This window comes from Helianthus annuus, chromosome 1, assembly GCF_002127325.2.
Source record: "Helianthus annuus cultivar XRQ/B chromosome 1, HanXRQr2.0-SUNRISE, whole genome shotgun sequence".
NCBI classification, from domain to species: Eukaryota; Viridiplantae; Streptophyta; class Magnoliopsida; order Asterales; family Asteraceae; genus Helianthus; species Helianthus annuus.
This window is the reverse complement of record NC_035433.2, coordinates 44,865,789-44,937,877: the sequence shown is the minus strand read 5'-3', so window position 1 is coordinate 44,937,877 and position 72,089 is coordinate 44,865,789.

Here is a 72,089-nt window from a genome sequence, read left to right as displayed (position 1 = left end):
AGACGTCCTTCTGTTTTGTCTTTCACGAACACAGCACCCTACTATGCTAAAGAGATTTAAGCTGCACGATCTTCGAAAATCCTGTGGTGAATTTGCGATAGAGTCTAGTGTGACCAAGAAATTGCTGCATCCTCGAAGGGATCCTTGGTGTCGAACGATATCTAACGAAATGGGTCTTTAACAAGATCCACATGTATTTCCCACTTCGTTGATCATATGACCAAAAAGGTATCTCTCGAATCCAGAAGTTACCTTTAACAAGACTTCGCGCGGAGTGGCTCCTCCCTCAGGAGCTCTAAAATAAGATACAAATGCCGCCCATGATGTTCCTTCCTCTTGGACATGATCCAGAACATCATCCATAAATACGGTCGATTCATGTGGTCCATAAAGCTGCTAGTGTGTTGATTAATTCAATGGTCATGGTGTACAAAGTCGCAATGGCCGTATTGCGTTCGATATGACGTTTCAGGAACATTCTCCTCTTGGTCTTCTGTCAATACATGGTCGAGGCAAACAGTTCTTGATTGTCACCTTGTTGAGTTCTGGATAATCAGTACACATACGAAAAGGCTTTAGCTTCCCGAATATAGCTGGGGCTCCCTAAAGCGAACAAAAACTATGTCCAATAAAACTCCTGTCCAACAGTTCCTGTAGATAGTCCTTGCAACCCTCCTGGTGCAAGACGGTATATAGCACGAGTAATCAGGGCTGCCCCTGTCGTGAGATCAAACTGAGATTCTGCCCAACAGTGGTGGAAGTAAGTCTGAAAGCTCCTCGGGTAGCACACTGAGAGGAATCACGAACAATTGGTGGATCCTCGATCCTCTTTTCCTTAGCCTCAACATCAGTAACGGTTCCGTAGACACTTCTGGGCCTTCATAGTTGAAATGGCGCTAACCTTTGTTGCTTTAGAACAAATAACGATTCTCCACACAAAATGTTCTCCTCACAAGGTATGTCTACGCGATTTCTGAATAGCCAATCCACACTAACTACTGCATTGTAACCATCAAGGGTAGTAGAAGGAAGGCCGATGTTGAACACTTGTCCCACAAGGTCGAGTTTGCATCCCAACAAACCTATGAGGTTTTGATTGTCTTGCCCTCAGTCAATTCCACAAAAGGTTCGGCTTCAAGAAGCGTCAGGGTTAAATAGAACAGAGACGAAGCGATTAGTTACTCATACTAGCTACCATCTTGCTGTTATACCTGGCGTTGCTCACGCCAATCCTATATGCCCTTCCACAAGCACCACTACCAATGTTGTTACGGTTACGTGGATTCCCAATACTGTCATTGTTTCCTTGGTTGTTAGCATTCGACTTAATACCATCCTTGTCGAAGTCACCTTTGTTTCCATACGGTAGGCTAGGATTATGAGTACCTTGATGTCGCCGTGACTGTTGCCTTTAATGCCGTTTCTTGAAACAGAGCCCTACAATCTTTAACCAACAGGGTCCATATTTTCACATCCTGTGCCATGACCTAAAGCGCTACTCATCGTGTTGATAGTCACACATCCCACACTATAATCTGTTGTCATCGCTTATGTCCAGATTGATTCATAAGAGGTGACCCCCATAAGTCGCTGACTAGGGTTAGGGATTCAGTTGCAATTAGTCTGCTGGTGTTCGTTGCTGGTAACCAGGGTCGTTCTAATACTGAGGTTGGTAAGGCACTAAGCTCGCCCTCTTGTCCATTGTTCTTGCAAGTCGACTGGGGTAATACACGGTATGTTGCTAGAGTGTTACAGAAGTGATCGCACTTCGGGATCTAAGGCGCCAATATACTGAGTTCCAACTAAAGAAGAGGAGTGAGAAGAGTATCGACCAAACATTCGACGCTGTGACATCCAATTCAGGGATGTCCGTACAAGCACCTAACATTCTATCCAGTTTGCTAGGCGTTCAGATGGGTGTTCAGGCAATGCTCGATAGCATCGAGATTCGAAAGAATTCAGAGAGGAGTGAAAAGATCATGTTCGAGTAGGAGACAATCACTGTTACGACTCCTACAGACTGTTGTGGTTCTCATCAATCAATAACAGAACAGAACCCCTTCTTCACTTGTTAAGCCTCAATGGACTCGCATGCACCCCACATTATTTTTATGTGTGCACCCACAATAATATTGCGATTTGCAAGCTCATTCAGTTCCTCCTAACTCATGTCAAATGGTTCCTCGAACTCGAATGCCAAATAGGGGTTTTTCAAATGATGAGATCACAAGGATCTAATGACAACGACATACTAACAACGCATCATAATGTAAGCAAGCAAATTCAGGTAGTTATGCCATAGTGACGAGTGTGTGTCCATATGCTACATCATAAACAAGTGTGTACTAGTCATGCATTGTATGCGACAAGTGAGAAAGACGAACCTTGCGATCTGGAGCTGAGTGTCATGGTCGTATTCACATATTCAGAATTGTTCAGTTATAGTCTGGTTTTATAAAAACACTTTTAAAACCAAGTTCACTATAACCAGTGGCTCTGATACCAAACTGTCACACCCCCAAAAATACCACCTAGGGAAAGTCCCTATTAGGCATGTGACATACCGACAACGAGCCACTAATTACATTGAACCCATTCAAGTTGTAAATAAAATCCTCAATTATTAATGAAAAAAACTGTCAACAAGTTTAAATGAAAACCAACATGTTCAGCGGAAGCAAATGATAAATCAAAGTTAAATAGTTTAAAAGCCAATGTATAGTATCAAGAAATCCATCACATGAATCTCTCCAGTCGACCCATGAAAACTCCAGCTACTCCAGATAGCAAGTTCCTAAATCCAAGATACCTAACGACTTGCGAGCATGCAACAAGTGTATTAGACAACGCTGGTGAGTTCATAGTTTTACGAAAACCTTGGTTACCAAGTGTTTAGTTAATCCATTGAATTTAATTCCGAAAATAATGTTGATAATACCCCGAATACAAGACAGCTTCTGATTATTTTGCCATTTCTCCAATGCTCCTATCAAAGCATTGGTCATGACTAGGTCATTAGTTCAACACCCGTCCTCCCAGGTACGGGGTGAGGTTGCCAAACCTAAGTAGCGCTACTAACTAATACCATGTTACCTCTCTGGTAACCAAAAAACACGGAGGGACTTTAAAGGTGATAGGATGAGTATATTATCCAACATTCCCGTTTTTACCCAAAAGACTTATCCCTCCCCGGGATGCCCACTGACTGTCCCAACCACCGGGACGCATGCTCAAGAGAGATGAACTCACCTTTTGTAACACCCCGAAAACGGGTTGGTAATCAAACCCCGTTAATACTAAAAGACGGGTAAAGTACTGTTAGCAGTAAGAGTAACCCGATAAATATTAGGATTTAAACAAATAATCCTAATATTGAATACAACGTGAATAAATGCTTTTAAGGAAATAAAGTTTATAAGAAGTTTGAATTAACGGGACTTAAAATAATCTGAGTCATAATTTCCTCGAACCCACTAAGTTAACTAGGAATATTTAACTTAGTTAATAAGTGGGAATAATATTAGAAATAGTTAGATTGTGTCCTACTTAATAACTAACTAAAGTTGAGGGACAAAAAGGGGAAATACTAAAAGATTGGGTTTATTAATTAAACAAAACACAACACACACACCAAGTGTGTGTGTGTGTGTCTCGACTACGGCTGGAGAAAACAAGGGGAAACCCTTGTTCATCAAAGATCACCAAATTGAAGGAGTATTTGGGTCTCGAATTCATGCATGAACGCGCAGAAACGATCACCAAGTCATGGGGATCACAAGGTATGTCACAAAACCTAGATTGGTTGAAGTTGAAATTTGAGACAAGTAGGTTACTTGCAAATAAATTGATGGATTATGATCCAAGCATGGAATGATTTTTAGGTCTAGGAGTAAACCCTAGTCATTTACTTGTTGAATTGAGGTTCATGATATGCGCAAAATGCAACATATAAATTATATCAAATGTGGCATAAAAATAACCTTTTTTTAGTACTAATGTTGAAAAAAGTGTGTTTTTGTCTTCCTTTTGTATTTTCAGGATTAAATGAGCTCAAATTAACAAAAGAAGCAAAAAGACAGCAAAATCTAACATAAATACAAGAAAAGGAACAAAAGTGGAATGCCCGACCCCTCAACAGCATCTTCCCAAGCAAAACCAAGGACACAGAAGACTGAAAACGCCCCGTGCTCAGCGAGCACGGGGCCGTGCCCAAGAAGCAGCAGAAAAGACAAACCTTTAGAAGCTTCTATTGCCCACCACGGGGCCGTGCCCAGTGGACACGGGGGCGTGGTCAGACTCCTGCAGTCGCATTTATTGTAATTGCGAATTACAATTAATGAAGAGAGGGACAAGGATGGACACGGGGCCGTGCCCGAGCTTCTGTTCAGCCTATAAATAGGAGTGCTTGGAGACATTTCAACTCATCCCTTGGCACACCATCTCTCTCACACTTCACCCACCACCCACCACCACCATAACACCATCATCCACCACCATCATCCATTGTCCATCATAGAGTGTGTGAGTCGTCTCGGGATCCAAGATTGATCGTAAGAGTTCTTGACAATCAAAGGCCATGTTTGCCTAAGTCTCTTACATCACTTGGTGAAGACAAGTGTTTAGTGTAATACTTTTTATTTTTAATCTTTTGCACTTTTTAATTGGTTTTGTATTAATGACTTTAATTACTAGTTTCTTATGTTGAAGGTGATTCTTCCTTATCGTTTGTCCGTGGTGTCTTGCATTATTTTACTGTCTATAAAAAATAAAAGATTTTCACCATTCATATCTCCACGGTCTATATGGAGGTATGTTGGCTACCTGGTCGGGGTTAAGGGAACGGTTTGGTAAGAGTCTTGCCGTTGTTCAGCGTTTAGAGATCCTGCAAGGGACCTGTGTCAAATTTAGTAGGACCTCCTTTAATACCCAAAGGTATTGGATGGCGGGGGTCCAAACTCTTTGATCCCCTCATAAGTTAAAATACTATTAAAATTTTAACCCAACTATTTAGGACTGTATCCCTGCTGACCCAGACTACTTAGCTGAGGGTAACGTCGCCTTCAAAAGAGGGGCCTACCACATTATGCATTAATAACTTAATTAATTATCTTTCAATAATCCGACCCTTTAGGATTGTATCCTTGCTGGCTCAAACTACTAGGTTGAGGGTAACGTCGCCTTCAAAAGAGGTGCCTACTACAATAACTAAGATAATCTCTTAAACAAGTGCAAAACTGCGAAAATAATCAAAGGTTACACTAACACACGGGTCGGATCCAAGTGATTCATCTTGTCTATCTGTTTTTTATTTTTATTTTCAACATTTTAGTTAGTTTTATTTTCTTAGTTTAAAATCTTTTTTCTAACATTTTGATTTGATTAGACGTTGAGGATAAACCGGTACTAAAAGCTCTTGTGTCCTTGGACGACCTCGGTATCTTACCAACACTATACTACGTCCACGATGGGTGCACTTGCTCATATGTGTGTTTAGTGTTAGTAAATATCGTGTTTTATAAATTTAAAACTTGGCTAAAAGTGTAAAGAGGGCTTAAAATATACATCTAAATTATAACACACTTCACGCACATCAGTTCATAATTGTGAATTTCATGATTATCCATTTATGTGTTAAATGGGTTTTGTAGAAATAAGATGAACCCTAGAACTATGACTATTAAAATGGTGATTAACTGGTTTCCATGAGATGAATCTGAGAATAGTATGCATGCTAAACATAATGGAATTGAAATTATATTTATGTTTAGTAGAAATAACTAGTTTTGAACTAGTTGTAAATGTGTAAAAATTTATGCACATTAGATGTTTGTTAAAATGCCTAAATGAGAACTAAAGTGTTGAAATTAGAGTGAAAATGTGTATTTGAATGATATGGCAATTTCGCGTAATATGAAGTGATAAGGGTTCTAAATATTATGTTGATTTAGACTTAATGTTGTAACCTATGTGATAAAAAAGCAGTTAACTTTAGATAAGCTAAGTTAACTAATCATGAAGTCGAATAGTAGCTTCGGCATAGAAAATAAGTGAGGTGGAATAGTCATGATTTTTATGACTAATTTAATCGCCTTGTAAATGATTGAAAATAGTTTGACGCCTAACGAGCTAGGTGGAGGCTTGGGAAAGGAAGCGGGTCAAACAAATCAAGAATGGAGGAAAAGCATAATTCGGATGCAAGGTAAGTATATCTTACACTAGTCATATATTTTAGAATATCCTTTTGTCGTATTAGTTACGTAAAAGACAAATACCTAATTGAGATATGGTGTTCCCGCGTGTAGTCGTACGGAACAAGATAATCAAATATGATGAGAAACCATAGTGATGGCTAAAAATGAGTTAAATCGGTAATTCGATCATATTATGACGAATGAAACGTGTACTTTTAATGGTTACCATATAAGGTAAATCATGATAACCAATATGGGCAAAATGGTAATTTGGTCACACGTTGACCATAACCGTTAGTTTTGAAAGACAATTATGACGTAAGCCATAATAGGCCAAAAGTGTTAAGAAATGGAATTATAAGTAAAATGACCGCACGGTGAAAATCAGAGCGAGTCATATATACGAGGTGGTAATAAATTTCATCTCGCTAATATAATTGGTCATTTAGACTAAACGGGTCAAAAGGTGAAATTATCACCCTTTGACAATATCGACTAATGGGTTATCGAGTTGTATGATTTTAGGGAATAAATAGCACATGGATGTTTACAGTGCTACTACTTAGCAACCACTAAGGCAAGGTATTGAAACGGGTCAATATATTGATCCGAGCCAGGTATGTATAATAACACAACTCATCATGTAGAATTTGGAGTTCTATAAGAGTTAGACAAGGTTAAAATATAGATATTCGGTTATCTTTTAGGTAAACCGAATCAGTTGAGTTATGATTATAGTGTTTTAGAAGCACATGGGTTTATAAACAAGATTATAGTTAAAAGGTCGGATTTTGGGTCAAACAAGTATTTAAAGGTCCTTTATAGTAAAAGAAGGATGAAAATTGACCAAATTGCCCTTGTAAGCAAATTCGGACGAACGACCCTTCAAGGTGGTTCGGAAACGAGTTTTATGATTAAATAAATGCTTAGAGTAAGTATAGATAGTGAAAGATGTAAATTCTTGGGTCAAATGACCATATATGAGTCTTTGCCGTAAAATGATAATCCGAGGGGTAAAACTCGGAACATATAGATATACACATTAAATCCAACACACATATAGTTGTGGTGGAAGATTACTTGATAAGAAATGTAGGGATAAGATGCTAGAAATGAATGAAAGCGATTTCAAGCTTTAAAGTGCTTAAATACCCTTAATGGGTCAAAATAAGCATACGAGCAAAAACGAGTTTAAATGGTGTAAGAAACCTGTGATTAGAACCTAACATGGTAGATAACATTAATTTGAAGAGGTGCATATGAAATAAGGATCAAACAAATATGTTTGTTTGATAAAATGCATAAACGGATTAAAATACGGTAAAAAGGTAATGAGTCGAAGGCTTAGAAGTCTCAAAATTTATTATGTTGGATGTTGGATTTTAATTCCATAAGATGGAGAATTAAATTATGGACGCGTAGGAAAAAGAATCGCGTAAAACGGATCAATAACGAAGAATTTATGATCGTTTCCGTAAAAACTGGCATAGCTGAAAATGCAGGTTCCAGCTGCAGACCTGCTGGAAAAGTGTCTCCCCCGCGCCACGCGAGGGAGCAACATGGCGCCGGCACGTGGCGTGACGGAACCTAGTTTCGTCAAAAAAATTGTATTTTAATCAGTTCCGCTTTCGGGACTCGTTTTGACGCGTTTTAAACTACGTATGACTGATTCAATTCATGTCTTATGGATTGTAGGTATATTTTCAGTACCGGAGGATGATCAAGCTCAACGAAGAACCGAACACGATCAAGTTTAAGCTTCCGCACGTTATTACCTTGTTGTGTTGAACAACAAATTAAATCACATTTTGTTGTATTGTTTCAATGCCAAGTAAAGGTTTAAATAAACCCGTATTTTCATTAGTACGTGTAATCATAAATACACATTTTTAGTCTTAATTTATAAGAAAACCTTTAAACATTGGTAAGGGTGTTACACCTTTGTTTTGCTCGGTTTATGATTACCTACTTCTATGCGTTAAATGTTAAGTCCGATACAAGCGACCTAATATGTAATAACCGTAAGTACACATGTGTAGGGTCATGTAATACTCTAGTGTTTCCTCACAACCCAAGGCTTAAGTGAATCAGATTAACAGCCGTCATACAGTAGTACCCACATAATAATATATTTATACAAGTGCTACAAAAATCCTGCCATCAAATATATATTTACTGAACGTTTTACCTGCATTCCCAAACCCCACATTTTCATGTTCTTAATTTACTAATTCTCACTAATTCACATAATCATCATAACATTAATGTACCCCCAATACATAAATATTATTAACTCAATCATGTTACATATATACTACTTCACACCTGATCGGCCCAAAAAGTGGATAGGGGTCTTCGGCCCATTCAAACAACACCCATGTTCCCACATAAATTATATCTACCTATGCCACTATTAATTGAGAACAACCTATGATATGATCATTCAAACTTTGGTCAACTACTCATCAACTCCTCATTCTCATTCATTAATTAGTTAACAAATTTAAACAAACCATATCTTAATCTAAATTTATGTTTATCATGCAAGGGTTTATACCTTACCCTTTAAACAGTTCATCGAATTTCCCATTAATACAAATTTCCACAACAATCATAATCATCCAATCTCATGAAGTTCACGTATAATTCTAGGATCATGCTTCAATCTACCAATTAACCACATAATCACAAATCACCAAGAATCATTATTTGTTCACGTTAACAGTTAATTAGATACCTTCATGTTTTACCCCTTTAATCAAACTCATGCGCACAATAAATTCAATTCATACATATTACATCGGATTGTCACACCCCGACCACGTAAAACATCAAATCATGGCGGAAACGTCGGGGAGTGTTGTAACAGAATTATTGTTCCACAACCATGGTAATTAAAATAATATTTTATTCATCACCCAAGGGTGGAATATATTGTTCAAACAAGAACCAACAAGTTACATTGTCTTAAAGTAAAAGAAACAAAAGTACATAACATAATTAAACTAAGTCTATCTTCATTTTTAAGTCTCTAAGGCCCAAGTCCACCCTAGCATGTCACGAACGTCCTATGCATTAGCTCCTGAAACACATGTGAAAATAGGTACGTCAGCATAAAAATGCCTGTGAGATACATAGGTTTTGTGAAAATAGGATTCATGACTTGGGTTTAAAGAAAATGTTTAATAAAAATCAGTCATGAACCTTGTTAAGTGTTTTCTTTTATAAATCATTTGAAAAACGATAGTAAAATCAGATGATAAGTATATGTAAAAGAATAACGTATGGTTAAAAGAGTAACCAAGTAAAAAGAGTTTGTATAAACCAAGTTATTTGTAAAACAATGTTTAAATGAAAATATGTTGTAAAAATAACATGTCTAAACTGAATGGCTTAAATAACGCTACGGTATGTAATATCATACAAGCACTTATATATAGGAAGTACCAGCGGCGTATCCACCATGCTTGTATCATATTACACGCGTCTCGTTATTCAAGTCACCAAAACAAAACCACCGATGTATAATGTTCATGTTTAAACCAATAGTCAAATGTCATAGTATAACCCAAGTTAAGTGTAGGTCATGTAATGTGTAAACAAAAGTTATGTATGGTAAGTAAAAATGAGACTACTTAAACCATAAGTAAAAATGAACAAAACAAGTATTTGAAATAAATCAAAAGTTATGTTTTGTAAAATAACTGTATGTTTTATTGATACAAACATTTATGTGGTAAGTTAACGCATACATCCAAGCCTTGAGACAGCAGGATAACCTTGGAGTAAAGGTTATCAAAGTAAAATGTTTTCGGATTCGGTCATTCCTTACACCCAAACAAACCTAGGATGTCAGGAACGGGATTTGTCAAGTCCTATGGTACCATTACTTACTACCGAGCGGCATGATCGGTGTTAATGAATGTAATAAAGAACCGTTTAAACAAACCAAATGTTATACCAAATGTAAACAAGTTATGTGAAAATAATATACTAAGTATGCTCAGTAAACATACAAAGCAGAAAAGTCATGTAAATCAATGTGCTAGCATGTTAAATGAACATACATAGCAAAAGAAATGTAATGTAAAACAATGTGCTAGCATGTCAAGTAAACACACGTCGCAAAACATAATGAAATCATGTACTATAGGTGTACCAATGAACATAGCAAGCATAAGTTGCGAAAACATGGAAGGCATGAAAGTAACAAGTAGGCACATGTGTTTCACCCCAAAATGTTTGAAAAACAGTAAAAGAGGGGTACTATGTACTCACTTAAGATTGCTCAATAGACTTTAGATATCCACCAAGCAAGCTAGAAGATCACGGATTCAAACGACACCTAATATAGGTATCTACATTAATAAACGGACCTATTCGGAGGATCGGGTAGTACGAGTGTTCGTAAACCAAATAAGTGTGGGAACTTATGTAATATGGTTTCACAAAGCCTACATACTAAAACGAAACCTATCATAAGTGCTTTTGACCCGTTACGACCCGTTTAGGTAGCTTACGCCACTTTAACGTGTCGTCCGCGTAAAACGCGTTCGAAATGCCTAACTAGTCCTATGACAAGCAAGATATGCCTTAACATGCTAAATCAGTTTAGATGTCAAAAATTTCGTTACATAGGCCTAAAATGACTTTTAGTGCAAAAAGGGTATTTTGGTAATTTACCTAAGGCACATGCATTACCTATCATACAACTACTTAAACGACGTAACCATAAGCTATAACCTCGGAAGGTTATTCCCTAAACAACTATGGTCAGATAATATATTTGGCCGGATCCTAATGATCGACCAAATGGGTCGGGTTCGAAAGTATAAGCGATTGCTCAGATCGCTTACCTTTACGACCCTAAATAAGCACAAATCTAAAAGCGACGAGCTAAACATGCTAGAATATGTTTAGTAAAGTTAGAAAACAGGTTTGGTATAAAAACAAACGGTTTTAACACCCTAGAGTAGTTTGGTTACAAAATACGCGAGAAAACGCATTTTGGCCGAAACTACGACTCGTCACTGAGCCTAATAACGTGGTAATCAGTAGGTATAGTTACTAAGGACTATAACCATCGTGATTACGCTCACGTTATGAAGTTCAAACGAACTTCGCGTTGACCATAAACTGGTCAATGCAGAAAGTCAAACACAGTTTGACTTTAACGCTAAAACAAACGAAAAGCACGAAAGAATACTTACAGAAGGTCCCCGCAAGATTGATTTCCAAGTATTTCTCAGGTATGAAGTGATAATCACTCCAACTTAGAGAAAATCTCAGAAAATCAAGTGGGTTGGAAGTGAATTCATGGGGGGTATTTATAGATTTCATAGAACCGTTAGGATCGTTTCTTGAAATCCGAGCTTCGATCTCCACCTCCATGAGTGCCCATTGTTTTAGAAAACCATGGGACATCCAAAACCAGCCCACAAGATGCAAGAAACTATGGGTAAAGGTGTGCAACAGCTGGAAATGGCTGGAAAGCACATTCTGCTGATCTGGGCATGGCTTACGGACCGTAAGCACTCCCATACGGTCCGTAAGGACCCTGCAGACCAGCTAAGTTTCAGTTTTGGCAGTTCAGGTCCCTGTTGCGCGTATGGTCGTGTTTTGGCACTTCTAACACCCGTCAAACCCATTTTGAAGCTCTATAAGGATGTTAAAGTATAGGGAACATGAAACATGCTCAAAAATATGTCGGATGTCGGTTCGTTTGGCCGTACGACTGTGTTGTTCGGTTAATTACGACGGAAGTCGTAATGGACGCAAAAACGATCCAAATTACGCAACGAATGGATTTTTGACAAGCCAATCACTAAAACAAAATATTTTAATGATTACATAAATTTTTGGATGTCCGGATGTATTCAGAACGTGGGTTATGCGCGAAAATGCAAACTTATGCACTTTTTGACGCTTTTAGTCCCTGAATGACCCAAAAGTTTATTTTAGCACACCGAACCCCTCAAAGCCTATTTCTAAGCTATGTAAAGGATATTTAGGGTGTGTTTAACTTATGGGCATGTTCCGGAATGTTTGTTACAGTTCAAATTGGCATACTTTCGTAGTTTGTCAATTTTAGTCCCTGTAAGCGAATAAACTAGATTTTGCCATACCAAAGCCTTCAAAACTTATTTCTAAGTTATGTTAGGGTTATTTAAGGTATGTTATGCATATATTGATGTTCCGGAGTATTTTTCGCATTTAACTGATTACGTTTACGCACCAGTTTGCGTATAATTCTCCAGAAAGCGATATAGAGTTTGAAATTGGATAAAAGTAAAAACATGAAAAACATCAAACACAAACAAATAAACATTGGGATCAAATAACTTTATTTCATTGATAACTGAATTGTTCACAATGATTACAAGCACAAATGTCACACGGATCACTTTAATTAATCACATATACACATACCACGCTAATCGGTCTACAATGATTACCATAATAATAACATATATACGTACATATAATTTGTTAATCAAACATCCACACAAATAAGGTCAACTGAGTAGGATTAATACGAATAACACTCATCGGCCATATTTCAAACCACATACAAATCATCATGTAATCATCGTGAACTTTAACCCAATGAACGACTTGCATGAATAAACATAATACACGTAGCATACAAGAACCATACTGACCGGAATCGAGAGTACAAGAACTAACCGGATGGTGTATAAAAATCAGTCACAGAGATAAGCTTCAATGGAAAAGGGTTTCGAATAGGGGAAGGGTCTCCTGTTGCCGATCACCAAGTATTTCTAGGGTTGTTATAATGTATATGCATATAAATTTCCTAAATTGGGCTTAGGGTGCATGCGTGTGTAAATTTAGAGTAACCGGCCCACACAAATTACTTATAAATTCCTTGGGTTTCACCTATAACATATATACAACTAGCTGTGTTGTGCGGGTGTTTTAAATGGTGGCAACAAGGTCGGCCCAATCCCCAAAGTCTTTGTGATGGTGGATGATGATGATGTTTGAATGAATGAGAATGATTATGTTTTTCTATCAAATAAATCATGTGCACCCAATTATGTCGGCTGCATGTGCCGCCCCCCTTTTGCATGAGTGAGGTAATCGTTGACTTGCCACCAATGTTCACGTGTGTGCCTCTTCCCAATGATGTGCGGCCCAAATGTAACCGGATCCAAATACATTACATTGCATAATACTTAGGTTTTCACTAACCATCAACCCAAACGATACTTCAATTATTCGTACATCAAGCTCGAGTTACAATGTCAACGAATTAAGAAAGCAGAATTGCAAACACGCAATGCATAGAGGAAAGACCTAGAAATTTTGGGTTGTCACAAAAATAGTTACAAAAACACAATAAAAGTAACTAAGACCTATACAAAATATACATATAAACAATGTGTTTTCAACCACACTTCAATCACCGATAGATATCAACACCAAATTCTTAAAACCGCTCACAACCTCACCATTTCTGTAATTTCTGTAGTTGGTTTGGACCATTCTGATCGGCAACGGTACTTGTAAAATCACAAAACCATCTTCAAACTCGAGCAAATGAATCGTCAGTGACAACGGCAACAACAACCCCACATTTATCTTTTTCGTCCTGATTTTTTTTTGCAATGGAATCACAATCAAATTATTGGCATTCAATATATTCATTTATTTATTACAAATCTAATCACACATTAACTAAAATTGCATGTATACTTTCCACTTAAACCCAACCGTCGATTGCCATGTCCTCATTTATGATCCATTAAGTTTAAGTGAATTACTCATCTATTAGTCTCACACTCAAAAACCATACTGCTACCTAATCTCGCTTAAGCTTATGAGATTAAAAGATTATTATCTACCGTCATATATAAAAATCTTTTTGTAATTCCAATTAAATTTGATGAATGATGGATGATGGTTTTGAGCTTAGACATGTTTTTGTATACGTCTCACTTAGAGGGTATATCCACCCGAGTCACCATCCCAGTAAGCAATATCATAGGCTTTCGTTATAACAAGTCCAACCCAATTAGTGGATGAATGGAATATTTTTTCGGGCGCTACTAGTTCCGAATTTATTTTCATAAAAATGAAAATGTGTCTCATTTAACCGGAATTGTCACACCCTAACCGATGGCGAAAACAACGGAGTGAGTCAAAAACGAGATTGTTCAAGACTTCGTAACGACTAACATGACAATCATCTAAGCAACCAAATTTCATTTCATTCCTAAAAGAGTGTACAACACTCTGAAAGGAAATTACGACAACTTGTTCATACATATTCAAATTACAAGGAAATACAAAACATAGATTAATCAATGCATTTCTATTCCACCCTATGTAGATTTCTTCGCATATCATCATCAATTTCCTTCAACAGATATTAAAATAAAACGAAAAAAAGTTTGCGAGCATACAAGTTTGAATACATTGCATACATATAATGGTTTGTCTCAATTCCAACATGGCATTATGTATACTAGGTCATTTTCATACTAGCATGCACAACCTAAATGTCAAACAATAGTTTCCACGAGCGTAATCTTGTCAACGCAATGACATGACAGGTATAAGATTGAATACTTAATAATGACCCTTCTTAAAGGTGTTGTGCTACTCCTATAGCACTATACATGTTCAGGTAGGTTGCGCAAAGTTAATGAAAAGTAGTTTGCATGTATGAGTGTTTGAGCATCTAGCATGAATAACCTAAGCATAACAAGTAGCATGTTTCGTGGATTGAGTGAATTCATAAGTTTGATTATGTGTAAGTGTGTTTGATTAAGTCATACATGTTACACCCCAAAAGTGATTAAAGCGTAAAAAGGGGGGATCCAAGTTTACTCATGGTTTGCGTAGAAGTTTCCACGTAAGTGAGTTCGTTGAGTCTTGAGTTTTGGAACACCGAAGTTACCCTAAGAGGGAAAACGAAGGTGTGTGAGTTGCGGATTCGATTATTGGGTTGGATTTAGAATTTAGGATAATTTTTATCTTATAGTCATTGTAAAGGTATCATGAGAATGGTCATGCAAGGAGGTAGGATGATTTCGATCCATTAAACCTCATTATATGATTCACCAAAGCACAAAATCATCAACTTAGTTGATGATTTCAATTGGTCATGAATAGAACATAGAATAAAAGTACTCATCTAATTCACAAAGTAACCAAGTGAGCTCAAACTAGACTAGTGCATTCCAATCATGGCAAATGTTCTTGATAATACGACGAATGTTTTTGATAATTAAAAAAAATTCTTTGAGGATCTTGAATTTTGATATCAAAACGAGCCTAGAAACATGTTTTGAAGGATCTGCTACTACTTGTAAGTCCCAATAAATCGGATCAAACAATGATATCAAACTATCACCAAGGATGGGCGGAATCCAAACTTGGTGAGATTCAAGAAAACCAAAAAAACAAGAATACTGAAAATACTTTTAACTCACACACGTTTCTATTACTATTTATTAGAAAAAAACGTCTGGTATGAGTACACAAACACCAAAATCGCCTCCCTCTCTGATTCTCTAGAACTTCTTTAACAAGGAGGTCTAAACCCTAGTTTGTGAATCAAACTAGGTTTTATACTCTAGCAAGCCCATGCCCCACATAGGCTCTCCATGGGCCTGCCTGACCCACATGGCCTTACATATGGCCCAAATGACCTATTAAGGTCCAATTCCTAATATAAACTAACTATATAAAGCCCAGTTCGCTACCATAGCCCGTTGCGTATATTTGATGCGTTAGTCTCACACTTCTAGGGCCTAACAAACATTTTCAACCTTGCCCTGCCTTGCCCCCTGAAATTGTGCATTGTTTTCAATTGCACCTAAGCTTAACTAAACATCCTCAGACTTCCCCATACTTGTTTGATTGCATGTAAAACACAAAAACTTAAAAACAAAAGAAATAAGAAAAGAGAAAAGAGAAAAGAAAGAAACCCTAGGCTACCTCCTAAGAGCGCTAATGTTTAGATCTTCAGCCAGATCGTACCTGATATGCTCAGGGCGGTTCCAAAGCATGCTTCCTCCGGACTTCTCTAAATAACTTGGCTTCCAATAGTCTAGTCGGTTTCCAGCTGCATACCCATTAGGGTCCAACTTAGCCTCATTGCCCCATGCGTTTCCACTATCAGGTGGTTTGCCTGCTTTTTCTCTCTTCCGCTCATTCGTTTTCTTCACCGGATCTTTCTTCTTCTCAACCACAAACCTGTACAACTCAACCCCATTCTAAACTAGTGTGTCATCCACACACGCAAAGTGTACGAATGAACAAACTCATTAGTAGCAACTGGTGCACTAAAATCATCAACAACATTATAAGTAATGGATTGTGAGAAATCATTTAAAAATTAACTTACGAATCTTAGTGTTCATCGTGATCAATCCATCTTTGCAATTGATTTGAGCATTGGCAATGTGCTACAATGGATGGCCTAGAATCAGCTTTTGTAGCTCGTTCATCCTCGTTGGTGCATAGTCCGACACCATAAAATCTACAGGGTAAAAGAACACACCCAACTGGATCATCACATCCTTAACATCCCCACGGGTTGTTTCCAAGTATCATTAGCCAAATATACCTTCCTATTCGAGGCAGGTAAAGGGTGAAATTTGTACTGATCATATAAGCTTCCTGGCAGAACACTTATGCATGCTCCATAGTTTAACAAAGCTCTATGGATCTTCACGTTCCTCTCCTCCATCTATCTCATCTCTTACACTTGCAACCACTTAAGACGAAGAGATTAAGCATGTATCAACAAAAGTTGGCGAGCATACAAGTTTGAATACATAGCATACATACTAGGTTAATTTCATACTAGTATGCACAACCTAAATGCCAAACAATAGTTTCCACGAGCGTAATCTTGTCATCGCAACGACAAGACCGGTATAAGATTGAATACTTAACAATGACCCTTCCTAAGGGTGTTGTTCAACTCCTATAACGCTACACATGTTAAGGTAGGGTTGCGCAAAGTTAATGACAAGTGGTTTGCATGTATCAGTGTATGAGTATCTGGCATGAATAACCTAAGCATAACAAATAACATGTTTGGTGGATTGAGTTAATTCATAAGTTTGATTATGTGTAAGTGTGTTTGATTAAGTCATATATGTTACACTCCAAAAGTGATTAAAGCGTAAAAGGGGGGATTCGAGTCTACTCACGGTTTGCGTAGAAGTTTCCACGTAAGTGAGTTTGTTGAGTCTTGAGTTTTGGAACACCGAAGTTACCGTAAGAGGGGAAACGAAGGTGTGTAAGTTGCGGATTCGATTATTGGGTTGGATTCTGAATTAGGATAATTTATATGTTATAGTCACATGTAAAGGTACCATAAGAATGGTCATGCAAGGAGGTAGGATGATTTCCATCCATTAAACCTCATTATATGATTCACCAAAGCACAAAATCATCAACTTAGTTGATGATTTCGATTGGTCATGAATATAACATAGAATAAAAGTACTCATCCAATTCACCAAGTAACCAAGTGAGCTCATACTAGACTAGTGCATTCCAATCATGGCAAATGTTTGGAGACTTGGTGTAGTTTGGTCATTTTGTTACTGGTAAGTTTACTTGGTAACTTAGATGTAAGATTGACCATCAAATTAAAAACTGGAGTAAAGGAATCGTAGTTGGAAGCCTAAGCTCCATTATTCACACTTTACCGAAGTACAAGTCTCAAAACATGGAAGGTTATGAACTTGGTGGGTTTCAACACTTGTAGGTTGCTTGGAAAATGGTTAAAACTGAATGTTTAGGAGGTATTTGGACCTCTAAACTCATGGGAATCAACCATACTCATGCCCCACAACCATAGGTTTGGTTTGAAGCAAGGTAGGTGCAAGATTCCCACATGAATAACAACTTTATGGAAAGTTTGTAAAAAGTTAAACTAAAACAGAAAGTTTAGACCTCGTAATGGTAATGTTCCACCTTAGTTACCATGATAAACTTGTGGTAACACTCCTACATGTGTTCCAAGCAAGTTTGAAGTAAGAACTTACGAAGAAGATAAAGAAAAGTGAATTTGAAGCTCACCTTTGCACTTGCAAGAATCTGCCCAAAAGCTTGTATTTCAGTAACTAGAGAGTATTTTAAATGAGTTTAGAGTGTGGGAAAAGGGGAAATGAAGGTGTTGAAGGATTGTTTATATAATGGTGGATTGGGGATAGAGTTTTAATGAAGGTTGAAGGTGATTGAGGAAGAAAGGAGGTGTGACAGGTGGAATCCGGGTTGGTTAAAAATACATTCTGCAGATTATGCATCCACGCGTCGCGCGGGCTTCATGTGCTTACCCACTGCGCGATACGACATGTTTATTTTTCAGCCGAAGTTTGTTTTTTATCAAATTTAGCACCTGAATTTCCATATGTTCGCCATTTTATGTTAAAAGTTTATATTTTGGTAGTTTTTAAGTATAGGAAGTGTATGCATGCATGCAAGTGTTACGTACTGTGCATGTATGAATGATAGTGTGCACGTATAATAAGTCATGGTTTTGTATATAAAAAAACGTATTTAACGATTGATTGCATATAACACAAGTATGATGAATATAAATACGAAATTCCCATTATGATCGAAGTCTTGGAGTACAAGACTGTAAATGTAATATAAATACAAGTTTCTAAAAATAGAAATGCAAATACAGCTTTCTTAATATGAAAAGTACAGAAATGCGAAGCGTTACAGGAATACTTATAGATTTTTATTTATAACGGTACCCTTTATACTCTCAACGATTTCAGCTTTCCTATAGCTGCTAAGGCGAAAACCCATAAGACTCATAATAATTAGGTGCATTATGTCAATCCTAAGGAACCTTTCAATTATTTAGGCCTACCCACATATCCCTAGTTAGACACGTTTTCGATTGATCAATTATCTCATGTATATAATAGTTAAAACTGATGATCCGATTATACCTCATCTTCCATTTCACTTTCAAAATCTCTAAAGGAAATTTTCAAAGTCTTCAATTTTTTTTTTCTAATTTCTGATTTTTTTTTAATTTAAAAAAAACAACTAATAACCTAACTAAGTCATAAACTAGCTGCTAGTTTCCCCTCCCCACACTTGAATCCTACATTGTCCTCAATGGAGGAAGAAACTATGACTCAAAATAATAACAAAAATAAAGTATACAATAGATTATAAAAAACTCCCCTTGTTTAACCGGTAGAACCATCTAAAAGTTCCAAAACGACCGTATAGCATTTCTTTTGTGACCGTAAATCAGTATGGAATGCTCTTCTCGAAAAATATTCGAATCACTTCCGTCCAAATGGAGATTAAGTATGGATGGAGCAATCGAAATCTGCAAAATAAAGCTCAAAACACTCCCAAACAAATTAAACTGAATCAATATACAAAGATCGACCTAACTCGAAACAAACGACTCGAACTACAAAATTTTACAAAATTTACAATTTAGGGCTATTTCTATTTTGAAAACATCCTCAGACTTCCCTATACTTGTTTGATTGCATGTAAAAACCAAAAATTTAAAAACAAAAGAAAAAAGAAAAGTGGAAAGAAAGAAACCCTAGGCTGCCTCCTTAGAGCGCTAAGGTTTAGATCTTCAGCCAGATCGTACATGGTATGCTCAAGGCGGTTCCAAAGCATTCTTACCTCCGGACTTCTCAAAATAACTTGGTTCCAATAGTCTAGTTAGTTTTCAGCTGCACACCCATAAGGGTCCAACTTGGCCTCGTTGCCCCACGCTTTTCCACTATTAGGTGGTTTGCCTTCTTTTTCTCTCTTCCGCTCATTCGTTTTCTTCATCGGCTCTTTCTTCTTCTCAACCACAAACCTGTACAACTTAACAACTAGTGTGTCCTTACACACAAGCGAAGTGTACGAAGGAACAAACTCATTAGCTTTGTTTCCTGTTTCCCTCAAACAACATGTCTTGGTCTATCTATTCTAGTTACAGGACTCGATACAAGACATAAGACGAAGTCAACAGACATATGCACTAACAAACTCCCCCTTGGATGATGACGAGTCTTCAGTGTATTGAGTCTTCAGTCTTGATCGGTCTTTCACGCTCTTTCCAAAGTATCTTTCTCTGTAAGCATCCTCATCAATCTCTATCTTTTACTCTTCCAGAATCTCAACCTTACTCTTCGAACTTTCTAATTCTCTTGATCAGATCTCTTGATTCATTAAGCTCTTCAGCATTAGCAGCTTCTATTTCGAACGTTATTCCAAGATTTGAATCTGGCTCTTACGTCTTCAGACTCCCCCTTTCGATAAGCTGGGATCGCAGTCCGGAATTCACTATCTGCAAGCTTTGAATCGGAAACCTGGATCTAACCTGCATACGCTTATGCGGAAAATCCTCAAAAGTCGAAACCTAGATTTTTCAAGGCTTTTTACCTGCACATACTCTACCCAAAACATAAGGTTTTTTTATTTATACCAATTTTAGAAATTACTTGAAACATTCTCAAATCAACATGATTTCTCATTTATGATCTCTCCATAACCACTTGTATTCGTAATACTCAAATTTTGGTTTCAAATTAATGAACCATTTAATCATTTCAAAATCATTTCTCATCTCAAACAAACTCTCCCAACCCTGTTGTCGTTCATCATGTTTAGCACTTGGAATTTTGAAAATCAGCTTTCCAAACATCAGTTGTCGAAAATAAGATGAAATAAAATCTTTTTGAATTTTCAAAACTTTATGCTAAAACACATTCTTTATAGGTTTTTTTTTTAATATTTTCAGCGTGTTAAAATGCAATAAAGAAATATTTACAGACAATATTTTGTGAGTTTGTGTAAGAGGATCATATCAGTTTTTGAGACATATCATCAACACCGTTGAGCTTTAAACACATTAAGTTGTAAACGATTCACTTAGATTGTCAATATACTTTAAATTTTCACACAAAGTTCAATTGATTCGAGATACGAGATTAGTGTTTTAATGGACTTAACTTATTCGCGTGTCCCACCTCAGAATATACTCCCGTATCCAGACTTCTATATTCAGTCTTACAGGTGAATGTACACTAATGATATCTGTAAACGGGTAATGCGAGACCATGAGAGCTCAGGTTAGAACTTCCGTTCAGACAAAGAGATGATGGCTCGACTTTTAGGTGTGTCCCGTTTGGGGATCTTTTCTTCAACAACACATGATTAGCATTTTTTAATGTTTCATCATTTTTATGCTGAGGGTGAGCTTTATGATTAAAGCTGTGCAGAGTATTATACGAGGACTAGGCTATTGCTCCCGCAAAATCAGAAGTCCTGGTATAATACCCCAGATATCATCACGCACAAAGACCTAGTATGTCAGAAATAGACAGCCCTTCAAACAAGATGTCAGGGGTTACCTATATATCTGAGAGATATTCCCCACGAGATAAGAAAGTATTTATATTTAGATTTATATCTCGAAAACAATCTACTAAATGTGTAAACATCTACTACCATATCATCAGTGAGATCGTTTATCACATTTGACTTTCCATTTCTTTAGCGTACTGTGATTATCTACTGATGTACTATCATTTCCTCTTTTTCACAACAAAACTCATTTTTGATTTTTCAATGTTTTGGCTTTTTTAGATTTTATCATGTTTTTGGATTTTTCAAATTTTCAAAATTTTAATTTTTTACTCCCCCTAAAATTAAAAATATGTTTCAATTTTTTATTTTCCACTTGTAGGATCGGGGATTCGATCAAACGAGTTGTTCAGAAGAGTTCTAGACCAAATCAGAGGTGGAATTCATTGATTTGATCTTCATTGCAGCTAGATTTACACCTAGAAGTAGATTAAATGTCATTTGTAATGATTTGACACAGTCACACGAGCTGGCGACACTTCGGCAGAGTTTCGCTACCGGAATCAGAAAGTTACAAATGAAATCCAAGACTCACCTATTTATAGGAATGCTAGAAAGCATGAACCACTCACAGCCAGGTCGCACGAACTGGTCACTTCGTGCGATGTGGCCTAGCCACTTCGTGAGGAGTGGCTGGTTCAGTTATGTTTCCCGTTTCTTTCGTACAACGCGTCCTGGTCTATCTATTCTAGTTACAAGACTTGATACAAGACATAAGACAAAGTCAACAGACATATGCACTAACAAACTCCCCCTTGGATGATGACGAGTCTTCAGTGTATTGAGTCTTCAGTCTTGATCGGTCTTCTCGCTCTTTCCGAAATATCTTTCTCTGTAAGCATCTTCATCAATCTATCTCTTCTTCTATCAGAATCTCAACCTTACTCTTCGATCTTTCTAATTCTCTTGATCAGATCTCTTGATTCGTTAAGCTCTTCAGCATTAGCAGCTTCTATCTCGAACGCTATTCCAAGATCTGTATCTGGCTCTTACGTCTTCAGACTACCCCTTTTGATAAGCTGGGATCGCAGTCTGGAATTCACTATCTGCAAGCTTTGAATCGGAAACCTGGCTCTAATCTGCATATGCTTATGCAGAAAATCCTCAGGAACCGAAATCTACTTCTTTCAAAGATTTTTAACTACACATACTCTACCCAAAACATAAGGTTTTTTATTGTTGGGATTGAACCCTATCAGAGGAACATATAATTAAAGCCAAAACTGGATCAGAGCAGTGGATCCAGAATAAGCAGATGATTACATACAAGTCTCTCCCCTTGAAAGTGATTTCAACATCTGCTGACCTCCTATCTACTGATCTTGCAAAATGTTGACCTACAACTGCTGCTCAAGTAAAGACCTGATGAAAGACTAAAGCCCTGCTGATTCAATCTACTGCTTTGAGTCAAGCACTGCTGATCCGGACAAGTACTTCTGGGTTCACAGCAGTGGAAGGTTGCAGCAGCTGATCAATAGTCGGTTTTGTAATGTAATGTAATAGCAGTTGTTAACATAGCAGTGTTTGTTTAGATCAGAGGTTAGAGTTTATTAGGAGGTTAGATGTCACTTTCATGGTGACGTTAGCTAAGATGCTCAGTGGTTTCCAAGTGCCTATAAATAGATCAGTATTTTGTACTGTTCTATTAGCTCTTTTGCATCATCGTCTTCTTTGCACGAACAAACAACTGAGCTCTGGCTGAGGGGGAGTTTGCATTCATTCATCAATCATTGTAATCGTTATTGAAATAAATTCAATCTTCCGATTCATTGTGAAAAGATGTTTGATCAAAGTATTACTCTCGTTTGATTGTATGCAAAGTTTGTTTTCATCATAATTCCGCTGCACACTCATCCATTTTCATTTTAATTACAAACACAAAATACAATCAGAATCAAACTCAGATCCAACAATTGGTATCGGAGCCTGGACAGTCAAATTTGATTTAACAATCATTTTGACGTAAATAGTTCAGCTCATAACAGTTGATACTGGTCGTTTGTTCGTTTGTTGAAAAACAGAGCAAGGATTAATCACCATTAAAGTTGATTTCTCAGTGTCTGTAAAACAACAAGAATGACGTCACAATCTCAGGATGATAAAAACAACATCGGCTCGCTTTTTAAACCACCTATGCTAAAAAGAAATGAGTACAACATCTGGCAGAGGAGGATGGGTCACATCCTCGCCCAACAAAGCACAGGTTGTTGGAGGTCTGTCGTCTTTGGTCCCCATGTTCCCACAGTGCCAAGCGCTGAAGATGCTAAAAAGTTCGTTCCAAAACCAGTTGAAAATTATACCGAAACCGACTATCAAAAGTTCGAACTAGATGCTAAAGCGTTTAGCATCATAGCATCAGCGCTGCCCAATGAAATATATGCTGGACTGTTACACTGTAACAGTGCCAAAGAGTTATGGGACGCGCTTAAGGAACAGTTTGGGGGAACCAAAGAAGTCATAGAAAACAATAGGGAAATCCTGAACCAACAGTATGAAACATTTTGTCATGTTAGAGGTGAATCACTGACGCAACAATTTGAGCGTTTCAGTTGTCTCATCAGTGAACTGAGGCTTGTTAATACCACTTTTACAAATTCAACTCAAAATAACAGGTTCCTCAGGTCACTGCCAGAAAAATGGGACACCATAGCTTTTGTCACCCGAAATTCACCTGAGTTCAAGGATCTGACCTTGACCCAACTCCACGGTCGACTCCTGACCTATGAAAGGGAGTTGAACCAGAAAAGGAAGTTACAAGAGTCAGGAAAAGCCGTTGATGATTATACATTCGGTAACACTGCTCTTCTGGGTCAAGAAGAATTTGGGAGTAGTGCTAAGGATCAGGGTTATGATCACTTCATTGACATAACTGCTGGTGCAAATTTTAACAACCCTGATCCTCACTCTGCAAGTTTTGCATTCACCGCAAACGAAAACCAGATGTTAGACAATCTAAGCTTTGAACTCAATGATCTACAACATTTTGATCCCACTGACTTAGAGGAAATGGACATCCTGCACCAACTGGCCTTGCTAAGTGTTAGAACTAGCAGATTTTACAAAAGAACAGGGCGAAAATTCCCAGGTTTGCATGGGAATCTAAGGGTTGGGTTGGATAAATCAAGAATCAAGTGCTACAAGTGTAATAGGTTGGGACACTTCGCTAGGGAGTGTAGGAGTCAAACTACTGGTCCCATAATCACTCATCCTAGCTCAAATCCTAGACCTCAAAATCAAGGCACTGTGCACTATGCCCAATATGACCCAACAGCTCAAGTGAACACTGCTCACTATGCTGCTGCCCCTGTGCCAGTGCACTATGTCCAAACTACTGTTCCACAGATCCAATATGTTCAAACCCCTGTTCCCCAGGCACAAGTGCAGCCTGCACCTCAAACCACTGCTCCAGCGGCAGTACAACCAGATCAACAAAGTTTTTTCACTCAAGGGTTTGTTGACTGGAGCAGTATGCCTGAAGACCTTAGTGATGAAAATTTTGCACTCTATGCTTCCAATGATTCTTCTCATACTGAATTTTGTTTGATGGCATTAGAATCAATACAGGAGGGGGTTGAAACTGAAGAGGAACAACTGAGTATTGAAACAGTGGATGAGGTGACTAAAGCAGTGGTTACTGCTGTGGCTGGTGAACTATTGTTGGGAGAAAGTTCAGGTACCCTGATTGAACCACTGACAGACCCATGGTCCGAAGAGAACAAGGAAGAAAAGAAAGAAGAAAAAGCAGGTGAGAAAGAAGAAAGAGCTGAAGATGAAGAAAATCCTCAATGTGATTGTGCAATGATGGCTGCTGCCAAGGTATCACCTCAAGTTCTTGAAAAACTGTGTTCTGACAATTGCATTATTGCTTTTGCTAACATCAAAGAGGTGAACGAAAACCTTCGGGATAAAATCTTAACTGATGAAGTCAAATTTGAAAGATCTCTAAAAGTACTTAAAAACAAATTGGCTGAAAAAGAGAAAGAGATTAGCAGCATGAAAGAAGAGCAGAGCATAACCAAAACCCAACTCCAAACTATGGTAGAAAAATACCAAGTTTGCAAGAAGGAGTTAGAGTCCACCCAGATCACATGTGAGAGATGGGTGGAATCATGCAAAGGGTATGAGGTTATGCTTGAAAAACAGATAAAAAGCAATGTGAAATTTGGGGTTGGTTATAGAAAACATGATAATGAAAACACTGCTTTTGGAAAATCTGTTCCAACCACTGATGTAATCACTGAGTTCATCCCCACAAACAAGAATGGCCAAGAAGTGAAAATCACTGACAAAATTGGTAACAAAATCACACTTGACAGACCAATGGGATCCTCTACTTTTGAGGAGCTTGAAGATCATCAGTTTAAACCAAAATGGTCTGATGAGTGTGATATTCTTGAAAATTTCAAGCCAATGGAGTTTACATCAACTGATGGTGTTAAAGCTCCAAAAGCTAAAGTCATACCTCTCAAGGACATCCCAGCAGTGGTTAAAACCTCTATTGCAAAGGAGTCTGAAAAGAGAAAGAAGAAAGAAAAAATTGATAACTTGTTTTGTGAATTCTGTGAGAAAAGGAATCATCTAACAAAAGACTGTTTCCACTTAAAAGCTTATGATTTAAACAGAACAAGTGTCATTGTTTCAGCTGAAAGTTGCATTGTTTGTGGTAAAACAAACCACAAAACTCAAGCATGTGTGTATCTCAAAAACTTTGATGTAAAAAAGAATGAGTATATTGCTAAAACATCCTTGAGTCCATCATCCTCATCATCATCTGTCAAATTCACCAAGAAACAACCACTGTTTGTACCGTTTCAAACAGCTGTCACAAAACAGCTGAACCAAACATCTGTGAAAAGAGATGTTCAGGTTACTGAGGCACCCCCTGCCATTCAGTTCAGAAAAGGCAAGGAAAAACAGTCCTACCAAAGGAATCCACACGTTTATGAGGCCTACAAAAGCCCTCTAAACCTAGAGTGAATAGGCATCCTTTTGGTTATCAGCAGGTGATTGGTCAAGACCCCCAACAGTGGTTAGCAAGAAACAGTACTAAAACTGTCCAAACCCCTGACCTAACCACTGTTCATCCCTCTGCATCCATACCAGACACTGTTGAAACCCCATCCAAAGCCCTGTTGGCTTTGGAGCCCTTAATGAACTAATCCTTTTACTTCATGTGCAGGGAGCTTCTGCATGATTTGATAGTCTTTGGTATGTAGATAGTGGAGGCTCCAGGCACATGACAGGATGTAAAGCCCTCCTCAAAGACTTTAAAATCCATGGAGGGGTGATATATCCTTTGGGAATAATAGTAAAGGGAAAGTTCTGGGGTCTGGTACAGTGCAATCTGGAAATGTAAAATTTGAAAATGTCAATCTGATAGACAATCTAAAATTCAACCTTCTGAGTGTATCACAAATGAGTGACAAAGGGTTTGGGTCATTCTTCACAAAAGATTGTTGTAGGATTGTTGGACCAGAAATGCTCAAAAAGATTGAAGCAATAATCAAAACTGGTCAAACTAAACTTGTTGCTCAAAGAAGTGGCAATGTTTATGTTGTTGATATGTCGAAAGAGTGTCCCAGAGCTGATGCCTGTCTGTTCTCAGCTGCCTCTAACAAAGAGACAGAACTTTGGCAAAGAAGGCTGGGGCACACAAATCTTAAGACCATCACTGAAATTTCAAAAAATGGTTTGGTGAGAGGCCTACCACAAAAATTGTTTTCATGTCCTGAACATTGCATTTCCTGTTTAAAAGGAAAACAGCATAAAAGTTCTTACAAGTCCATTGAAGAGTCCAAAACAACCCAGTGTTTGCAAATGCTACACATGGATTTGTTTGGCCCAGTTCAAGTCATGAGCCTCAAGAAGAAATGATATTGTTTGGTTATTGTTGATGACTTTTCTAGGTTTACATGGACTTTCTTTTTACACTCAAAAGATGAGACTGCAGGCATTTTGCAAGACTTTGTGACACAGGTTGAAAAGCAATTTGACCTTCCTGTGAAAAGCTTCAGGAGTGACAATGGCACAGAATTTAAAAATAAGGAGTTGGATGCTTTCTGTGTGAAGAAAGGGATTGTAAGGCAGTACAGCATCCCTAGAACACCAGAGAAAAATGGGGTTGTTGAAAGAAAGAACAGAACTTTGATTGAGGCTGCCAGAACTATGCTTGCAGATTCAGGTTTGCCATTAACTTTCTAGGCAGAGGCAGTAAACACTGCTTGCTATGTCCAGAAAAGAGTTTTAATAAAACCCATGCACAAAAAGACTGCTTATGAAATTCTGTATAAAATCAAACCACTGATCTCATATTTCAAGGTGTTTGGCTGCCCATGCTTTATTTTGAACTTAAAAGATTCCATTTCAAAATTTGCACCCGAAATTGATTGTGGTTATCATCTGGGATACTCAACCACTGCCAAGGCACACAAAGTGTTCAATACACGGACCAAGGCAGTGGAGGAGACTTTGAATGTAAAGTTCAATGAACTTTCATCGATGAAAATCCCAGCAAATCCTACAGATCTGTTTGATCTTGAAAATTTTACTTTTGAAAATACTGCTGTCAAGACTAATAGTGCAGGTCCATCAGAGGATACAACACCAGACTATGGGTATGAAATCATCATCCCTCAAAGGTCTGCCACAAAGGGAAAAGCACCAGCTGTTCAAAACAGTTGTCAAAGCTCAACCACTGCTACCTCAACAGTTGATGACCAAAGTAGCTCATCCACCACTGCTTCCACATCCTCAAACACTGCTGACAAAAGTCCTCAAACAGTGGATAAAAGTCAGCAGTTGTCCACTTCATTACCTCCTATTCCACCACCTTTTGAAGCCACTCCTGGGTCATCAAAGTCACCAACAGTGGTTAGCTCAGATGATACACATTTGCAGCCTTCACCAACAAATGCCATCATACCATACCAAGGAGATTTAATCTTCTTGAGATCTCATCCACCTGATCAAATCATTGGCAACATCAATGAAGGGGTGCTCACAAGAAGCCAAACCCAAAACATTTGTCTTTTTGCTGGTTTTGTATCACTCCATCAGCCAGTCAAGTACCAAGAGGCACTGAAAGACAACAGCTGGGTAGAAGCCATGCAAGAGGAGCTCCAACAGTTTAAAAGACAACAAGTATGGGAGCTTGTACCACTGCCAGAAGAAGTTAGTCCCATTGGCACAAAGTGGGTCTTCAAGAACAAAACTGATGAAAGGGGCATTGTTGTCAAGAATAAAGCCAGGCTTGTGGTTCAAGGTTACAGACAGGAAGAGGGGATTGATTATGATGAAACATTCGCCCCTGTTGCAAGATTGGAAGCCATTAGACTGTTCCTGGCCTTTGCTGTCAACCACAACATGAAGGTGTTTCAAATGGATATCAAAAGTGCTTTCCTCTATGGTACAATTCAAGAAGAGGTGTATGTATGTCAACCTCCAGGTTTTGAGGATCCATTTTATCCTGATCATGTCTACAGGCTAAACAAAGCCTTGTATGGCCTGAAACAAGCACCAAGAGCCTGGTATGAAACTCTTTCCAACTTCCTACTCTCAAATGGTTTCAAAAAAGGTACCATTGATAAAACACTGTTTCTTAAATGGAGAGGGAAGGATTTAATGATTGTCCAAATTTATGTGGATGACATTATTTTTAGAAGCACATGTAACAAAATGTGTGAAGAGTTTAGAGAACTCATGACAGCTGAGTTTGAAATAAGTGCAATGGGTGAGCTGCAATGCTTTCTTGGTCTCCAAGTACAGCAAATGCAAAATGGAACTTTCATTCATCAAAGCAAATATGCTAAAGAACTTTTGACCAAATTTGATATGAATGATTGTAAACCATGCAGTACACCCATGGCAACAAATAAGCTGGTCATGTCTGATGAAAAGGATGAGCTGATTGACCAAACACTCTATAGAAGCATGATTGGGTCTTTATTGTACCTAACTGCATCTAGACTAGACATCATGTTTGCAACATGTGTCTGTGCAAGAAGTCAATCAGCTCCCAGAAAATCAAATCTCATTGCTGTAAAAAGGATCTTCAGATACATAAAAGGTGCTCCCACACTTGGTATCTGGTATCCAGCTAATGGGAACATCAAGCTTTCAGGTTTTTCAGACAGTGACTTTGCTGGATGTCACACCACAAGGAAGTCCACTTCAGGAGGGTGCCAGTTTCTAGGTGATTGCTTAGTTTCTTGGCAAAGCAAAAAGCAAGCAGCAGTTTCAACATCCACTGCTGAGGCTGAATACATTGCTGCTGCAAGCTGTACAGCCCAACTCCTATGGCTTCAAAATCAGTTACTGGATTTTGGTATCACTGCCTTAAAAACACCACTCATGTTGGACAGCCAGGCAGCATAAAATATCATCAAAAATCCAGTTTCCCACTCTACCACCAAACACATCGACATCAGGCATCACTTTGTGAGGGATTGCTGTGAAAAAGGTTTGACTTCTCTGCATCATGTCCCAACTAAAGACCAGCTGGCAGATGTGCTCACAAAAGCACTTGATACAGCCACTTTTGAAAGCTTGGTCTCTAGGATTGGGATGCTGAACATGGAATAACAAGCAACATCTTGTTTTTCTATGAATAAAAGCAACAAAATGTTTTTAGAAAATCAAAAATCCATCCTTAAAAATAGCTAACAATGAAATTTTCATTAAAATCCTTAAAAGTCTGCCATAACCACTGATTGTTCAAAAGTCTGCTCTACTTCAAAAGTCTGTCCACTGCTGAAAGTCAACCCCTGTTCTCTCATTCCTTTGCTAATCTCTGTTGTTCAAAAGCAGTGTCTTATCCACTGATATGCTATCCACTGATAGTGAAAATCATCCACTGCTTCCTTACCACTGCCTTCATCAGTCACTTTCATCAAAGTACTGTCCTTTACTTTCACCAGGGGTTGTCACGTGGGCAGTACATAGTGGCCAGACCTTTTGTAACGGCTGCCACGTCAGCATTCACTTTCTTCCCTATAAAAATCCCCCAGTCACCACCAAAACAGGGTTTTACTGTCGAATTGAATTCTTAAAAAATTCTCTTCTCAAAGCAGTTTTTCATCTCATCTTTCACAAATTTCTTCGATCATTCTATTCAAAAATGACAAAATCGAAGCCATCTGCAAAACCCACATCCAAATCATCATCGAAAACAGCCTCTCAAAAGGCAATCTCCACTGAAATCCCATATAAATCATCTCACAATCTCCTGGGTCTTCTCACAAAACCAGGAACCACCAATGTTTTCGATTCCATCATTAACACCATGGAAAAATCAAAGTACAAAACTTTGTTCACCGCCGATGCATCAATCTATTTGGAGACCCAAAGGGAGTTTTGGAAGAATGCAACCCTTGAAAAACAAGGAGACACTGCAACCACCATACACTCTTCTATAAAGGGTAAAGCTATCCAAATCACGCCACAATCCATTTCAGAGGTCTTTCAACTCGATGATCAGGAAGGTAAAACTTCTTTCACTGAAAACGAGTTACAAACTGACTTCATTGAAAGAGGGTATGAAGCCACAATGATGAAGAAACTTACCTTACAAAAAGGTTATTTTCCTTCTGCAACTAGATTTTTATTTCATACCCTCCTACTATGTGTTTCAAACAAGACCACTTCTTTCAATGAAATCCCTTTAAAGATTCAAAATCTGGGATATGCAATTCTTTAAGAAGAAAATTTTAACTACTCTCGGGAAATCTTTAAAGATTTGGTTAATAATGTTGAAACAAAATCATTCTTACTGTTTCCAAGGTTTTTAAGTTACTATTTTGAAAAGAAATTCAGTAAGAATGATTTAGCTGCAATAAAACAAGGTGAGTCTACTCAAACAAACAGCTTAACAACTGAAACTTTTTCAAGAATGTTAGCACCTTGCAAAACACAAGCAGAGGTGCCTGAGCAGAATTTAGCAGCTACCACTGCTCCTCAGGTATCTGCTGCTGAGCCCACTACTCAAGGTGATCAAAGCAGCAGACCAACTGTTTTGAAACCCACACCTACAAATCCCAAAAAGCCAAACAAAAAGAAAAATCAAAAACCCCCCATACCAATCAAAACGGCAACTCTGGAGGATGAGATACCAGAGCTACTGCCTGTGACAACAAAAATGTCACAAGAAACCACTGCTGCTACTTCCTCACAGCAGTTGGTACAAATATCTCAACCCATAACCAAAACTCCTCCTGCTTCTTCACAAAAAGAACAGGTTGTACACATAGGGCCACCACATTATGATGCTCTGGAAACACTCGTTTCCATCATCCACAGCCCAATGCCCGAGGCAAATTCTCTTTCTACACCCCACCTCACATCCACAATTCCATCAAAAACACAACTTTTGTTGGATGCAATAGATTTGAACCAGGCATTACTTAGTCCTTCTCAATCACCTGTTAATGAGAATATGCCTCAACAACTGACTGAGCCTGATGTATCATTCCTTGCTAACCCACCAACACAACCTGAGGAGGTTACACCCCTTGAGTTACAAGTAACTCTTGGTGGTAATCCAAGTGAAGCAGCCACTACAACTGTTGAACCCACTGGTTTACAGTTGGACAGTGGTTACATCAATAAGACTTCCTTGGAGGCAATTCCTTTTATAGCACCTCTGCCAACCACCAGTGGATTTATTTATCCTACTGGCAACATCAAAAGGTTGTCAAGTGTTGAAGGGAGAAGACCCCAGTACCAAGAAAAAGGGGCATGAGTGGTTAATGTTTGGAGTATACTCCCTACCTCTACCACTGATAAAACCACTGTTAGTGGGAAATCAGATGATCCCATTAAATTGGGCGATAATTTAAAATATCAGGATTTGACGGAACGAATTGAAAAGTTGGATACATCTGTTGCAGATCTTAAAAACATGCTACAGCAGGTGTTGAAAACTCAAAAGATGCAATCCACTGCTGTTCCACCTCAAGCACCTGCTCCACAACAGGCACCTGCTACAAATGAGCTCTGGAATTTATTTCAACCTTTTCTCCATCATCAAGCACAAATAGCAGATCAACAACATGAAAAACATGTTCAACAGCTGAGAAATGCATTGGAGTCAAGGTTCAAGAACACTCAGGATGATCTAAAGGCTCTCAAAACTCAGATCCTGCACACCACTGGCACTACTCCTCCAACAGTTCTCTTCATTGATCAACTTCCCCAAGATAATGCCAAAAAGGGGGAGAAAATTCAGGAGTGGAAAAAGAAGGGAATAGAGGATGGTCTCTACATTGAACCAGAAAATGCAAACATGACCAAACATATCCCTTTGCCAGATGGAAGCAAGAAAATTGATGTGACCACAAATGCACTGGCAGAAGCAGTTGCAAGTGTAAAAAGGGATAGAGAGGCCAAAAGGAAAGCCAGGGTGAATTATTCGGATCAGGGTACTTCAGGGTCAAAAGATGATGAAAATCTTGTTGATGAAAAGAAGAAGCCTACAAGAAGAGTAAGGCTACTCAAATCCATTCCAACCAGACGTTCAAAGTCTGTTCCAAAACCACCACCTAAAACAGCTGTTGTAACTCCTGTTGTACCCACTACGGTTGGTACTTCAGTGGTTTCAACATCTGCTCCCACTTCAACACACACCACTTCAACACACACTGCATCCACTGCCTTATCACCATCACCACCAAAAACAAAATCACCTCCTGCCAAAAGGCAGAAGACAGCAGTTGTTACAACATCTGCTGTAAAGACAACAGTGGTTGGAACACCAGTTGTTTCAACAACTGTTAGTCAATCACAAATCACTGCCACTACATCCACCACCACTGTTCCATCCAAAACATCATCAGCCCCTCCTCAAACAAAGAGGAGAAGGCTAATTCTCAAAGATGATGACACTTCACCATCTCAAACATCTTCAAAATCTTTAGCTCTTGTCACAATACCAAAACCAGTTACTCTCTCTTCAGTTCGAATGCACAAGCCCTTACCTCCTGCAGGTGTTCAGTTTCCTCTTGAACTAGCAGCTGTTAGAGAAGAAATAAAATCTTTTTACTATGAGGATGACCCTGCCAAAAGGAGTTTGCCATCAATAAAAGGATATCCCTGGCCTAAAAATGTTGATGAATATTTGAAGATCAAGGCCAAGCAAGCAGAGGATATCTCAAAAAGAAACACACAAGGGAAATCTGACAAAGAAATTTCTAGAAACTATCAATATCGGCTCACACAAGTCAGATCCCTAGAACAATTTGCAAAAAATGTCAGTCAACAAATTTCAGAAAGAGCAGATGAAACTTTGAAGAAAGACTACATTGAAAGCATCAAGGCTCACAAAAAGTACAAAGGAGAGAGATACATGTACAAAGAGTAGACTGTTCCTGAGCTTGAAAATGAAGCAGCAAGAATTCAAGACATGTTAAAAAGGAAAATCACTCACACTCCTCCTGACTGGGCAAAGTTTAGAAAGAATGTACCTGACAAACAGGTAGAACTGAAAAGAATGAAAGAAGAACTGGTTGCTGCTGAATATGGAAACAAAAGACAAATTGCTAGATGGAAAGAAGATGTGGTCAGGATCACCTACAAAAGGTTGGAGGACTTAAGAAAGAAAGATCCAAAAGTTCCTCAAAAGCCTGACTATCCTGAAGCAGAGGTTTCAAAAAGACCATCAAAGTTGCAAATCAGGAGAGCCACTGCTCCAACTGGTGCTGCCATCTATAAAAGAAGGACACACAAACAGTTGGGAGGTGAAACCATCCAAGAGATGATAAAAGGAGATGACCTTGTAAAAGAAGGCATAAAGAAAATGATCATAGAAACTCTTGGTTTGGATCAAACTGCAAATACTGCTCAGCCAGTTATGAATAGGCCAGCCTCACCAAATACCTCTGCAAAAAAACATCTCCCAAGAAACCCACCAGGCTCAAAAATAAAAAAGTGGGAAACTGACAAACAGACCTGCGTATTGACTTTGCTCAGGTCTGGTGGAGAAGTGGAGAAAATATCAAGGGAACAAGCTCTTGGCCTGAGTCTTGAAGATTTGTAGGATCTCCTTGATCTTCCACTTAGCAGGGATGATGAAGACACTGATGCCCTTGACTTTGAACTACAACTTAAAGGACAGATAAGGGAACTGTTGATGAGGTAATAAATGTCCATAATAATGAAGAGTTTTGGCATTATCTGTTCCAGGGGGAGATTGTTGGGATTGAACCCTATCAGAGGAACAGATAATTAAAGCCAAAACTGGATCAGAGTAGTGGATCCAGAATAAGCAGATGATTACATACAAGTCTCTCCCCTTGAAAGTGATTTCAACATCTGCTGACCTCCTATCTGCTGATCTTGCAAAATGCTGACCTACAACTGCTGCTCAAGTAAAGACCTGGTGAAAGACTAAAGCCCTGCTGATTCAATCTACTGCTTTGAGTCAAGCACTGCCGATCCGGACAAGTACTGCTGGGTTCACAGCAGTGGAAGGTTGCGGCAGCTGATCAATAGTCTGTTTTGTAATGTAATAGCAGTAGTTAACATAGCAGTGTTTGTTTAGATCAGAGGTTAGAGTTTGTTAGGAGGTTAGATGTCACTTTCATGGTGACGTCAGCTAAGATGCTCAGTGGTTTGCAAGTGCCTATAAATAGATCAGTACTTTGTACTGTTCTATTAGCTCTTTTGCATCATCGTCTTCTTTGCACGAACAAACAACTGAGCTCTGGCTGAGGGGGAGTTTGCATTCATTCATCAATCATTGTAATCGTTATTGAAATAAATTCAATCTTCCGATTCATTGTGAAAAGATGTTTGATCAAAGTATTACTCTCGTTTGATTGTATGCAAAGTTTGTTTTCATCATAATTCCGCTGCACACTCATCCATTTTCATTTTAATTACAAACACAAAATACAATTAGAATCAAACTCAGATCCAACATTTATTTATAACAATTTTAGAAACTACTTGAAACATTCTCAAATCAACATGATCTCTCATTTATGATCTCTGCTTAACCACTTGAATTCGTAACATTCAAATTTTGATTTCAAATTAATGAACCATTTAATCATTTCAAAATCATTTCTTATTTCAAACAAACTCTCCCAACCCTGTTGTCGTTCATCATGTTTAGCACTTGGAATTTTGAAAATCAGCTTTTCAAACATCAGTTGCCGAAAATAATATGAAATAAAATCTTTTTGAATTTTCAAAATTTTATGCTAAAACAGACTGAAAATCTTTTTGGATTTTTTCAATAATGAAAAGTAGTAAAGAAATATTTACAGACATATTTTTGTAAGTTTATGTAAGAGAATCATATCAGTTTTTGAGACTTATCACTAACACCGTTGATCTTGATTAAACTTTAAGTTTTAAACAAATTCACTTCTGATTGTCAGTATTGTTTTCCACTTAAACTTCTACACAAGTTTCAATTGATTCGAGATACGAATTAGTGTTTTAAGGACTTAAACTTATTCGCGTGTCCCACCTCAGAATATACTCCCATATCAAAATTCCCTAGATTCAGTCTTACAGGTGAGTATACCAATTTGATATCTGTATCTGGGTTAGTGCGAGACCTTGAGAGCTCAGGTATGAACTTCCGTTCAGTCAAAGAGATGAAGGCTCGACTTTAGGTGTGTTCCCTTTAGGGAATCTTTTCTTCAACTGCAATTGATTCATATCTTTCGATATTTTTCAATTTTTATGCAGAGGGTAAGCTTTTTAAAATGCGTAAAGTATTATACGAAGTCTAGGCCATTGCTTCCGCAATATCAGAAGACCAGGTATAATACCCCAGATATCAAACAGTATAAAGACCTAGTATCTCAGAATCAGGCAATCTCTCAAACAAGATTTCGGGGGTTACCCATATATCCGAGAGATGTTCCCCACGAGATAAGTAAGTATTGATGTTTAGATTTATATCTCAAATTCAATCTACTAGTCGTGCAAAGTCTACTAGCACATCATTAGTGAGACTCGTTTAAAAACATATTTAACTTTCCAATTCATTAGCATGTTGTGATAGTCCACTGATGTACTATCATTTCCTATTTTTCACAACAAAACTCATTTTTTATTTTTCAATGTTTTTGGCTTTTTAGATTTTATCATGTTTTTGGACTTTTCAAATTTTTTCAAGTTTTAATTTTTTACTCCCCCTAAAATAAAAAATATGTTTCAATTTTTTATTTTCCGTGAAATTTGAAAGTAAAAGCAACAAACTGTACAAATAAAATGACAAACTGATGTTAATTGCTTCAATTCTCCATTCTTTTGGCTTAAACAATCAGAACTCCCCCTAACAACAAACATTGTTCTTTCAACCACTTTGTACAAAAGTTAAATCAAGTTCAACTGAATGACCTTGATTAACCACTTGTAAAAACTATTACAAATATTTTTCAAGTGATAATTTTTTTTTCCTTTTCACAAGTGATAGTTTTTTGTGCTTTCACAAGTGATAGGTTTTACAAAAATATTTGTCAAGAATGATGTCGATTCATGCTCCACGATTACCAACTTGGAGGCTTCGGCAAGTCAGGATTTTTAAGCAAAGAATACAGACACCCAAACCTGACCAGCTTTGGGTGCATCTGAGTTATTTTCACTCGGTGTGTAAGTTCTCCTCTTTGATTCATAAAATTCTTTTACCCCTTTGGTCATACCGTCGACCATCTTACCAAAGATATGTTTCACTTTGCCATTAAACGCTTTTTCAACATCAAATTCTTTCTTTTCAGAATAGAATTGATTTGAAATTTCCACTTTTCCAACTTTTTGTTTTAAATTTTCAGTCTGCAATGGTGGAAAGTGTACGTCATCCATTGGCAGAACTGAATTTTCTCTTTTTAGCTCAACTTGTGGCTCCTCTGACTTTGACGAGTCAGATGCATCGCCAGAAAGTGGCTCCTTTGCTTCCGAAGAAACAAATTCATCGCCAGATTTAACATCTGATTTCTTAGCAACCCACATTTGGTTGTTAAGATTCACTTTTCTTTTGTAAAACCTTTTAGAACATTCACCAACTTCATATGTTGAATTTTTGAACATTTTAAATTTTTCAGTTGGTGGTTCAATTTTATCAACAACTTTTTCTTTGAGTTTAGAAGACACTCCCTGTTGTGTGTTGGTTTCCTTCGGACAGTTCCAGGCGATGTGACCAACTATTTTGAATCGATAACAAGTTCTTGTCTCCTTTTTCTTATTAGCTTCATTCTTTTCATGTTTCTGTTTTTCTGCAAGAAACGCTTTGTTTGATTGCTTCCAGAATGAGCTCTTTTTCTCTTCTCCAAAACTTGCTCCTGAAACAAATTTAGTTTTTGGTTTATAAATTTTCTCATTTTTGTGATTTTCGGGTGGAATAAAACCCAATCCCTTCTTTTTGAAATTACTGTTATGGTTTGGTTTCTTTCGATAACCAGAACCAGAACTGTAACCTTTTTTCTTGTTCAATCTTTGTTGAACTCTTGAAGTGTATTTTTTAGGTTTTTCAGTAAGATTTACATCTTTTATTTCAGAAATATTAATTTCTGTTAATTTGAAAACCTTGTTAATCATTTCAGTTTTAACACCTCTTCTTGGAAATTCTTTATCAGAATATAATTTGTCAGAGTCATTCAAAGTATATGCTACTTTGAATGTTTCGTCATTCAAATTATTTTGTGATATTAGAAAATCTTAATTGTAAACCCTTTTGACCGATGATTTCGAACTGTCAACTGATGAAGTTGAGCTCTCAGATTCAGACTTTGACTATGACTCCTCATCCTTATCCAACACTTGATCGACCACTTTCTTTATTAACTTAGACTCATGATCAGTGTCAGACGATGTGAATGTGACGTCAATGTTGTCTGGTAACTCATCAGTTGTTTCAGACTTTAACTTTATATTGACTGCCTTTTTGACTTGTTCCGAATTTGGTTTTCTGGGAGAATAACCTTCCCAGATAGGAGGCGAACACTTGTTATAATTTGCTCTTTGTTTCTTACCAGTATCCGTATCTTCCGACTTCTTATCTTGAAATGCTTCAAAACCTGCTACTGTCGGATAGATTCTATCTATCACGTAGTTAGAACTTGAGTAACTCATTAGCAATCGTCTGATTCTTTCATTCTCAATCTTTTCAGTCTCCAATTCCTGCTTCAACTTTGCACACTCATCAATATAGTGATTGATAGCCTTCTGCTTAGACATCATCACTGCATTCATCATTGTCAAAGCATCTTCCCTTTCTGAGTTTGTCTTTTCCAACTGGTTGACTGTTCTGTTCAACACATCATAAGATTCTTTCAAGTACTTAACATCGAACAACAATTTTTCTTTCATCTTGTCTAGCTCACTAAACTTCTTATCTTTCTCTTCACAATGTTTGCATGGTTCCAAACATTTCAGACAAGGTTTTGTGACCTCTACAATCTTTTCAATCTCAACAATCTTTTCAACAACTTTAACTTCTTCACTCTGTTCATATTTCTCTTCCTGGGCAACATTCTCACATTTTACCTCTTTCTTTTCTTTTGCTGCTCGTTTCTCCTTTAGCTTCTCCAAATTATCTGCAAAATAAAATTTGAAACTTTCAGTAAATAAATGAGTTTTACCAATGTTTATTTGTTTAATTTCTTCATCATCATCACTGCTATCAATTGATGATTGATCAAAGACTGGTGTCTTTTCTGAACTATCTTCTAAAGAGACAGACTCTCCATCTTGACATTTCTCATCATTTGCAAACACGTCCATCCATTCTTTCATCAACTCTGGCTCTTGAATGATCTGTGCAAAAAATGCTCTAAACTTTGAGTTACTTTCAGCCGGAATATATTTGTCCCAGATAAATCCCTCTGGCAATCTTTCATCTTCTTGATCTGGAGGCATAGTAATACAAGCTTTCTTCTTTCCATCTTCAATCGAAATACCACGGGATGATGACGGTTGTCGAGCTACCTGATGATATATCGCTTTCCGGTAATATTCATTGTTCCCGAAAGGATTCTGAGCTCCACTTGCTTCTCGATTGGTACATTCCCTCTTGAAATGTCCTTTTTCCCTGCACTGAAAACAAGTAACTTTAGACTTATCAAAACCTAAAGTAGAAACATTAGCATCACGTAAGTCATCTCTTCCGGTAATCTGCTTAAATTTCTCAGCTCTTCTCAACACGCTCGCTAAACACCACTTAATATCCATTAGCTCCATTTCCTCAGCATCAATCTGATCGTAATCCTCTTTTGTTAACATAGGATTTCCAATCCTTCCTGCAACCAAACTCTAATATGATTCTAACACGGTAACTAGTAATGCCATATGACCTTTAGCGACTTCTTCAGAGAAATTCTGACCGTTCTAAAGATGCAACGCGATGTTGCATTGTAGCACATGACCATTACCATTGTTTGAGCTTTGAGACTGATAATTTGTAGTTGAAACATTAGGATTAACACTCGGATATGAAGAAAATCCACTGTTGTTGATTGAACTTTGATTGAGTGAACCGGATGAGTTTTCTGTGTTGAAAGCGGTCTGGATTTTTGGACTAGCTTCAACATTTTGAACATTTCCTTTTAAATACATCTTGATATCTTGTTGACCACTTGAATTGTTCATTCTAGCGATCTTTTGTTGTTCAAGATCTTGTCCTTCAAGTTTTTCAATGAATTGAGCAATTGACAATCTATCATACTCTCCGGTATTCTTCAAAATCATAAGATATGTACCCATTCATTTTGAGGTAAAGCATCGGCTAATTTTTCAACCCATTCCTCTCGATCTTTATTGATATCCAACCGAGTCATTGAACACACTAAATGACAATATCTCTCAATAAGAGTCTTTGTAGTTTCACCCGGCAAACTTGAAAACAATTCAAATTCTTTCTTTAATAATGATTTTTTATTGTTGATCGTCTCCATACTTCCTTCGAATTTTGTGCGAAGTGCTTCCCAAATCGAACGTTCACTACCATCATGTTGAAGTAATACGAAAATGTCTTCTTTCACAGTTTGTTGAAGTAAACTGATCATCACTTTTTCTGCCTTGTACATGTCTCTCTCTTTATCCAAAAATTAGAAATAATTTTTATAACTCCCACATCAGAACGAGGTCGAACGTACTTAGTTTCAATACACTCCCAAGACGTTAAATGGTTTGCTTAAACCCAATTCTCGAACCGTTCTTGCCAACTGTAATATTCTTCAATGCTCATCAGCTTTGGGGGTTTCTTCAACGTTCCTGTTTCATTTTCCATGTTTACATTCTGAGCAACAGTAATAGGAGTACCTGAGGCAATAGCAAATGCATTATAAAATTCGTTGTCCATGTTTCGGTATCGAGAGTTCACAATAACAGAATTTTCAGACGATCTGAGTTTTCAAACGATCTGGTAATTCACACAATCTGAAGTTCAAACGACTTGGTTCACACGACTTGGCTCAAACCAAACGACCTGGAACATAATCTCTCAAACGACCTGATTCATCTTATGCAACCTGATTCAATTACAAACGACCTGACAAGTGTTTCGCGCAGTATGTAGTAAAACTCAAACAATCTGATGTGATTTCACGCGATCTGGATCAAACTTTCACACGATCTAAGCAATTCCAAATGACCTGGTTTCACTTCGTGCGAGCTGGAAGAACTTTCGAATGATTTGAAGGGGTTTCGAACGATCTGAATGTTTCTAAGTCCAATAGTTCATCATTTTGTCAATTTTTATCAAATTTTAGGTTGAATTTGGTTCTGATTTGTTCACGGATTGATTAAAACTCAGTTTTACGTGTTATATCACAAAATTAGATCATTTTAACCATAAAAACTCGGTAAATTTGATGAAAAACTATAGAAAAGTGGGTAGAAATGAGTAGAAATCAGATTTATCGATGAAAACAAGCTGAAATGGTAAGAACTCTTCCTCCTGAGCTCTGATACCACTTGTAGGATTGGGGATTCGATCAAATGAGTCGATCAGAAGAGTTCTAGACCAAATCAGAGGCGGAATTCATTGATTTGATCTTCATTGCAGCTAGATTTACACTTAGAAGTAGATTAAATGTTGATTGTATTGATTTGACACAGTTACACGAGCTGGCGACACTTCGGCAGAGCTTCGCTACCGGAATCAGAAAGTTACAAATGAAATCCAAGACTCACCTATTTATAGGAATGCCAGAAAGCATGAACCAGTCACACCCAGGTCGCACGAACTGGTCACTTCGTGCGAGGTGGCCTAGCCATTTCGTGAGGAGTGGCTGGTTCAGTTATGTTTCCGGTTTCTTTCGTACAACGCGTCCTGGTCTATCTATTCTAGTTACAAGACTCGATACAAGACATAAGACATAAGACAAAGTCAACAGACATATGCACTAACAAGTAGCAACTGGTGCACTAAAATCATCAACAACATCGTAAGTAATGGATTGTGAGAAAACATTACAAAATTAACTTAAGAATCTCAACGCTCATTGTGATCAATCCATCTTTGCAATTGATTTGAGCATTAGAAGTGTGCCAGAATGGACGGCCTAAATCAACTTTTGTTGCTCATTCATCCTCGTTGGTGCATAGTTCGGCACCATAAAATCTACTGGGTAAAAGAACTCACCCAACTCAATCATCACATCCTTAACAACCCCACGGGGTTGTTTCCAAGTATCATTTGCCAAAATTTACCTTCCTATTAGTGGCATGTAGAGGGCCAAACTCATACTGATCATATAAGCTTCCTGGCAGAACACTTATGCCTGCTCCATAGTCTAACAAAGCTCTACGGATCTTCTATTTCCTCTCCCCCCGTCTGTCTCATCTCTTACACTTGCAACCACTTGAGACGAAGTGATTAAGCATGTATCAACAAATTTAGATCTAGGAGTGATACTTACCGAGCTAACTCTGGAATGGGAAGAATTGTTGCTCTGATGCTGAGGATTCTTATAGTATCACTCGGTAGTTTTCGTGGGTCTCTACTTCCTCGAGCCATCTCAGTTGCCAGTGAGCAACTTGCTTTTCTAAAGCTTGGTGTGCCTTAGACTACAATTCTTGGTCTTTCTTAATCTGCTACAGGATCTCCATAACTTCATTATTTGAACCATCATTTTGATTTTTTGCTCTCCCTTGATCAGATCCTTGCGGTTAGTTTCTTTGATTGCTTTTGTTGTAGTTGCCTTAGTCATAGTTTTGGTTATTGTAATCAGACTGTCTATTCTAATATGGTTGACTTCCCTGATTTGGTAAGTTTAGATTAGATTTATTAGTAGTGCTACGATACCGAAAGTTGGGGTGATTACGTAAACTTGGATGATATGTATTTAAATTCATATCATATTTATTTTAGTCACCATACACCATGTTCACCTCTTCTTCAGCTTCTCCCAAATGGTCCGGACAAACTTCCAAGACATGCCCCTAATCACCACATTAATCACATATCGGAAAAATTCGGCAACTAACTTTCTAACACTTCCTTTTCTCGCTCCAAATAAGCTAACCTTGTATTTGTAGCGCCTAAATTCATCAGTGTCATCACCGCATATTTCTTCTTGTGATCCAATTGTGCTAGTCTCTTAGAGTCCATTGCAACAATCTCCACATAATCCCAATCCATGTCCACATGATTACAAAGAAACATCCCCCCGGTTGTAGCCTTGATATCTCTTCTATCATCATTAGATATCCCATCATGAAATGCGGTGATCAATTCCCATTTTTGAATGCCATGATGTGGATAATTCCGAATCAACTCTTTGAACCTTTTCCAAGATTCTTTAAATAACTCACCCTGTAATTGTTGAAATTCTCTGATCAATGACCTAGCTGCAGTTGTTCTCTAAGGATTGTAATATTCTTATAAGAATTGTTGTTGCAACTCCTCCTATGTATGAATAATAGGATAGGGCAATGATATGAACCAATCTCTCGTAGCATATTTCAATGAGAATTGAAACAATACCAACTTTACCTTATTTGGTGTAAACCCATGTCCACACTGCCTCGAAATCCTTAATATGAGTGTAGGGTTCCTCGCTACCTTTCCCATGAAAAGTAGGTAAGATGTTTAGAACATGCAGCTTCACCTCGAATGATCTATCCCCATTCACTGCTGGCATAACTATTGGGGAAGCGTGTGTTGCGACCTGAAGTCGAAAATGGCTTTCTACCCCCTAATATATGGATCAGGAAATCGAGGATCTCTTTGCCTATGACAAGGCATAACCGGTGCCGTATTAGTTCGTGGTGGGGTTTGGTATCCGTCTCCCCCACGTTGATGTCTTTGTTGATATCCTAGCCGGTTCTGGTTCGCTGCCAAATTAAACTGACCACCTCAATACCTCATGTACCTATCATCATCATCCTAATCTTCTTCATCACTGTATCCCTCACCGTACCGACCATCATCCTAATTCTCAACTCTAGCCCGGTTGTCTCCTTGATCAAACATATCACCTTCACGGTGCAGGTGTGGCTCACGGTTGGCTCTATGAATAGCCCGCAACAGATTAGGCTGTGGGGTGGTTGGTTTTCTAGTGGGTATTCTAGTTCCCTACCAATAATGTGAAAATCACCATGTGAAAGTTGTGCTTGTCGGGCATTCAGATTTTGTGGTAGTGGTGGTGGTTGATCTTGTTGATTTGGGTGTTGTGGCTGGTTCGGTTGATTTTGATTCTAGAAGGGAGGATGTGGCATGTCAGGAAGTGGGTTTGAATGTGGTCACTATGGTAGCGGTTGATTCGGGTTTTGATGATTCTCTGGTGGATTCATGCTTATAGATTGTGACTTTCCTTTGACTGCTGAACGAAGAACAAGTCGATTTTGTTTGACGGTTGTTACAATTTCTAGATCAAAAAGCAGCGTTAATGACCTTTTTGTAAACCTGGTATGCACGCAACGTAGAAATCACCTGCACACAAGCAAACAAGAAATTGCATGTAGTACTGAACAAAACAAGAACAAACAAAAAAGAACAACTACCCAAAACTAACACTAAATGCACGGATTCCCTGGCAATGGCGCCATGTGGTGTAGCTGTCGTGGGCTAAAAAACATGTATTTTTACTGAAATACCTATATGAGTAAAGGTAAGTAAGGTCGTATCCGCAGGAAATTTGTGGTCATTGTTTAATGAATGAACTAATTAACTACTGTATTCTAAATCGAGGTATTGTTTGATTGATAAAAAACACAAATTGTTAAGAAAAGTGTTATCAGAATGATAAGAAGTAACCCCCACCCGGAATCCCGAATACAAATTTAACACAAAAAACCTGTTTACTGATTCAAACGCCACATAGACAATGGGCTTGGTATTAATGACTTTGATTAACGATTTAGGATATACCAATTACCCACCAGATTACCAACCCACTAACGATGCTAGGAAATCGCGAATACACTTGATAAGTGATAACTAATTCAAATATAATCAACGTTTATCAAAAGTCAATACAAATGATTAAAATTATTAGTTACAAGAATCAAAAATAAAGTTTGATATGAAAAACCTTGCAATCATTCATCCGGGGGAAGTCATAAAGAGTTTAGCCTCGATGTTCATCATTGTAACTTCAGGTCTTGATTCGGAACGAATTGACATGAAGAAATCGAAGTGGAATGATGGAAGAACCCGAAAATCGCCTTTCGGAAGGTCTAAAGTCGTCTGGGGGCAAGTAATTGCAAATTAACTTAGTCCCCAAGATTAATTAGGTGTAAACCTTATTTTTCCAGATTTTGCACTCCCCCACGCATCGCGAGGGATCCTTTTCTTGATCACCTTACTAGTTGAGATAGCTATGTGTAAAGACCAATTTTTCGGCACCTTGTTGAGATATACAAAGAACGAGAAGCAAATAATAGCATAGTGCCAATGAGATATACAAATAATAGCATATTCCAGTTGTTACTTGAAACCCTATAGGGGTACCTCATTCCCCATTCCAGTCTTTTTCTATCTTCACGAGAGAGAAAGAAATGAAGAGACTGTTGTTCGGTTGCTGATATTGTCCCGAAAAAGGCCTCCATCTTCATCATTGTCGACTTCCCGAAATAGCCACCAAGTCTCCGATTTGTTTCAAGGGAGAAAAGGTGCAAGTTTGATGTTTAGTCTTATGCTAAGATGATGGGTTGTTTTCGAAATGATGATTTACGATGGTTTCTACATTTTCAAACCATAAAGCTAGGTTCTTGATGAGAAATGATTCAGATCAGAACCATGTAGATTTCTCATGATATAATGTTTTAGCATCAACTTTTCTTTTATGACATTTCACGTGGATTAGTTATTGCACAACCCTAAGCAAAACCCTACGTCTCGCTTAGGGGACTTTATGTGAAATGGTCATTTCAATTGAAAACTTATTTTTATGCGAAATGTATGCCTATGCGAAAAGCAAAGATTCTGCCTGGAGGTATTGGTACAAAAAGTTCCGACACTTCACTTGTGAACCTTGTATAACTAGTTAGGCATGTCAGCGTGTTCTACGAGGGTCAGAATTGTTAGGACAGTAGTGCTTATCAGGATTGCCATTATGTCTTTGTGAAATATTTTTATAATATGTTGTATTAAATAAAAAGAATTATATATTATAATATATCTCATTGTCAAAAACAATGATAGTTAATTTGTCGCTACATCAACAACGCGTTTACAAGGTGATTTAGTCCAAAACATTGCTATTGTAAATCCGACGACTATTTCATGGTACACCTCAGTATTCCTTGCTTAAAAAAATTAAAAGTGATATAGCAGCCTTTAATAAATTACATTTGTAATGGATAAAAAACTACCGTTTATTGACTAAACATTGTATTAAATAAGCAAGTGCGTTCATATCAAATTGCAAATTTAATTAGAAACAAATTTGTGAGATATAACTATATTGAACAACGTACTTAAGTCTCGTGATTGTGGTCTAGAGATCACAAGGTTATTATTTTTAAAATATAATATAATGTAGTAGGTAATAAACTAATAACAATCCACATGCATGTATCGTATCTAAAATTTAAAATATAACGGTTCTTTGAATTTTTCATTACTAATAGGTTGAACAGTCGACGTACAATGAGTTTAAATATTTTCTTAAACAAGCATATGCCATTAGATTAGAAGAGAATGTCTTGATTGATATAAAAATATATACGGTCGACAAATATTAAATATATATTTTATCATCTTTAAATTGACTGATAGTACACAATACCTTAAATTACCAATTAAAAAAAAACCCGCTAAACTATTAATTTTGAAAACATAAATAACTTCATTTTTTTTAAGGCTAGATCACCCGGTTAGTCCTTTGCCTTTGATCACCCAGGTCACGAGTAGAAATCCCACGGTTGGTATATTATTGACAGTTTGAACCGGTGTCACAGTGCGTCCCCCGTAATATTCAACTATGAGACCTACCAGACAGGAACCCCACATAAGTGGGTAAACCTTCCCACCTCCCCAAACCAATTGGTCTCCGGATCATTGCCTAAATAACTTTGTTAACATTTGAATAGTAAACAAAAATAAGACAATTTAAATGAGACACCAAGTAAATTCTACATTGTTTCGTTTACAATAAATATCGTTTACAATAAATAGATCGATTCATAACGAATGTCTCACCTTAAATGTGACTATTAACATGTTATTTGTGAATATCCATAGTGAACCGTACTTATGTGGAAGTAATTCCAAAACGCGTGACATGGTGAAAAATCTCAACTTGAGGAATCAAACACAAATATGTGAGCTCTTTAGGTAATGTTTGGTATAAAGGAATAGAAGGCGTAATGGAATCGATCATTCTGATGGAATGAAAAGAAACGTATTTAGTTATCATGTGGTAATGGAATGGAGCATTCCACAAGGAATGTAAGCCTTCCAAACATAACAATTTTCATTCCTTTGAAAGGTGTTTTTTTTTATTCCTTAAAGGAATGAAAAAATATATTATTATTATTATTATTATTATTATTATTATTATTATTATTATTATTATTATTATTATTATTATTATTATTATTATTATTATTATTATTATTATTATTATTATTATCAATATGAATGTCCTTATCTAAAATGCTATTTTATGTTTTGGACGTGCCAATAAGCTAGTGGTAGAGTGGTAAGGGAGAGACCCGATATTTCAATTGACCCAGGTCCGAACCTTGCTTCCCCTATTAGTTTCGACGGCACCGACTGATGATGGGAGACTAGGCGAGTAGGTGGCGATCGCTAATTCAATCCTTGAACTGACCACGTTGCGTTGTTTGAAACAACTTTTCCACCGAAGCATTTGGAGAATTCCCACCGGTTTCTAGTTCTAGTGTGAATTGGGTTGCGGGTTTTGTAATGTGTTTTTTAAGGTTGCTTTAACGTTAATTACAGGGTTGATAAGGTGGGAAAACCATTTTTTGGAGTTTTAGAAGGCTTTCTTCATAAGTTCCTTTTTTTGTTGTTGTCTAGTTTTGTGTTTTGTGAAAACGTTTTGATTTTTTATGGGGATTTCGAAGCATATGTGTTTTCAGATGTCCTTTATTTTGTATAATTTTTATTGTGTAGTAGAATCCTTCTAGTTGTATGTGTTTTGATTCAATCCAGTAATATATGCATGTGTGTTTTCAGATGTCTTTTATTTGTATGGATTTTGACACAAGTATACGTGGTGGGGTGGGGGGAGGGGTAAACTTTTACTTGGTTTTAGTTTAATGGTGTTAAACTTGTTCCTATTTTTTTAGGTATCCCTATTTTTTTCGGATCTACTTTTTTTTTTTTTTTTTTTTTTGTTTTGTCTTGCAGGTATTGTATATGATGAAGGAGGACCTTCAAGCTGGTCTACTGTTAACCGTCAAAGAGACCCCCCTGCCGGTTTAGGCGTAACCATCGATGAAGGTAATGACTATTCGGAAGCGCATGAAAATATATGCATATGTGTTTTGCAGGTCCATTGTTAGTTTGGGTTAATGCTTGAAGTGTAGCATTTGTTAATGTAGGCATATGTGTTTTATTATGTGCATACTTATCTTTCATAGTTATGTATTGGGCATGTTATCCTTGTTAATGTATGCATATGTATTTTATCACCCACTCCTAACATAAGTTGCACATTTTTGTTTTTATACTTGTGTTTTATTATGTGCATACTTATCTTTCATAGTTACGTATTGGGCATGTTATCCTTGTTAATGTATGCATATGTATTTTACCACCCACTCCTAACATAAGTTGCACATTTTTGTTATTATACTTTTGTTTATTCAAAAATAGAAACTTGATGTTACACTTAGGCTGCAACACACGTTACACAACTTTTTGAGGGCTGACACCCAACAATTCTTTTTGAGGGGCAAACTAACACAATCGCTGTTAAAATATGTCACAAACTTAAGAATCAATACTAACACTTGTAGTAGACTTAAAATTCACCATCAATGATGTGTGCAAAATGCAACATATAAATTATATCAAATGAGACATAAACCTAACCCTTTTTCAGTACTAATGTTGGAAAAAGCGTGCTTTTGTCTTTCTTTTGAATTTACAGGACCGAATGAGCTTAAACGAGCAAAAGGAACAAATATACAGCAATAACCAACATAAATAAAAAGAAAAGGAATAAATGTGACATGCCCGACCCCTCGGCAGCATCCCCAAAAGCAAAAACAAGAAACAGAAGACTGACCATGGGGTCGTGCCCACTAGACACGGGGCGTGGTCAGCCACCTTCAGAAAAGACAAAGCTGTGGAAGCTTCTACGCCCACCACCGGGGCATGCCCAGCTCAGCACGGGGCGTGGTCAACGCTAAGATACGCAGAATCTTGCAAAATCTTGATAGTATAGATACGCTTCTGCCCACGGGGCCGTGCCCAGCGAACACGGGCCATGTGGAGCCCTATGCGGACAAATACAATTAATGAAGGAAGAGAAAAGGATGGCCATGGGGGAGTGTCCGCTGGACACGGGGTCGTGGTCGGGCTTCTGTTCAGGCTATAAATAGGGGTGCTTGGCTCACTTCAAAGGCATATCTTAGCAAACCACTACTCTCCCAGTTTGCCACCACTCCACCACCACTACATCACCAACACCCACCACCATCATCCATCATCCACCTTTAGAGTGTGTAGTAGTCTTGGGATCCAAGATTGATCGTAAGATTTCTTGTCAATCAAAGGCAATGTTTGCCTAAGTCTCTTACATCACTTGGTGAAGACAAGTCTTTTATGTATTACTTTTGATTTTTAATCTTTCGGCACTTTTTATTTGGTTTTGTATTAATGACTTTAATAACTAGTTCCTTATGTTGAAGGTGAATTTTCTTTATCATTTGTCTGTCGTGTCTTGGCATTACTTTACTGTCTATATAAAGTAAAAGATTTACATCATTCATATCTTTACGGTATATATGGAGCTATGTTGGCTACCTGGTCGGGGGTTAAGGGAATGGTTTAGTAAGGTTCTTGCCTTGTTCAGTGTATAAATCCTGCAAGTACCTGGGTTAAGCCTACTAGGGCCACCTTCAATACCCACTGGTATTGGATGGCGGGGGTGCGAATGGCTTGATTCCCTCATATGTAAACTACTATTAATACATTAAACCGGCTACTTAGGATTGTATCCCTACTGACTCAAACCACTTAGCCGAGGGTAACGTCACCTTCAAAAGAGGGGCCTACCACTTTTCACATTAATAACTTAATTAATTATCTTTCAATATTCCGACCCTTTGGGATTGTATCCTTGCTGACTCAAACAGCTGGGTTGAGGGTAACGTCACCTTCTAAAGATGGGCCAACTACAATAACTAAGATAGTCTCTTAAAAAGTCCGAAAGTGCAAAAATCATCAAAGGATACTTAAAAGGCAAGTCGGATCCAAGTGATTTATCTTGTCTATCTGTTTTTATTTCTGCATTTCTTGTTTTTATTTTCATGTTTAAAACTTTTTTTCAAAGATTTTAGCTTGATAAGACATTGAGAATAAACCGGTACTAAAAGCTGTTGTGTCCTTGTATGACCTCGGTATCTTACCAACGCTATACTACGCTCACGATGGGTGTACTTGCCCAAGTGTGTGTTTAGTGTTAGTAGAATATCGTGTTTTATAAATTTAAAACTTGACTAATGTGTAAAATGAGCATAAAACATCAATAAAAACATATTACACCTTGCACACACCAAGTTTTTAGCGCCGTTGCCGGGGACACAAGGATTTTAATAAAGTTAGGAATCAACGATCTGATCATTTTTTTCTTATTTTTCTATTTTTTAGGATTTTTCTTAATTTTTCAGCTTTTGCAGACTTCAGCATGGGGCCGTGCCCACTGAACACGCCCCGTGCCCAATCTTTGTTTCTGGCAATCTTGTTTTAAGTCAGACAGTAGCTGAACACGCCCCTGTGTCCAAACCCCAATTACTGAAAACAGAACCGTAAGATCCCGACGGTTGGTAATTTCTGACACAAACATGAGTGATATTGATTATTTTTACTTTCGCTCCTCTTATGGTGAGTGGTGTCAAATATGTGATGGATTCCATAAAGATTTAGAATGTTACTTTCTAAATTACACTCCCCACTATATAGACCCATCGTTTCTCTGTATCCTTAAGATGGGTGAAAGTAAAAATGATCCTTCTCTCTCTCCCGAGTGCCTTTAACCATTTCTTTTGGATGACATAATTTTCGAAGAATTATGTCAGTTCGAAGAAATAATTATCCAATAAAGAACTTGAGATGGATACAAGTTATTTATTACAAGACAACAATCAAGGAGAATTATTGGGGACGCATTCGGAATCTAACAACATCGTCGATACCAAAAGCACCTCTAACTATTGTGAGGACTTGAGCGATAGTCGTCCCTGTGTCGATGGTGCAGTGAAGGACTCTCCATCGGTCTCTACCAATGCGTTCATAGACCTGAGCGATTCGACATATACCTTCTTTAACGAGAGCCCGAATAAGGGGAATAAAGGTCGATTTCGCCCACCGGTATTTAACTTAGGTTTTACCCTTTCTGATAACCTCTTGCGTTCTTGTTTAAATCAAGAGCAATCAAGGTACCTTAGGCAATTCGGTGTTGTTCCCTCCAGTAAGGAACCACCCGATCCGGACAAATTCTTTAAAATAAGACGAAACTTCATAAAACTCTCTAGCCACGGGGTCGTGTCCAGGTCAACACGCCCTATGCCCACTTAAAATTTGACTACGGAGTCGTGTCCAGGCTAGCACGCCCCGTGTTCAGATACAGACAAAATGTTTCAGAGTCATGTCTGACCACGGGGCCGTGTCCAGCCGACATGGGGCCGTGGTCAGCGTGTTGTCGTTTTCTATAAAGTCAGCATGAATCCTGCACATTTGGACCCATTCCAAAGACCAAGATCTGCTGGGATTTTCACATATACCCTACAAGGTATATTCCAAAGAAGGTTCCCAACAAGCATCTTGTCTTTACCACTTTTGTCTCTTGTTTTCTTCTCCAAAAACTCCTCAAGCCTCCATTAAAGCTTGAAACTTCCATGTTTTCAAGCTTTATTGTGATATTTGCTAGGTTTTTAATCAAGGAATCTTATCAAAAATAAGTTTTATAACACTGTTTTAAGTTATTTTTGCTCAAAAATGTCTCAAAGTCCAGAAAAATAATTTAAAACTATAAGATTCCTAAGTTCAAAAACCTGCATAATGGTGGCCACGGGGCCGTGCTCAGCGAACACGGGGCCGTGGCCGGAGTTACTGTTTCATTATTTTGAACTTTTCGACTTGTTTTCTTAGAATGTCGAACCAAAATATCGGAACGTCTTTAGCTCACTCGAGGAACAGTCGTAGGGAAAGAAGGCCATCAATAGAAGTAACCCTTGTGCGTTACGTAATGGCGCTAAGAGAGGCACTCAATGAGATGACATCCGTGGAGGAAGTCCTAATTGACCGAATCAACTATCTAACGGTGGGACTAGAGAGTAGCTTCCAAGAAATCAACCTTTTACACTAAAGTTTGAACATTCTTGCAATGCCGCCTATGGAACCAATCTTCCCACAAGAAGATTGGAAGTTGGCACAAGAAGTTATTAATTCCACCGGATGGGACGAAATTCCCCCGGAACCTCCTCTAGACGCCTTACAAGAGGTTCCGGTTGAAGTCGCACCTCCTCCACATGAAGAAGACAATGAGACCGCTTTCCTTCTCCCCTGGGAGATAGAAGAGTGGCTTAACGATGTGTGAGGGGCACTCTCCGGAAAGAAGTTCTAGAAGCCTTATTCAACCGAAAGATTCATTTTTCGGGGTTTTGTTGCTCTTAAAATAAAAATATCTAGGCTAGAACTTCTTTGTGGTTTAAAAATTCTTGCATTCTAGGACCTACTTATCTACCTTAGTTTTTAGTTTGTAGTTTTTAATTTCTAGGAACTATGTATCTCACTTTTTAATGAATGATGGTTTTAAATGGTGTTTGGATGATGTTGTAATGGTTGAATACACTCGAAAAGGTGGAGGTTACCAAAGGAACGTTTAAACCACACCCCATGCACAAAAACAGAGCCTCCCAACAATTTTCCTGCATTACAGCAAGTTTAGCACGAGGCCGCGCTCAGCCCAACACGCCCCGTACACAAGGCTCTGTAGAAATTTGCCCAGTTCAGGTAACTGGACACGGGTCCGTGCTCACTGAACACGCCCCGTGCCCAGCCTTCTGTTAGTTTTTGGTACTGGCAATCTGACCACAGGGTCGTGCCCGGACCAACACGGGGTCGTGGCCAGACGCCCAATAACACAAAATTTTGTTTTTCAACACCTTTTTACACATTCAATCAACCTAAAAACTTATTTTTGGGACACATTGAGGACAATGTGTAATTTAAGTGTAGGGGGATGCTAAAATCTTGAATTTTGCAAGTCTAATAACAAGCCTAACACAAAACTCTATTGGAACCGCTAATCACCCCAATTTTTTTCAAAAGTCTTCATTTTTTTTACTTGTCTTGGTTCAATTTGGGAATAACATGTTCTACAAAGGTTATATTTTTACAAATTTACAACCGATAGCGTCGTGATAAAAAAACCAACATAAGAAAATTATGAAAAGGCATGACAAATCTAATTGAAATTTGATTATATATAATTGATCACATTATATACACATTCCCACAACAAGTGAGTTTTGAGCCTTTATTAAGCATACAAGCATATATCTTTAAACTAAATGCTCATTTTTCGTTTCTTGTGTAAATAGCCGCTTGGTTCTTACGACTCTAGAACTTGTCACGACAATATATTCCCGGTCCTTACCAACGTAAACCCAGGTAAGTAAATGATGGAGGCATTAGGACTAACCCATTTTCCTTTCAACACCATTATTTTTCAATTTTTTTTATCACCTACCCAAAAATCCCCTAGTTAACCCCTTTGAGCCTAAACCTTTTCATTTCTAAACCCACAAAACAAACACCCTTTACCCACCAAAACCTTTTTCTTTTCAACCCCTTTATTTTAGTAAAAAGCTCGGTTATCTTGTGAGGTTTCTTTATAAAAAAAATGTGAAAGTTTAGCAATAAACAAACAAGTTTCTCAATGAAACTTTGTTTGAAAGTGAGTAGTTTGAATAAAAGTCACAAAAACAAAAAGTTTTACGACGACTGACGCTTTTTACGCTTTTAGCCCTTTTTACTAACCACTAACCAAAAACCACCTACCCTTAGCCCAAGCTTAACCCTTTCCAAAGTCCTCTTGATATTTACGAAGGTTCATAGTTAAAAAGGGGGAGGATTGATTTCTTGGCAAATATATGGTAGAAGTAAGTTCCATGCCGGTCTCGAGTGTTTCACAAAAATACATCTTCGATCGAGTGTTGAGTGATCTCCCGTGAGGTATGTGAACTTGTATAAAAATGGAATTTTAAAAAGGCATGTTATGCCCAAATAAGTAATCTCCCTTATAAAACTTTCTAAATAAATCATAACGAATAGGATTGTAAATAGAATAAAAATAAAACCCAGTAACGATCTTAGATTCCAGGCACTCAAGACAAGCCAAAAACTTCTCTTCGACCCATTCCATTTGGGTGTGTAAGCCACATATTAAAGAGTTTTGCTTGAGGACAAGCAAAGATTCAAGTGTGGGGATATTTGATGTGTGCAAAATGCAACAAATAAATTACATCAAATGAGGCATATAACTAACCCTTTTTTAACACTAATGTTGGAAAATGCGTGCTTTTGTCTTCCTTTTGAATTTACAGGACCGAATGAGCTTAAACGAGCAAAAGGAACAAATATACAGCAAAAACCAAGATAAATACAACAAAAAGGAATAAACGTCACATGCCCGACCCCTCGGCAGCATCCCCAAAAGCAAAAACAAGAATCAGAAGACTGACCACGGGGCCGTGCCCACTGGACACCAGGGCGTGGTCAGCCACCTGCAGAAAAGACAAAGTTGTGGAAGCTTCTATGCCCACCACGAGGGCGTGTGCAGCTCAGCGCGGGGCGTGGTCAACGCTAAGATACGTAGAATCTCGCAAAATCTTGATAGTATAGATACGCTTCGGCCTACGGGGCCGTGCCTAGCGAACACGGGTATAATAACCCTCAAAAAAAAAAAAAAAATTCTGACAGCCCTAATATGTTTAAACTGACCCTATATGTCTTAGAACATACCTCGCATGCGAAAACCGAGCCCATAATACCCTATATAATTAAAAATAAAATAAAAACAAGATTTTAACCTCGCTCACGGGCTGCAAACGTGTTGGTGGTGACCAATGCGGGCCGCGACAGCTTGGAGTCAGCGCGAGCCCCCATGCTGTGACAACTCGGGTTGTAGACCTACTTCGTACATGTTATGATTACGAGATTTGATTTAAATGAATGTTATGTTATTATGTGCTACGTGTATTGCGTATTTAATGTGTTTGTTGTTATTAAAAATCGAATTGCACAACACACGGCCCAAGGGCAGCCCAAGCGGATGGGCCGGCCCACTTCCCTTATGCGCGAACAACTATACACCTTAGGGACTTAGTTACTTTCTCAATTGTTACAACACAAGGATACACACACAAACCCTAGCTCCCGTTCTCTCCCTCTCGTTCGCGAATCGAAGGCAACCATCTCGAATCTTTATCGTTCGGATATCATTCTCGTCCTTTCAATCGGTTAGTGTTTAATTGTTTTGTTAATTGAATGATTTATGTGCTTAATGAATCGGCCGAACATGTTTGATTAACCGGCCGGACGTGTTTGTTATCCGGCCGGATATTGTTTATTAATCGGCCCTTATATTATCGGTTGTGAATTGATATCGGTTAAATGGATGATTAGATGATACGGTTTGATGATAACATATTGATTTAGTTTTTGTTGATCGGCCGGATAGGCCTGATAACCGGCCGGACTTGCTTGTTAATCGATCGGATAGGGTTGGGGTTATGAACATGAACCGGTTATGCACATGTAATCGAATGATTAACTTGGTTAATTGGTTAGATCGTTCAATTAGGGTTCATGTGACTTGAATACTAAATGTGCTTGTTTGATCGATATCACGTTAAACGACTTGTGGAAATCGTGTTAATTGATAGGGTATTAGGTAACTGATAATCTAATCGTAACCAGCTTGCATGATATTCGGATTATTGAATCAATCGCACCAAGTAACCTGTTTGCACAAGATACCCACACACAAGCTGGTCCGGTTACACATCCGATCGTACGAGTGAACTGTTGGGCCGAATAACACGGACTGTCCGCACGGACGGACCACACCAACTGTTCCGCACGAGTTTCCGACCGGACGGATTGTCAATCCGGATGGACTGACCATCCGCACGAACCAACTACCGCACGAAAGGCCCAATCCGGACGAATCAACGGTCCGCACGAGCTGAACTGTTCAACCGCACGAACTAACAGTCCGCACGAACAGACAGTCCGCACGAACTGACTGTCCGCACGGGTTGACAAACCAAATGGATCGGACGGATGGTCACCCGCACGGATTGACCATCCGGACGGACTGCTAAATCGCATGAACTACCACTCGCACGGATTTCCATCCGGATGGACCAGTGGCCATCCGCACGAAATGCCACCCGCACGGAATGCCCATCCGGACGGATGGGTTACCACTCGCACGATTTGATTAGTTTTGTTTGGGCCATGACTTATACTTGCAACTTGTTACCTCTGTGTAACCCTACGTGCTATACGTGAATCGAACCTGACTTGAATAAATACATGATAGGACGTGATTGATCAATTACTTGCTACCTGTTCACTTGTGTATCTGCCGAGCAAACCAAGGTGAGTTCACACAGCCAAGGCATGGGATTCCCGGGTTGGGAATTGGGTTGGATATGATGAAATGGAATGATTACTCGTACTTACGCATATACCAGACTATAGACCATCGTCCTCAGGTTAGTCAGGACACGTTACGTAAAGCCTACGTAACCCAGTACTATTGCCATATGTCTCCCGGGTCGGGAGGACACGTTACGTAAAGCCTACGTAACCCAATACCTTTCTACTGGCTTCCGGGTCGGAAGGCCACGCTACGTAAAGCCTGCGTAGCCCCCACGCGTACCACTGTCCTCGGGGAAGGGCACGTCACGTAAAGCCTACGTGACCCTGTACGTTTTCCTGTTCTCGGTAAAGAAGAACACATGGTCGGAAATTAGTCTAGTAAGTACCATAATGAGAAGCCCGTTATAAAGGATAAACGTGAGAATTCCTCACCAATAGAATACACTTGCTTGGGAAGCCTTATTAGATGAACTTACGCATGATTATTACAAACTTATTTCCTGTGAACTCGCTCAACTAGTTTGTTGATTATTTGCTGCATGCCTTGCAGGACCTTAGGTATATTTGGAGCTTGCACCAGAGGAGAAGCGGGTCGTTGTGGACAAGGACATGTGAATGCATATTAAACACTTTTACATTCACTCATTGATACTTATGATTTGGGTTTTACATTTAATGCTTCCGCTACATACATAACGTTTGGTTTTGAACATCAATTATACTTATGATTATTATTAAATGCTATGTTTGATATAATTGATGGTTTGATCCTGGTCAGTCACGCCTCCAAGCGGTGGTACTCCGCGTGTGGATTTTGGGGGTGTGACAGATTGGTATCAGAGCCATTGGTTATAGAGAACTTGGTTTTAATATGGGAAAACGTCTTTTATTAAAACCGGACTATAACCAGTACAGTGCTCTCAACGATCCACAACGACGCTTCGCTCCACGTGCAAGACTCGACATCCTAGGTAATAAGGTTTATGTTATTGCCTGTTTGCTAGAACTGATTAGAACTTTGCTCGCATTACGCTTAGATACACATGCTTTGATTTCATGAGAACACCTATATGCCTATGCTTTTCTGTCATCGCCCTACTCGCGAACCATTCATACTTATGCTACCTTTACTGTTCGATCATGTCTGGACGTGTTGACATGACACAAGCCCAGTTGACGGCTCTCATTAACGAACAAGTCGCTGCGGCGCTTGCAGCCGCACCAGCAGGAGGTATAACCTGCTATTCCAACCCTATCCTAGGACGTTAGATCCTACTCTCGTGACCCAACTCTCGCGCTTAATCTTGACTCCTCTTTCTCGCGCAACGGGTCAGAACGCACAACAACCTGCCTGCACATTCAAGAACTCCATGGACTGTCGTCCAAGCACATTCAGTGGCACATAAGGAGCAGTGGGACTACTCCATTGGTTCGGGGAGCTCGAGTCAGTATTCGAGATGTGTGAATGCCCTGAGGCTCGCAGGGTCAAGTACGCCACTGGTACTTTGAAGGAATCACGCTAACCTGGTGGAACGCGCAAGTACAGATACTAGGGTTGGCAGCTGCTAACGCCACCCCTTGGAACGAATTCAAAGAACGCACTAAAAGGGAATACTACACGCGTGACGACATCCACAAGTTGGAAGTGGGGCCTTACCATTTGAAAATGACGGGGTCAGAAATTGAAGCTCATACGAAACGATAGAACGAATTGGCCATCTTGTGTCCAACCATGGTGGACCCTCCAAACAAGCGTATCGAATTTTACCTCAAGGGTCTAGCCTCAGAGATTCAGAGCCATGCTACATCGGCTAACCTCGACAAAAATCCAAGACATTCAGTGTCTTGCTCATCGCCTCACCGATCAGGCAGTGGATCAGAATAAACTGCCTAAGCACGTCAGCGCTACTGCTACAGTCACTCCTTCAGCTACTTCCGCAGCTCCTAGTGACAACCAGCGGAAATGGAATGGGTATTCCAGCAAGGGGTCGGCCACCGTTCAGTCTCAAGCACAGCATCAGCGCAAGAATAGTGATCATCAGAGCACAGCAGAAGCTAAGGATTCAGGAGTCCATGGCCTGCAAATCGGAATCGCCAGCAGCAGCAGTAGGCAGAAATCTTATGCAGTGAGAAGATTATTCGCATTCCTCGTTCGGGTCAGGAACCCCTAGAAGTTCAAGGCGACAAGAGTGGTGCAGTGGTTGGCATCATCTCTTTCTTGAAGGCTCAGAAATGTTTACGAAGGAGGCACGCTGCCATTCTGGCACTTGTTACAGACGCCGCAGCAAAGGAAAAGAAGTTGGAAGACATTCCAGTTGTACGTGATTACCCTCAGGTGTTTCCTGAAGACTTACCTGGCTTACCGCCTCATCGTCAGGTCGAATTTCAGATCGAACTCGCTCCAGGAGCAGCACCCATAGCTCGCGCACCATATCGTCTAGCTCCATCGGAATTGGAGGAACTGTCGAAGCAACTACAAGAACTCTTGGAAAAGGGTTTCATACGACCAAGCTCTTCGCCTTGGGGAACTCCAGTGCTTTTCGTGAAAAAGAAAGACGGTACGTTCAGGATGTGTATCGACTACCGTGAACTCAACAAGGTGACGGTGAAGAACCGTTATCCTCTTCCGCGCATAGACGACTTATTCGACCAGTTGCAAGGGTCGTGCTACTATTCGAAGATAGATTTGAGGTCAGGGTACCATCAGCTGAGAGTCCGGGATGAGGACGTCTCCAAGACCGCCTTCAGAACTCGTTATGGTCACTACGAGTTTCTGGTCATGCCATTCGGGTTAACGAACGCGCCTGCAGTATTTATGGATCTGATGAACAGGGTGTGCAAACCCTATCTCGACAAGTTCGTCATTGTTTTCATCGACGACATCCTGATTTACTCCAAGAGTCAGGAGGAACACGAGCAGCATCTTCGTCTCATAATGGAACTCCTTCGGAAGGAACAGTTGTACGCCAAGCTTTCTAAATGCGACTTCTGGCTTCGTGAAGTCCACTTCTTAGGCCACGTAGTGAACAAGGATGGGATCCATGTCGATCCATCCAAGGTAGATTCGATCAGAAACTGGCCTGCACCGCGTACACCGACAGAAATACGACAATTCTTGGGTCTGGCAGGTTACTACAGACGGTTTATCAAGGATTTCTCGAAGATTGCACAACCACTTACACTACTGACACAGAAGGGTGTCACCTACCGTTGGGGCAACACGCAGGAAACTGCTTTTCAGTATCTAAAGGATAGGCTTTGCAGCGCACCTATTCTTTCATTGCCAGAGGGCACAGATGACTTCGTAGTATATTGTGACGCATCCATACAGGGTCTGGGTTGCGTATTGATGCAGAGAGATAAAGTTATTGCCTACGCCTCTCGTCAGCTAAAGGTTCATGAACGGAACTACACGACGCACGACTTAGAGCTGGGAGCTGTTGTTTTCGCGCTTAAGATATGGCGACACTACCTGTACGGTACCAGGTGCACGATTTACACCGATCACAGGAGTCTCGAGCATATCCTTAAGCAGAAGGATTTAAACATGCGTCAACGACGATGGGTCGAGTTACTGAACGATTATGAATGCGCTATCAAGTATCATCCAGGCAAAGCCAATGTTGTGGCTGATGCCCTCAGTCGAAAGGACACCTTACCAAAGCGCGTGCGAGCGCTACAGCTTACGATTCAGTCTAGCCTTCCTGCTCAGATACGAGCTGCTCAGACAGAAGCATTGAAGCCCGAAAACGTCAAGGCTGAAGCCTTACGCGGCTCACGACAGCAAATGGAACAAAAGGCAGACGGAGCCTACTATGTAACGGGCCGTATTTGGGTCCCACTTTATGGCGGCCTACGCGAACTGGTGATGGACGAAGCTCACAAGTCTCGCTATTCGGTACATCCAGGGTCGGACAAAATGTACCACGACATCAGCACTACTTATTGGTGGCCTAGCATGAAGGCCCACATCGCTACGTATGTTGGAAAATGCTTAACCTGTGCAAGAGTCAAGGTTGAATATCAAAAACCAGCTGGCCTACTTCAGCAGCCTAAGATACCACAGTGGAAATGGGAAGAAATTTCCATGGATTTTGTTACGGGCTTACCTAGATCCCAGCGTGGGAATGATACCATATGGGTGATCGTGGATCGACTCACCAAGTCTGCACACTTCCTGCCGATTAAGGAAACGGACAAGTTCTCCACTCTCGCAGACGTATATCTCAAAGAAGTTGTTTCGAGGCACGGGGTGCCCACGTCCATCATTTCGGATCGCGATGCACGATTCACGTCAGAGCTTTGGCAAGCAATGCACAAATCTTTCGGCTCACGGTTAGACATGAGCACAGCATATCATCCTCAGACGGATGGGCAGTCTGAGCGAACTATCCAAACTCTAGAAGACATGCTTCGGGCATGCGTTATAGATTTCGGCAACGGCTGGGAAAAGCACCTTCCTTTGGTGGAGTTTTCTTACAATAACAGTTATCACACCAGCATTCAAGCCGCTCCATTCGAGGCATTGTACGGGCGTAAATGCCGGTCACCACTCTGCTGGGCAGAGGTGGGAGATAGTCAGATCACGGGTCCAGAGGTTGTTGTGGACGCCACGGAGAAGATTGCACAGATACGACAACGCATGGCGGCAGCACGCGACCGTCAGAAAGCCTACGCGGACAAGCGTAGAAAGCCATTGGAATTTGAGGTCGGGGACCGGGTTTTATTGAAAGTCTCACCCTGGAAGGGTGTGGTTCGTTTTGGCAAACGGGGCAAACTAAATCCGCGGTATGTCGGACCCTTTGAAATCATAGAAAAGATTGGCAAGGTAGCCTACAAGTTGAACCTACCAGCTGAACTCGGGGCAGTTCACAATGTCTTTCATGTATCGAACTTAAAGAAGTGCCTATCAGATGAAAATCTCATCATTCCTTTTAAGGAACTCACTATCGACGAGCGGTTGCAGTTCGTCGAGGAACCAGTAGAAATCACGGACCGGGATGTGAAGGTCCTCAAACACAAGAGAATCCCTCTTGTCCGAGTTCGTTGGAACTCCAAACGTGGCCCAGAGTACACCTGGGAACGCGAAGACAGGATGACAGAAAAGTACCCCCAGTTATTCGGGAACCAGGCAACCACTACTGAGGCTGAAGCTACTACTTCGGAATTTCGGGACGAAATTCCAGATCAACGGGGGGAGGATGTGACACCCCAGGAAAATCAGTGAACAATACAGTTTATCTAGCTTCCTCAGTAAGTGCATACCAAATTTCGGGACGAAATTTCCAATTAGTTGGGGATAATGTGACAACTCGGGTTGTAGACCTACTTCGTACATGTTATGATTACGAGATTTGATTTAAATGAATGTTATGTTATTATGTGCTACGTGTATTGCGTATTTAATGTGTTTGTTGTTATTAAAAATCGAATTGCACAACACACGGCCCAAGGGCAGCCCAAGCGGATGGGCCGGCCCACTTCCCTTATGCGCGAACAACTATACACCTTAGGGACTTAGTTACTTTCTCAATTGTTACAACACAAGGATACACACACAAACCCTAGCTCCCGTTCTCTCCCTCTCGTTCGCGAATCGAAGGCAACCATCTCGAATCTTTATCGTTCGGATATCATTCTCGTCCTTTCAATCGGTTAGTGTTTAATTGTTTTGTTAATTGAATGATTTATGTGCTTAATGAATCGGCCGAACATGTTTGATTAACCGGCCGGACGTGTTTGTTATCCGGCCGGATATTGTTTATTAATCGGCCCTTATATTATCGGTTGTGAATTGATATCGGTTAAATGGATGATTAGATGATACGGTTTGATGATAACATATTGATTTAGTTTTTGTTGATCGGCCGGATAGGCCTGATAACCGGCCGGACTTGCTTGTTAATCGATCGGATAGGGTTGGGGTTATGAACATGAACCGGTTATGCACATGTAATCGAATGATTAACTTGGTTAATTGGTTAGATCGTTCAATTAGGGTTCATGTGACTTGAATACTAAATGTGCTTGTTTGATCGATATCACGTTAAACGACTTGTGGAAATCGTGTTAATTGATAGGGTATTAGGTAACTGATAATCTAATCGTAACCAGCTTGCATGATATTCGGATTATTGAATCAATCGCACCAAGTAACCTGTTTGCACAAGATACCCACACACAAGCTGGTCCGGTTACACATCCGATCGTACGAGTGAACTGTTGGGCCGAATAACACGGACTGTCCGCACGGACGGACCACACCAACTGTTCCGCACGAGTTTCCGACCGGACGGATTGTCAATCCGGATGGACTGACCATCCGCACGAACCAACTACCGCACGAAAGGCCCAATCCGGACGAATCAACGGTCCGCACGAGCTGAACTGTTCAACCGCACGAACTAACAGTCCGCACGAACAGACAGTCCGCACGAACTGACTGTCCGCACGGGTTGACAAACCAAATGGATCGGACGGATGGTCACCCGCACGGATTGACCATCCGGACGGACTGCTAAATCGCATGAACTACCACTCGCACGGATTTCCATCCGGATGGACCAGTGGCCATCCGCACGAAATGCCACCCGCACGGAATGCCCATCCGGACGGATGGGTTACCACTCGCACGATTTGATTAGTTTTGTTTGGGCCATGACTTATACTTGCAACTTGTTACCTCTGTGTAACCCTACGTGCTATACGTGAATCGAACCTGACTTGAATAAATACATGATAGGACGTGATTGATCAATTACTTGCTACCTGTTCACTTGTGTATCTGCCGAGCAAACCAAGGTGAGTTCACACAGCCAAGGCATGGGATTCCCGGGTTGGGAATTGGGTTGGATATGATGAAATGGAATGATTACTCGTACTTACGCATATACCAGACTATAGACCATCGTCCTCAGGTTAGTCAGGACACGTTACGTAAAGCCTACGTAACCCAGTACTATTGCCATATGTCTCCCGGGTCGGGAGGACACGTTACGTAAAGCCTACGTAACCCAATACCTTTCTACTGGCTTCCGGGTCGGAAGGCCACGCTACGTAAAGCCTGCGTAGCCCCCACGCGTACCACTGTCCTCGGGGAAGGGCACGTCACGTAAAGCCTACGTGACCCTGTACGTTTTCCTGTTCTCGGTAAAGAAGAACACATGGTCGGAAATTAGTCTAGTAAGTACCATAATGAGAAGCCCGTTATAAAGGATAAACGTGAGAATTCCTCACCAATAGAATACACTTGCTTGGGAAGCCTTATTAGATGAACTTACGCATGATTATTACAAACTTATTTCCTGTGAACTCGCTCAACTAGTTTGTTGATTATTTGCTGCATGCCTTGCAGGACCTTAGGTATATTTGGAGCTTGCACCAGAGGAGAAGCGGGTCGTTGTGGACAAGGACATGTGAATGCATATTAAACACTTTTACATTCACTCATTGATACTTATGATTTGGGTTTTACATTTAATGCTTCCGCTACATACATAACGTTTGGTTTTGAACATCAATTATACTTATGATTATTATTAAATGCTATGTTTGATATAATTGATGGTTTGATCCTGGTCAGTCACGCCTCCAAGCGGTGGTACTCCGCGTGTGGATTTTGGGGGTGTGACACATGCCGCCACGTGGCAGCCTCGTGTCAAGCCTAGTGGTCGAATCAGCCAAGCTAGGGCCTACCCTAGCTGGCCTCGCGGGGCGCGAAAACCCCCTCCTTCTCTTACGTGGGACACGACGAAGACAAAATGCAACCCATCAATTGAGAGCATCGGCAGTTCATTCCGATCGCTCACACACACTTTCTCTCTCAGATTTCTATATTGTATAAGCTATACTCGGACATTAAACCCCCCTTAAATAACGAAGTTCTGCCTCGTTGTAAGTATCATAACCACGATTACGTATTAGATATGCTGCCCGATTGATCTAGGGTTCCGTAACGGCTGTCGTGGTTCTGCCCGACGTAGTCGTTGGAATGCCGTCTCGGGGAGGGTATTACTAATGTAAATATTGGGTTTTTATACTAACGCATGTGCATTTGTGTAATTAATTAAATAATCACCAGGAATTCTTAAGGAAAACCCTAAGACAGCAATGTGAGTAATCTCCTTTTTGCAAACTGTTTTTACAAAACCTCATATGATTAACATTATATTAAACAGTAATTGAGTATTTGTATTCTACAATTATCGTCGGTATGTTGGGGTTTTGTATACAAAATTTGTTACTACATTGTGAGTAGTAACATAACCACAAGTCGGGTTCACAGTACCGTGGGTGGTAATTAAAGTAGATGGAAACAAATGTAATTGTGCGACCGCCCTCAATACTGTACAATGGTTTACTTGTCTTGATTAAACTGGGATTCACTCACCAGTATTTCCCGCTGACAAAATGTTTTTAAACGCGTTTCAGGTAACAAAATGTGAAAGCCAAATAGAAGCCAGCTGGACAGCACTGAAGGCTTGGAAAAGTGGCTATAAAGTTATCTAAAATAAAGAGATGTTTTATTTAAATAAAATAGGGTTTATCCCTATGAAAATGTGTGCACTTGAAACTTGGGATTTTCCCATGTGTTTAATATTATAAAAGCGTGGTATTTTACTCTGATAAAATATTTCCTAACTACGGTCCTGATGTAATTTCCGCTGCCAAAATGATAAACATCGATACCACCGAAACTGGCTGCGGCCGCCCGTTCCCGGGTAATGAGGGGGCGGGGGTTGCGACAGAAGGTGGTATCAGAGCTAAGCCACTGATTCAGCAAAAGAAGTGTTCTGCTGACACCAAGATATTATTCAAAATGTTTGGAAATAAATTATGGAAATACGTGCATATCTGTATATTATCATTGTGTGTTATTTGACTATTTGTTAGTTTACAGTATGAGCAACCAAGGACCTTCCGACGCCTACCGTCAGTTGTCCAGCTCACCTAGAAGCGAAGGCACCTCTTCATAGCCTACCCTCTCAGGGTATTCAACTGACAATGAAGATGGGATATTCGTGTTTAAGGCTCAGTCTGAAGAGCCATTCCCTCCTAAAAAGAGAGGATGGTTCAGTAGAGGAGCGCATGAACGTAGGAAGAGGATGAAAAAGTTACAACAACAGCGAGCTTTAGCAGCCGCTAAGCGAGAGACAGATGCTCACACCCAGGATATGCTTAATAGGAGTCTATCAAATTTCCATATCCTAGCAACCACAGTTGCAGACCTTAACCTGGAGCAACTCATAGCACCCCAGCCCTTACCATTGTTTCCCACACAGCCAATGGAAATTGAGAACAACCCAGAAAACCAAATCTCAATGCCTGCTTTTAACCCCACTGAGATACCTAGAATACCAGCACCCAATCCCTTAGACCCAAATTACGACCCGTGGTTTAACGACCATAGGAATTACCAGCAACGCTACCCAATACCAGAAGACGAACCCATGCCAAACCTAGCAGCCAACCCAGACTTGGACCCTCTAGGTCCCTACTATGATAATGATCAATATATCAGGGAAATTCTAGAGAATCCTTACCCTTACCAAAAACCCATGCCCCAGTTCCCAAACCCAGTACCAGCCCCTGCACCCCCAATGAGCACAGAGAATGTGAAAGAACTCCGAACCTTTGGTGAGGAGATTTTAGAAGGTAGTGAGAGGATGAAGCAGATCGGAGAACGACTCGTCTGGACGTTTGACGAGCGTAATATGGAGTTCTGGTTGAACCCATATCAGTGATGGTGATAATAATAATAATAATAAAATAATAATATATAATATGTGTGTATGTTTGAAAAAAAATCTACACAATAGCTATGGATGCCTAATAGTAGTGTAATTTCAATTTCAGTTGTACTGTAATGTATATTGTAAAACCCGATTAGGATCTTTCAATGATATCAAACTATGACTTGTGTACGTGCGGAAATCAAACACAAGTTGATTCAAGTATATTAGTAATTTAAACCAACGACAAAATAATCAAAACAAACCAGAAATTGCATTCACCGATTGAAACGTGACTGATACAAGACTTCAACAAGGTTTCGGCTCCCCCTAGTTCTTCACAACTGATCAACCTCAAAACAACTAATGAGGTTTTACTATATACTAACCACTATGGGCTGTGAACCCACTAAAGCCCAACCAAAGCCTTATTAACCCATACATAGTTTTCGACCCAAAACACTAATCAGTTAAACATTACATAATCAACCCTAAACTTTAGTATTTCTCTATGAATAAACCTCAAGGTTCCAACAATCTCCCCCTAGGGGTTTATGCATAGAGAGCTTTGAGACTTCAACTATCACGAGCACCACCCAGACGATCTTTGAGCCCACCAAATCCTTTCGTGCGAATGTGAATGGCTGAAGCAACAGCTGCAGTCCATCCTTTGGCAATTTCTTCATACTTTTCAGTAGCTCTAATTTGATTCTGAGCTAACACCTCAAGATCCTCATAAGCAAGATTCAGTAAATCAACTTGATCTACCAAACGAAAGTTCACATCATCATCACACACAATCACTGCCTGCCCTAGATGCTCATCATAAGCCCAAAAATGCAAAGACTTCAAAGCGCCTTTTGGAATTTTTCTTACTAAAGGAATCACTTTCTCCTTATCATTAGCAGGCCAGTGAACAATCTTCATTCGCTTGTTCGTATATGGATCTCGAACACCTTTAGCTGGTATAATAAGAGACTCTACAGTATGCATAGAAGGAAAACCACGAAGAACCTCCCTCTTCAATCTCTCGTAAAACAAATAACCACGACATCCAGGCTTATCATCCACATAAGGTGCATTAGACAAGTTTGTCAAATCAATCTTTGTAAATGTCTGAAACTGAGCTGGAGCCTTGTACCATTCAACAGGACCAACTTTTCTCTTAATCCACCATCTTCTACGATCATGATCAAATCCCCAGCTAACAACACCAGATCTGTTTCCAACTTTATTATAGAGAGTTTCACCAACATCCATTAAATGATGAGTAGCTTGAGCATCATCATCATCAGGATTGAGATTCTTGTTCTTCAGTATAACAAACACCCTTTTCTTCTTAAGTCTCTCAGCCTTTTCCTTTTCTGCAACTGGATCAATTACCCTTTCAAAATATTTTTCCATAGCAGCACTACGTTCAGCATCATCTCTATCAAAGGCTTTTCTTCGGTTTTCTACATCTGTCGGATCAGAAAATTCATTCCCAAATTTCTTCTCTAGCTTTCCACGTAAATCATACACCATATTGAACAACAAACTGACATCTCCTTGAAGCTGTTCAATCTGTTGATCTTTCTTCACTATAGTATCTTCAAGTTGGATAATCTTGGCGTCTTTGTGAATAGAATCTTGCTCAAGCACAATCATTCGTCTTTTCATCTCTCTCATGCTGATAAACTCATCCTCATCACTTGAATCATCATCAAATGGCATTCTCAACGGCTCTTCAGGTCTTTTACCGCTTGAACTGCTGGGCATGTCATGAATAATTCCAGAAGGACCTGTAGAATCAGAGATACCGAGTGGTACATTATCAATAATAGAATCGGATCCAACATTTGTAGCTTGAACATCAGTAATGGTGGTTTCTAATACAGTTCTTTGAGCATCAGCATTAAACTCAAAGATATTTTCAGCAGAGGTGGTGGTATCAGTGACAGTTTTCTCAAAATCGAAGACATATAAACCATCATCATCTTCAGCAGTGCACACAGGTTGATCTTTGTTTTGCTCAACATACATTCCGAGTCGAGGATCCCTCATTTTCCTCTTTAAAGGCAATGAATCAGGATCCTTTGGGTTTTCATCAGGCTCTTCGTTTGATACTGTAAGATCGGAAGGAGGATTTCCCATCTTATCAGTCACTGATTTTAACAACAAAGCCAAATTTTCAGCAGTAATCACCGATGGAACAGTAGAAACAACATTCTCAGCTTCATTTTCAGGAGGAAGCTCTTCATCATCACCTGAATCACACATAATCTCTATGCCCTCATCGTCAGAGTTGATTGTTAAAATCTCTGTCTCAGGCACATCATCAACAACACCTTGAACATCATGCTCTTCAGCAACCATTGCATTTATAGGAACGGGTTGCACTATTACCGGATCAACAACTACATCCTCAGTTTCAGCAAACTGACCAAATTTCTCCAGAGGAATTAAACCTTCAAACTTCTTTTCAGTACCCTTTTTCGGAGTAAGAGCTCCAAATCAAGCAGGACCCATAGGCTTCAATTCCAAAGTATCTCCAGATCTCACCAAATCTGGATAACGAGCATTCAGAATCATCTGCAAAAATCTTGGATACATCAAAAACTTGTCCTTTCGAACTCCTGTCACATTTCTTTTCATGCCTTCGAATATGTACTCCGAGTAATTGAACGGTTCATTGGTTATAAGACAGATAAAAGCAGCGGACTGAGTAATGTTCAATTGGTCAGTGCCTCCTCGATTTTCTGTCATGCAGAGAATGAACATGTGCACCGACAGACGCCAATATGGATGCACAAATTTCTTCACAAATGATGGGTACTTTCCTTCATAACTTAATCTTGGCAGAATTGCTTCCACAGTTCCTGCTGGTAGCTCGATCAGATCAGTTTCCTGGTCGTTGAACTGTAACACCTCCCTTATCATCTGCTCAGTTACTGTAATTGTTTTCTTTTGAATCTCAGCAATTAAAGCTCCTTTGCCTTCTGCTCCAAGGGCATCAAAACTAGCAGTCTTCCAAAAATCTCGAATTAGACTCTCATAAACAACAGGATTTTCTCTCAATGCATGAACAAGTCGGCAACTATTCAACCCTTTAATCAGTGACGTATATAATCTCCTGTGCTTCTCTGGAGGAGCAGCTAAGTATCCAGCTTGATTGTGCGTTGAAATAAACTTTAAATCCATATCCTATACCAAACAGAAACAGTAAGCATAAGACATGAGAGTAAAAGTTCAGTGAACTTAATTCAAAGACAGATCACACTGAATCAGCAGTCAAACATAGACTGTTGATAACACACATGAATCGACTCGAGACCATGAGGTGTTGAATCGAGACCATGAGATTTCGAGTCGAGACCTCAGTCGAGACTGAGTTAAGTTAAGTCGAGACCTCAGTCGAGACCATCAACTTTGAGTCGAGACCTCAGTCGAGACAGACCAGGTTGCGACTCGCAACTTTAGGTCTCGAGTCTTCACATGTGTCAGCCGCAATCCTTGTCGAGACCCCACAAACAACTTTAATCAATAGAGTTTTGGATCAAACGCCATAAACATCCTATGATTTCTTTGAAGACCAACATAAGGTCACAATTAGGGTTCTTCATCTTGTTCAAATCTTCAATAAATCTTCAACAACTCTTCAAACAATCTGCAAGAAACACTCAACAACAAATCATAATACCTTTGAATCTTGATGTGACGAGATCTGAAAATGTTTTGAAACGCGTGAAAATCACCGGAATCAACAAACAAATCGCCGGAAAAAGAGAGAGAATCTGTGCAAGTCTTTAATGATTTCGAGAACAAATGAGGTCTCGACTCGAGACCACCATTTATATATCAGACAATGGGCCGGGCTTCAACACTGATACGAGATCCGTAGATTGGGCCCAAACAACAGTCTCGATTCGAGACCTAAAAATTTGATTTATTAAAAAAATTTAATTTTATCAGCAATCCAATTAGAATTCAAAATTTTCAATATGACCCTTCAACTTCCTGAGCATGTTATTATGAGAACAAAAACCTACAACCAAAAATAAATAATATCGAAATATTATTTACAAAAATAAAATAAGGAAATATCATAATTGCTCAGGGATCAAATCACAGGTTTCGGGCATGACAACACTTATCAACACTGATCTACTAATGAATGATCTGGACGATTGCCAGTATATTTGTCCTTTTAAACTCATTTACCTAGACCCTGTTCATATAACTGCCTGTAACACATTTTATCATGTTTTGATTTCTTAACAATGAACACTCAAACAAATACTAATCAGATCCCGGAAATATAAACAGCACACTCTATCAGGCAAGTATCTTCCCTACCACATATTTCACAAGTCCAATCCAGATCTCTGAAATTTTAACTGGGAACAGAATAGATCTTAAGCAGAGATGATATAATATACAAACCAAATGAAATTTTCTCAGTTTGATATAGGTTTCTTGAGTTTCTTTTGGGCACTTGAGGGCCTCTTTCGGGTGTTCAATTGATCTACAGCGCGACAACGTACAACTAGGTCAGCATGTATCTGGATGCAGCAGAAGCTGACGTTGCCTAGCACCTCCAGGTCAGCATGTATCTGGATGCAGCAGAGGAGGTACACGACTTTTTCAGAGAAAATTTCAGAGGCAGGTGAAAATTGTGTGTATCGGGACAACATACAAACATTCAAATAGAAATGAGTTAATTCCAAGTGATTTTCTTTCCTGAGGTCATGTATTAATTTAGTTCTGAACAGAAACAGTCAATGCCTCCAGTCTTAAGGATAGAGCCTACCGACACATCATACTAGAGTCAAACTATTTCGATACTGGTCTTACATGAGTCAGCCCTCAACCATAATGTAAAAATTCATATCATTTCCCATGTCATGCATAGCTTCTTTTTGTATTTTTCATAAATTTCTCCCCCTAAATTTGAGCATAAATAAAAACTACCTAAGAATAGAAAACTTTATGAACAAATTTACCTATGGCATAAAACAAAACATGTTCAGTCAGTAAGGCGGATCATTTTCGGAAAATCCACAAGCACCTGAAATTTCGAACTGCTAACAGGTTTGGTGAACAAATCGGCAGCATTTGCATCTGTGTCGATTTGCTCCAATTTAATAAGACCTCTGTCAAAGCAGTCGCGTATAAAATGAACTTTAATATCAATGTGCTTGGTTTTTGAGTGGAAAACAGGATTTTTTTCACAATTTGTATGGCAGCATCATTATCACAGTATATGGTAGTCTTAAGATAAGTCAAACCGTAGTCCTGCAATTGATGTTGCATCCACACCACTTGAGAGAAAGACGCCGAAGCGGCAACATATTCTGCTTCAGCTGTGGAAATAGCTACCATTTGTTGCTTCTTGCATTGCCAAGAAATGAGCCTGTCACCCAAAAATTAACATCCAGCAGAGGTGGATTTCCTGTCCTTGTCAGTCCCTCCAAAATTACTGTCAGAAAACGCAAACATGTCAAAATTCGAATCCCTCGGATACCACAGACC